Source organism: Heterodontus francisci, chromosome 29 (genome assembly GCF_036365525.1).
Source record: "Heterodontus francisci isolate sHetFra1 chromosome 29, sHetFra1.hap1, whole genome shotgun sequence".
NCBI lineage: Eukaryota > Metazoa > Chordata > Chondrichthyes > Heterodontiformes > Heterodontidae > Heterodontus > Heterodontus francisci.
In genome coordinates, this window is record NC_090399.1 from 45,575,989 (window position 1) to 45,648,077 (window position 72,089).

General features: G+C 46.0%; 1 protein-coding gene across 1 annotated transcript; it reads right to left on the bottom strand.

Annotated features, from left to right (window-relative positions):
• Positions 1–14,983: 14,983 nt before the first annotated feature.
• LOC137346024 (IgGFc-binding protein-like) lies at positions 14,984–42,805 on the bottom strand. The gene is made up of 7 exons (XM_068009322.1): positions 42,697–42,805; positions 42,557–42,607; positions 25,685–26,917; positions 24,552–24,745; positions 21,881–22,248; positions 19,101–19,366; positions 14,984–16,099 (listed from the first exon to the last, which is right to left on the bottom strand). The coding sequence occupies exons 1-7, from the start codon at positions 42,761–42,763 to the stop codon at positions 15,969–15,971; spliced, it is 2,310 nt and encodes a 769-aa protein (XP_067865423.1). The 5' UTR covers positions 42,764–42,805; the 3' UTR covers positions 14,984–15,968.
• Positions 42,806–72,089: the final 29,284 nt, after the last annotated feature.

The following is a 72,089-nucleotide window of genomic DNA, read 5'->3' on the forward strand; positions in this document are numbered from 1 at the left end:
GCCGACATCTTATTCTGAGACTGTGACCCCCGTGTGCTGGGACTGTATGGCCAGAGGAAACATCCTCGCAGTATCCAGCTTCTCAGGCTCCTGAAGAATTCCATATGTAGGACTGGAGACTGGGCCGAGAGAGGGAGGAGTGAGACCGCGGGAAGGATTGGAAGATGAAGATGAGAATTTTTAAAATGAGGCATTGCCCCACCGGGCGCTCACATAAGTCAGTGTGCACAGGGGTGGTGGGTGAATGGGACTGGATGTGAGTTAGGATTCGGGCTGCAGAGCTCTGGAAGACATTATGTTTACGGCGGATGCAAGTGGGAGACCGACCAGGAGAGCATTGGAATGGTCAAATCTGGAGGTAAAGGAAGGAAAAACGAACAGTGCATGTTCCGTGAGAAATGATGACTCGGGTTTTCCAGTGAAGTAATTAACTGCAACTCCCGTTTAAATAGCAGAACTAAAATTCTTAATTAAATAAATCTTAAACTGCAGCAAACCCAGTGATAGAGGGAGACAGAACCCGAGGGAGGGGATTCTGAGAGCACAGACTGGACAATGGTTATTAACAACACGACAGAGAAGAATACTGAAATTGTATTGAGTTGATTTCTGTTCTCACCATTGCAGCCGATCACCGAATAAAACAGCAGGATGTACAGACACTTCACCAGCACAGGAATCGCCATTTCCACCAGTGCCTCTAATCCTCTGAACAGTCCAATGGAAACCTTTATTTATGCTCCGCACTATCAGAAAGGAGCATCTGTTTCTGACAGCTTGATAGAAAGCTGCGACATTGAGACGATAAATTATCCAGTTATATCGCTCATGTGAATTCTGGAAGTGATGACAGGTGGGCGGTGCACAACACCTCGGACTGAATTTAGTGTTTGCGGATCCCGACAGTGAATCTGGAAGTGGGCACTGTTGCTGCTCATCACCTGTGCGGCCGACCCACCACGATCACACGGCGGGCAGCTAATTATCCTAACTGCACGAGGGGGTGGGCTCTGAAGCAATGATTATTGGGTCAGGTCACACCGGAGTAATGCTGCCATATTTAAAGCACTGCCAGCCCTGCTTGCATTGTTGCCTTCGAGTCATTTCGACTTTGTTGATCGCTGCTGAACCCGGTGTGATGGTGAGTACTGGCAATCCTCCGCACCACCACCCCCACCTCCTGGAGAAGGACGCCGCACTACGGCAGAGGCAGGCACTGGATGGCCCCACGCTTTAACGATGTCCCCCTGGAGACTCTCCTCCAGGCTGCAAGGGAAAGGCGAGAGGTCGTCTTCCCCAGCGATGGCAAGAAGAGGCCCTCCCGGCAGACCAAGCAAGCCTGGATGGAGATCACAGAGGAGGTCAGCAGCTGTGGGGTCACCACCCCCCCTCCCCCCCGAACATAGTCATGCAGGAAGAGAGTCAACGACCTCCTTCGTTCCCCCAAGGTGAGTCCTCCACACCTCTCTCCTCTTTGGGGAATGCAGCGGAAGGCAGTGCGACATGGGGAGGGAGTCATCACAAAGGCGATGACATCAATGCATATGGTCAGATGCACGGCTGCTTCTCAGCCACAGGCCACCTTCTTTCACAGCTCACCCCCATTACCTCCCCTGAGAGCAGTCGTGGGGAAAAGCCATGTAGGAAACCCCAATAGGGGACAAGGGGCTGCCACTGGTGGAACTGTTCTCTTGCTCTTCCTGCGAGCTCTTACTATCTCCCCCTTTCCACTTGCAGGACAAACAGCTCCATAACAACAGGGAGACCTCAAGGACTGGAGGAAGAATTCCAGATATATGGCCTCTGTTGATGGCTGAGGAGGAGGCACTGGAGTTAGCGGGGACCCAGTGCGGGGCCGCACGATAGCGGGATGGTGAGACTGGAGTCTCCGTGCAAGAAAGTGAGAATTGTCCTCATTCGACATTGAGCATACTTTTGGAGATCTTGACAAGATCTGCACAGCCTAACCCACACATGTTTGTGTTCTCTCACGCAGGTCGGTGTCTGCAGGAGATACCAGCTGGAGGTGGACAGCCAGCAACCTCTGAGGAGGAGCAGTCTGAGGATGCACTGTCACATGACTCTCCTGCACCTTCCACCAATGCAGATACATTCACTTCAGTGGGTATGCGCTTGGGATTAGAATCAGAGTCACAAGCTGGTGAGAGCACTGCACACGCTCCTGAGCAACTGACAGAGGCTGAGACAGCTGAGGCCTCTTACAGTCAGAGGGCTGTGGGTGACCAAGCCCAAGCTGAGCCCCAGGCTGATGACGGGCCTCTGGTGTCGACAGCACAGGGCATGCTGGAGTTGCCGAGAGAGGTCAGGCAACATCTGGCGGAGATGCCAGAGGCAGTGCGCAGTCATGAGTGGATGGAGGAGTCTATCCATGCCATGAATGCTGCCCTGTCTCAGGCGTGTGAGCACATGGCTTCCTCCATTGAGAGGTTGGCGACCCCCATGGAGAGCCAGATCTCACATACGTGCACAGACCTGCACACCATCAGCTTGGTCATGAGCTCGACTGAGCAGTGGCAAGGCGAGAGAGGGACGAGGTGCTTCTCTGGTCAGCGGGGTGGTTCAAGTGAGCCTTGAAAGGGAGGAGGAGAGGCTGACATCCACGTCTGGGGACTCCCATCAGGGTAAGCTGATCAGCAGACTGCCTGCAGCCCAGCTGCTAAAACAGGGGTCACACCATGCAGACGCACTCGAAAATGTATAAAGAAAACCACCTAGACACACTTAGGGTTTCCCGGGTGTCTGTCATTGGCCATTTGTTTTGTGTTATGAAGTTTTATCGTTATTGTAGTTCACTCATTGTTGGAAAAAATATTATTCTTTCATGCCTTAATTGTGCGATTCTGCCTTCACCCTTCTCCCACATTGGGCTGTCAGTGGAGGCACAGCCCTCCTTCGGTAAGCATCTCACATGGGCCAAAGGATGCCAGGCTTGGAATCTAAATAGAAAGGAGGCGACAGACTGAAGACAGTGAGGAGTGTCTCTATTGAGTTCACTGTGAGAGGCCATCATGGTGGCAGGAAGTGGGTAGGTATGTGATTGTGTTGTGTCTCCTTGGCCCATCGCTCAATGTGCCTGGTCTCTGGTGTAAGGAGTTCAAGATCCAGTGCTGCCTGCTCATCACCCTCCTCCACATCCTCCTCTTCGGATGAGGACTGGCAATCAATCATGTCCTCTTCGTGTAAGGCCTCTCCCCTCTGTAGTGCTGGATTATGCAGAGCACAGCAGACCACCACGATACACGAGACTCTCCCTGGGGAATACTGTCGGGCTCCACTGGATCGATCGAGGCACCGGAATCACATCTTCAGCAGCCCAAGGGCCTGCTCGATGGTCGCTCGGGTGGAGCCATGACACGTGTCACCTCTGCTGCATTGTGAGGTTTCCTCACAGGCGTGAGTCGCCGTGTCTTCAATAGGTAGCCTTTGTCCCCGAGAATCCATCCCTGAAGGCGAGCAGGGGAGCTGAAAAGCTGCAGTACCTGGGACTGTCAAAGTATGTAGTTGTTGTGGCTGCTTCCTGGGAAGTGGGCACAAACCTGCAGGAAATGCTATCGGTAGTGGCAGAACTGTTGAACATTGATGGAATGGAAGCCCTTCTTGTTGATGAAGGCGGCTGACTGGTCTGTAGGAGTCTTGATGGTCACATGCGTGCAATCGACGACACCTTGCACCTGCGGGAAATCCAGTGATGGCCCCGAATCCGATGGTCCTCTCGGCCTGACTGTCATGGCTGGTCCAGTAGCGCGCATGTCGCTGACCCTCTTAATAGGGTATTGGTCACCTCCTTGATGTTGACTGGGAGACCCCACACCTGCCCCCTGGAAAGAGCCAGATGTGTAAAAGTTGACTGCCACAGTGATCTCCATGGCCACTGGCGTAGGGTGACCACCGAATCCCATAGGTGACAACTCGTCCTGCAGCATAAGTCAATGACAGCCTCCCTGCAGAGCCGCAGGCTTCGCTGGCAGTGCTGCTCAGGCATTTGGAGGTAGCTGACTCCAGTCCGGTACACTCTCTGGCACAGGTGGGCAGTTCTTGGCATGGCCGGCTACTGCTGCTTTCGTTGTGGAGCTTCACAGGCAGGTGCAGCTGCCTCCTGGCCCTCCTGCCATCAGAGGCATTGCATAACACCACAGGGGCAGTCCACAAAGACCGGGTGCATGACACCCACCCCAGGTGATCAGTGGGCCTCCAGAGCACTGTCTTTGCTGAGGCGAAGTTGCCTAGGCAACTTTGCCTTTGCTCCTCCTCTCCGGTTTTGTGCTAATGGCCCTCAGTGCTCACCCTTGCTGAGAGTCAACCCTCTCACCCGATAGTATGGCCACCTGTGCAGTTCGCCCAGCAGTATGGCCACCCGTTACTGCCACCCGAGATCAAACCCACCTGGTCCTGCCACCCGAGACCAAACTCACCCGGTCCTGCCACCCGAGACCAAACCCACCCGGTCCTGCCACCCGAGACCAAGCCCACCTGGTCCTGCCACCCGAGACCAAGACTACTTGGTCCTGCCACAGTGGCGCAGTGGTTAGCACCGCAGCCTCACAGCTCCAGCGACCCGGGTTCAATTCTGGGTACTGCCTGTGTGGAGTTTGCAAGTTCTCCCTGTGTCTGCGTGGGTTTCCTCCGGGTGCTCCAGTTTCCTCCCACCACCAAAAGACTTGCAGTTGATAGGTAAATTGGCCATTATAAATTGCCCCTAGTAGAGGCAGGTGGTAGGGAAATATAGGGACAGGTGGGGATGTTGTAGGAATATGGGATTAGTGTAGGATTAGTATAAATGGGTGGTTGATGGTCGGCACAGACTCGGTGGGCTGAAGGGCCTGTTTCAGTGCTGTATCTCTAAATAAATAAATACTCTGTCCTGCCACCCGAGACCAAGCCCACCCGGTCCTGCCACTCAGGACCAAGCCCACTCGGTCCTGCCAACCAAGACTAAGCCCACTTGGTCCTGCCAACCAAGACCAAGTCCACTCAGTCCTGCCACTCAGGACCAAGCCCACCCAGTCCTGCCAACCAAGACCAAGTCCACTCAGTCCTGCCACTCAGGACCAAGCCCACTTGGTCCTGCCAACCAAGACCAAGTCCACTCAGTTCTGCCACTCAGGACCAAGCCCACCTGGTCCTGCCAACCAAGACCAAGCCCACCCATGCAGAGTTCACAGCCCTGGAAGCTGACAATGACCTGCGCTCCCCCCCCCTTCCCTTATCTAGTGATGGTCAAAGCTGCCTTCCCATCACGACACTGAGGCCTCGCCACATTTCAATAGCTGGGGATCCGAAGGCACGTGTGGGCCGACCGTCATCCACGTAATTCCAAGCCCCCCGCCCCCCCCCCCATTGAATCACTTTCAATTGCATGCAAATGCATTCTAACTATCTGTTCAGCAATTTAAATTGCACTCCCATCATGTCAGGGCGGCAATGTCTTGGTGCTTTCCCACCGCTGACGAAATCCAAAACCAACATTACAATGTTGGATTTCAGGGCGTACGCATCCAACCCTATTCTCCCACACCTTTTCGTGATGATCATTGAGGCATAAATATTAGCCAGGATGCCGGGGATAACTGCCCGACACATATTCAAAATAGCACTTTTAATATCTATCAGAGAGATGCACTTTAACCTCTCACCTGAAAGGCAGCACAGACTCAGTGCACTTGAGTCCCGGAATGGGTTATAAACTCACAACCTTGGGATTCAGAGGTGAGAACACGACAGACTGAGCCACAGGACCTGCAGTGCACAAGCTGGCTGGTGAATGTCCAACAGTGACAACACGTCCACAAGCACATCAGTGGCTCGAACCTGCCTGAACGTCCCGAGGTCATGGAATGCTCTATGCAAATTGTAGAGACAGGACAGCGGCAGTTATGGGGGCAGAGAGATGCGCCCAGGCCCATCAGAAACTGTTTGTGGTTCCCTCCTTCTTCGTCAATGTCAATTACAGACTGCACAATCTCGGAGCTGTTTTCAAAGGTTCCCTCCCGAGGGAGTGCTGCAAAAGTACTTCTCTGGCTGCAAAGTGCTTTAAGGTGTCTGGTGACTGTGAAAAGCCCGATATAAATGCAAGTTTTTCCTTTGTTGCAATAATTGCTTTGGGCAAATGTGTGCAATTCTGATTTTTTTATCTGGTGCCTGTGATTCTGGCTGGTCACTGAGATTAATGTTGTTTCCACTAACACAGAGTCCAGTCAGCACAGGGCTGCTAATCTCACACCTGTAGGAATTCCCACTGATGGTTATACATTCACAAGGTCAAAGCATGAAGTGGATTTCATGGACTGGATTAACGCTCGGACTCTCTGGGGTATTACAACATGGATAACATTGCAGTTAGCATTCTGTACTGTTGTTAGAAGTCGAGAAGCATTGCTGAAGAGGAAAAGATGAAAAGAAAATTGATTCAGTTGCTCCACGCTTTGATGGGGGAGGAATCGGTTTCTCAGGTAAAGCACAAAGCAGAAGGACTCGCAAGATGAAATAGTGCTGGGCATCTCGAGTCACAAATGCAGAATAAACGTCAATTAATCAGAAATAAAAACAGAAAATGCTGGAAATGCTCAGCAGGTGAGGCAGTATCTAGTGGCAAGAGGAACAGAGTCAACCGTTCAGAGCAATGACCCTTGGTCAGAACTGAGAGAATGGAGAGATGTAGCAGTTTCTAAGCCAGGCTGGTAAAGTGGGGGCAGGAGGAAGAACAGAAGGGACGGTCTGTGATGGGGTGGAAGGCAGGAAGAGAATAAATGACAGAAGGGATGATAGTGAAAGACAAGGGGAGATGGTAATGGGACAAGGAAAGAAACATAAGATGTGTCTAGAGGAGGTGTAAATGGGAACAGCAGAATCACCACAAACAGCTGCTGTTCAAAAGATATAGGAGTGGTGGTTATGACCCGAAATTATTGAATTCAGTGTTGAGTCCAGAAGGCTGTAAAGTGTCGAATTGAATGATGAGGTGCTGTTCCTTGAGCTTGCATTGAGCTTCATTGGAAAAGTGTGGGAGTCTGAGGAGTCAGAATGGGAGTGGGGCGCAGAATTAAATTGACAGGCGACTGGAAATTCAGGGTCATACTAATGGACTGAGTGGAGGTGTTCCACAAAGTGGTCATCCAATGTAGAGCAGACCGCATTGTTAGCAGTGAATACAGTATACCAAATTGAAAGAAGTACAAGTAAATCACTGCTTCACCTGGAAGGAGTGTTTGGGGCCTTGGACAGTGGGAAGGAGGAGGTAAAAAGGCAGGTGTTACATCTCCTGTGCTTGCACGGGAAGGTTCCGTGGGTAGGGGATGAGGTGTTGGGTGATGTAGGTGATTGAAAAGTGGAGCAGAGTGTCACAGAGGGAACAGTTCCTCCGATCCTATTACTATGTCTTTTTGCCTTTCACTGACATCCATTTGTCATTTAATCTCTGCTGCTTTCCACCCTATCACAGATCTTCCCTTTGGCTCTTTCCTCCCCTCCTTGCCTCTCCCTGCCTGGCTTAAAAACTGCTACCTCCCTAACCGCTCATCGTCTAATTCTATCAACATACCCTTCTATTCCTTTCTCCCTCACGTATTTAGCGAGCTTCCCCTTAAATGCATCTCCGCTATTCGCCTCAACTATTCCCTGTGGTATCTGTGTGTGCGTTTTCAATAAATTAGATTTCCTTAAAGCATCGTCAGGGACACAGAGACAACAGGAGGGCTAAGAGGGGAGTGTAGGATGGAGGGAGGTGGCTGCGAGATGTGGCAGAGGAAGGCACAGGCACCTGTGAACAACAGGTCAGATTGCAGGAAGTCTAAGGTAGCTGTCACTGTGGCCCAGCAGAGCCACAGTGCGATCTATCTTGGTGATAGAGTTGGGAGGTCCCCTGTGTAAGTATACAGCTGCACCACTCGGGGACCGAGCATGGTGGACTCAATTACAGATCTAAAATTTGAAAGTTCTGAAATATCATCCAATAACAAGTTGCATTTACATAGCACCTTTGACATAGTAAAGCCAATCAAGGCCTTTCCCACGGGTGGTTATCAGACACTGAATCACATAAGGGGGGTATTAGGGCCTGTGACCAAATGTTTGGCCAAACAGGTAGGTCTTAATGAGTATCTTAAAGGAGGTGGAGAGGCTCAGGGAGAAAATGCCAGAGACCGGGAATTTCAAAATGGAAATGGATATGTTCTTGAATAAGAAGTAGTTACAAGGCTACGGGGAAAGAGCAGGGGAATGGGATTGATAGGATTGTTCCAACAAAGAGATGGCACAAGCACGACGGGCGGAATGGCCTACTTCTTTGCTGTTTCATTCCATAGTTCTATGATATTACTGGTGCCATCATTCAGTGTATGGTATTAATAACTCGTTAATAGTTAAGTGGAATTGATGAAATATTAAACACCATAGTGTGGCGATGAATTTTCTCCCATTAGTTATTGTTACGACCCTACACCTCTTATTCCAACATTGGGATGACAGAGTTGTCCGATGATGAGAAATTGAGTCTCAGGATAAAGGGTTGATCATTCAGGACAGAGGTGGGGAGAGATTTCTTCACTCAGAGGGTTGTGAATCTTTGGGATTCTCTCCTCTACAGGGCTGTGGATGCTCAGTCGTTGAGTATATTCAAGAGAGAGGTCGATAGATTTTTGGACGTCCATGGCATCCAGGGATTTGGGGATACAACAGGAAACTGCAGGTGAGGTCAAAGGTCATATAGAATGGCGGAGCAGGCTCAAGGGTCCGTGTGGCCTACTCCAGCCCCTATTTCTTATGTGAAATTACCAAGTTCTAAGGAGGTCTTTGCATTTATATAGCGCCTTTTATGACCTCTGGATCTCCCAAAGTGCTTTACAGCCAATGAGGTACTTCTGAAGTGTAGTCACTGCCGTGATGTAGGAAAGCCGGCAGCCAATTTGCGCACAGCAAGCTCCCACAAGCAGCGAAGTGATAATGACCAGTTAATATTTGTTTGTGATGGTGACTGAGGCATAACTATCAGCCAGGACACCAGGGATAACTCCCCTGCTCTTCTTCGGAATGGTGCCATGGGATCTTTTACATCCGTCTGAGAGGGCAGACAGGGCCTCGATTCAATGTCTCATCCGAAAGATCACACCTTTGGTAGTACAGCACTTCCTTGGTACCGCATGGAAATGTCAGCTTTGATTTTTATGCTCAAATCTCTGGAGTGGGACTTAAACCCAAGACCTTCCAATGCAGAGTTAAGAATGCTACAAGCTGGGCCATGGCTGTCTCTAAACGGTGCGGTGGATTAACACAGGGATCCCGTCAGATTTTTGATGTGTCTATAGCCACGACTGTCATATTTTTTCAGATATTGGCACATGGGGTTATATAGTCATTGGGGCACATTCAGCCCATTGAGTGCATGCCAGCTCTCTGTACAGCAATCCAGTCAGTCCCATTCACCTGCTGCATCCCCATAGCCCTGCAAGTTTATTTCCCTCATGTGCCCGTCCAATTTCCTTTTGAAATCATTCATTGTCTCTGCTTCCACCACCCTTATGGGCAGTGAGTTCCAGGTTGTTAACACTCACTGCAGAAAAAAAGTTCTTCATCATATCTCCCTGCATCTCTTGTCCAAAACCTTAAATCTGTGTCCCCTAGACCTTGTACCATCAGCTAATGGGAACAGCTTTTCTTTATCTACCTTATTTAAACTTTTGTTTATCTAAACCTTAAGAGCAGACTACTTTAAGGAGCTGTAAGTCAAGATCACTTAAGGAACTGATGTCATGTCACACGTGACCAATTAGTTGTGTGTGGAGCCCAATAGATCAATACATGTTTAGATGTAGCTCATGCAATAACTGTTTGTATATATACATTCCAGTGAAAGTATAATAAAACCCATGTTTACTTTGGATATAACTTGTAATCCTGGGAGTCTTACAATAGATCACAGAGCAAAAGGAGAAGTAATATTATATGGTGGCAACAGTGGGATATATTTATTTCTGAAGACCACCAAATATTACATGGTGGCAACATTTGGGATATTTTTTTTCTGAAGACCACCAAAAATTACATTGTGGCAACATTGAATTTTTTTTCTGAGGAACACACCAACAAAGAGCAAACAAAGAACAGCAGGCTGCCTATCTGGAGTGGCTGAAGAGGCTGGACAGTAGGACACCCCACAATACTGCAGCATGCTAGACTACAGACAGGACCCCAGGAAGTGTTGAAACTCTGAATACAGCAGGCAATTTGCCGGAATATCGGAGCTTTCAACTAATCTGGCAGTGGATCGTAAAGTTTGAAAAGCAATAGCTGACGCCATTGTTGTTTTAGCTTTGCTTTTTTTTTTGCTTCGTGGGCAGGGCCCAAGCTGGAAAGAGAGGGAAGAACCCAACAGTGCCACTGGAGGTCCACAGCATGGTGAGAAGGGCTAGTTGTGGCAGCTGCCAGTACTGCAGACTGATGCTGTGAGCTCAACAGTGCCACTGGAGGTCTAGCACGGTGAGAAAGGCTGGCTTCGGCTGCTGCTGGCACTGCAAGCTGCAGCTCTCTTAAAAAAAACTACTCCGTTAAAAAAAAACTGACAGCTGGCAGTTTAAAAAAATTGAACAGCTGTATCAACAAAAGGCTAACCTCTCCATTTAAAAAAAACAAGCTGTGTAAACAATGAAAGCTGTAGTTTCTTAGTTAAAAGGTGCAGTTCTAAAAAATATATGAATCTGTCTTAAAAAGGAAACAGTGAAAAGTAAACCTGTGAAAAAGCCTATGTTTATAAAAAATCAGGCTCATTAAGACAATGGCTTTCAGATATCCAGTTATATATTGGAAGAGGTTGCACACAGTATCTGAATTTAGACTGCTCTGAAACCTAATGGAACTGTGTTTCCTGGATCAAGAAGTGAGTGAGCCAGAGAAACAAGTTACCAAAAGTACGATCACACTGGGCAACGAGGGCCTGAAATGCATCAATACATCAGGATTGTTAGCTGAGGATCAGAAAGAACCCGAGAAAGATGTGGTCATTCCTGGACCAGCAACTCCAAGTAAATTTCCGAGTAGATCGGCTTAAGATTATGACCTACCGGCAAAGGTAAGATGAAACCATTGACCAGTTTGTTGCAAGGTGCTGAGACATAGCTCAGGAATGTGACTTCACAGGTATCAAAGGAAGTAATCATATCTACCCCAAAAAGACCTGCTAGAAAAAAAGGAAGGGCATGCCACAGTTACACTACTCAATGATGGAAGGAAATTTGAAGCCATCCATGGCTGAGTGCCAACAATTACAAGCATTGGGGGCAGCTTTGACAATTGGGATGGTAACCAAGGCTCAGAAGACTGCAAAGCCTCGTGGCAAATGTAGCCTGACTCACTTAATACTCAGTTGTCCAGTGTACCAGGATCAGTGCAAAGCTTGTGGCGTGCAAGGACATTGGGCAAGGCAGTGCAGAAGGCCGAGCTCAGATACTGCACACAGGAATGCTGGCAGGTCACAGGCAGAGATAATGTCTATAACAAAGGAAGGCAAACACACCAAGAGATATGCCAACACACAACTTAACCGTTGACTCTTAATTGTTCTCAGAAATGGCCTAGCAAGCAATTCAGTTCAAGAGCATTTATGGATGGGCAACAAATGCTGGTCTTGTGACACCCACATCCCATGGAAGCCCAAGCAGGTACATCTGGTCAGTAGGGACACAGAGTACCAGGGGTACACAGATGAAGAGTACAAAGTGAGCAAGCATTCCACATCATCAGCATGGATCAACATGTCAATGCAGTCACGCAATCTGAGGCATTCACCATGATTGTAATTACATGTCCACAGAAGAGTGGCAAGCATAAGCTCAGAGCAAAAATTGACGCTGGAGCAAGTGAAAATATTTTGCCCAACTGTATACTGAAGGACATGTATTTAAAGAAATGTCCACTTATGGTATGACTCACCACGGCTGGGCTGACTGCCTCCAATGGTTCTCCAATCAAGTGCATTGGAACGATAACCTTACAGTGTAGCTAGGGGAGCTCCAAATGGCTACCACAAATGTTTTATATTGTAGGCACAACTGGACCAGCTGTCACAGGACTTCCAGTATGCCGAGGTCTACAAATTGTCACAATACATGAATTCAGTAACAAACTGAAGATGGTAAGAAATACCCTGGCTCAGTGTATCGGGTCAGTCCATGTAAAGAAGGACACAAAGGCTGGAAGCCTTGACACAAAGAGACAATATGGCTGGGAGTCTCTCCTTGGTCTTCAGTTCATTGCAGGAAGTACCCGGAGGTCAGAGGAATTGCCGGTGTTTGGTGATGTTGCTCGTCATCATTGTTCTAAGCTTTCCAAACAAGGGAAGAGGTTCACGATAACAAGATCATGGCGTATAAGCAAATCACCTCTACTTTTTAGGGAGTATTAAATTTGCTTATCTGTAAATAATGTTTTATTTTAATCATGAATAGTTAGTCCGAACAGCAACATTTATTTTTGTACACATGTTTTTATCTTTGGGAAGAAAGGGGATGTTGTGGGACTACCTTAAGAGCAGACCACCTTAAGAGCTGTTGATGAAGATCACCAGAGGTAGTGATGTCATGTCAGGCATGACCAGTTAATTGTGGGTGGAGCCTGACAGAGCAAGAAGTGTTTACATATGGCTCGTGCAGTAATTGTTTGTATATATTATATATGTGTTCCAGTTAAAGTATAATAAAACCCACGTTTACTTCAGATAGTACTTGCAATCTGTGAGTCTTATAATAGATCACACACCAAAGGAACAAGTAATATTATGTAAACATATCAAAATCATGTACACCTCTATCAAATCTCCTCTCAATATCCGTTGCTCCAAGGAGAACAACCCCAGCTTCTCAGCCTAACCTTGTAACACCCCATCCCTAGAACCATTCTGATAAATCTCTTCTGCACCCCCTCAAGGACCCTCACATTCTTCCTAAAGTGTGGTGACCAGAACTGGATGCAAAACTCTACTCGGGGCCTATCCAGAGCTTTATAAAGGTTCAGAATCACTTCCCTGCTTTTATATTCAATGCCTTTATTTATGGAGCCCAAGATCCCGTATGCGTTGCTAACTACTCTCTCACTATGTCCTGCCACCTTCAAGGATCTATGCACATGCACCCCCAGGTCCCTCTGTTCCTCTTTAGAACTGTGCCATTAAGTCTATATTTCCCCACCCTACTCCTTTGGCCAAAATGCATCACCTCACACTTCTCCTTATTAAATTCCATCTGCCACTTGTCTGTCCATTCTGCTAGCCTATCTATGTCCTGTTGCAGGTGGTTCATATCATCCTCACTGTTGGCAACTTCTCCAAGTTTGGTATCATTGGCAAATTTTGAAATTTTACTCTGTATTCCAACATTCAAGTTAGTGGACCCAGTACTGATTCTTATCTGAAAGCTAATGGGGATCATTCTTCAGCCAAGGAGCCAAGCTAGATAATCAATCATATACAGCACCCGGGACTGCTGCATATCTGATGTGAGTGGACAGTAATCTTGGGCCGGTTACCAATCCAGCATCGCTGCCGATTTGGTCAGTTTCCCACCAGGTGAGTTAGGTTAAAATTGACCCCATTGTTTTGAAGCAAACTGAACTCTAAAAAGATCTCACTCACCAGCCCCTAAGTAAGGGCGATAGACACAGCAAAGGGAGGGGGGCAGGTGGAGGTGGTATTTTATCTTTGGGGAGAGATAAAATGGGCCACTCCCGAGGAGTGTGATGGAATACTCTCCACTTGCCTGGATGGGTGCAGCTCCAACAACACTAAAGAGGCTTGACACCATTCAAAACAAAGCAGCCATTGTCAACCCATTCACCACCTGCAACATTCACTCCCTCCACCACCGATGCACAGTGGCAGCAGTGTGTACCATCTACAAGATGCACTGCAGCAATGCACCAAGGCTCCTTAGACAGCACCTTCCAAACTTGCGATCTCTACCACCTAGAAGGACAAGGGCAGCAGATGCATGGGAACACCACCACCTGCAAGTCCCCGTCCAAGTCACAAACCGTCCTGACTTGGAACTATATCGCCGTTCCTTCACTGTCGGCTGGGTCAAAATCCTGGAACTCCTTTCCTAACAGCACTGTGGGTGTACCTACCCCAAATGGACTGTAGCGGTTCAAGAAGGCAGCTCACCACCACCTACTCGAGGGCAATTAGGGATGGGCAATAAATACTGGCCTCACCAGCAAAGCCCACATGCCAGGAATGAATGAAAACTCATATTTGACAACACCCAATTTTCTTCCCATTGAAGTCATCATATCTCCCATTTTACATTCTTGCCCGACAATTAAAATTACCCCCCAGTGATTGATCAGTAGAGATTTTTTGTACAGATGACGGGGCCATGAATTTCTCTTGAGCGGCACAGTGAGCGTTGGGTCAGGCCTTTGAATGTGAGGACGTGGTCACCATTCTCATGATCATCTGGCCACCAAATCTCCTGCTTCATCCAATGATAGTTCCACTGGCAGGACTTGCAGGGATGTCGAGCAGCTGACTGCCACTCCAGAACCCTATCACATTAGACACCAAACCAGGGATATCTAAATGAAACATTTTCCAGCTCTGACCGAAGATCACAGACCTGTAACGTTAACTGTGCTTTGCTCTCCACAGATGCTGCCTGAGCTGCTGAATTCCCTCCAGCATTTTCTGCAGTTATTTTAGATTTCCAGCTTTGAGAGCGTGTCACTTTTATATCTAAGAGCACATTTGCCCACTCAGCCTCCGGGAAATCATTTCTAACAGATGCTGCCTCACAATGGAGAGGATTAAATATGATTCTCGTAGATTCTCAGTTAATTAACACTGGGAACATTTTCTGAGGCCAACTGTTGCAGTTGGCAGCAGATGACAGTGCAAGTAAGGAACAAAGACGATCACCTTGGTGCAATAAACAGTTTAATTTTGTTTAGTAGAATACACAGGGAATTAGCTTCAAGATCAGAACAATCATAACAATGATTTCATCCATTTTCACAATGATTGCGATCAGCCTATTTCATCATTAACTGAAACTTGTAAGATTTATGTTATTTGTAATTCTCTTACCATCATCCATATAAAAGCAGCACATAGAACAGACTGATTTGAGTTAGCTGTATGTTATTGTGGTTTTAGAAGATTAATACCTTTGCTTTACTGAAAAGAATTCACAATACATGGAGGAGTCAAAAAGTTGTACACTCACAATCTGATGCCTTGACATACTTTCCACATTTCAAACCAACTTACACCTGCACTGGAGAGGATGCTGCCCGGGCTGGAGCATTTCAGCTACGAAGAGAGAGACTGGATAGGCTAGGGTTGTTTTCCTTAGAGCAGAGAAGGCTGAGGGGGGACCTGATTGAGGTATACAAAATTATGAGGGGCATTGATAGGATAGATAGGAAGAAACTTTTTCCCTTAGCGGAGGTGTCAATAACCAGGGGCATAGATTTAAGGGAAGGGGCAGGAGGTTTAGAGGGGATTTGAGGAAACATTTTTTCACCCAGAGGGTGGTTGGTATCTGGAACACACTGCCTGAAGGGGTGATAGAGGCAGGAACTCCCACAACATTTAAGAAATATTTAGATGAGCACTTGAAACACTGTAACATACAAGGCTACGGGCCAAGTACTGGAAAATGGGATTAGAATAGATAGGTGCTTGATGGCCGGCACAGACAGAATGGGCCAAAGGGCCTGTTTCTGTGCTGTATAACTCTATGATTCTATGACTCTATAGCCCTTTATCTGTTTGCAAATCTAGCGGGCCAGCCCTGCGACAAAGACTGGAGGAATTTCAAGTAGACGTATTCAGCCTTACAGGAAAGATTCGTGACTTGCACATGTTAATCGCACAATGTTGGAGCTAAGACTAAGGAGCATTTGTGTTTCATTTTCATCAGACCAAACTTTTTTTTTTTACCCAAGTTGCCAGATGGAATAATCGTTCAGTTTTTCTGCAAGTAGTATTTTCTTTGGAGGATCAAAGCAGTGGCCAAACTCAGACAAACAGCCGAAAGCATGCCGAAAATATAAAAGTGATAATCGCCTTCATTCCATCCTGCTCTGTGATGGCCTCCTGCACAAAGATAAAACACAGGAATTAATTGCCATTTCAGTTGAATTGCTGCATTTTCAGATTATCTCAAAAGGTGGCCTGTTCTCTAAGAGGAGCAATAGGTTTCTAGTTTGATGACCTTCTACTAAAGTTCGAAACAATAAAGATTGGTTTATACCTAGGGATAACCAGCAGGCATTAATATAGCCAGTTGATGAATGCAATATTTCAGTTCCATTATCAAGTGTTAGGGAGGAATTTGAACCTATCCCACTCATCGGGACACTGATGGGATCGGGTGCAACACCCGATTTTAGTCCCATTGAAAATCAGTAGTAAATCATATTGGGTGGGTTATAAAACCGACGTTTCACCTGGATCCCTTGGATTTCCCAATGGGTGAATGAGGTGATTGCATCCATAATGCACAAATAATTCCTGAAAATATCAGGCCTATGGTGCTAATTCATAAAATAAAGAGGTTCATATCTTAAGTCTTGTGTGTTTGAACTGGAAAATGTGAATAGTATTGGCCTAAATCGTTTAATTTTTACTTTGGAAGGGAAAAAACATAAGGAAAATTAACACTCAAGGGCACATGAATTCAACCACTGCACTCTGGTTTGTCAGACATTAAGTGGCATCTTATGGCTTTAACATGGCGAAAGACACAGAGGTTCATACTTAGGACTGGGAAACTATAAAGTACCATCTTCAATTTATAGCTTATCTAGTTAAACCAGTTAATAACGATTCAAATAAGTAGAACATTTATGTTAAATCCTTATAAAATAAAGTGTCGTCAGCACAAGGGAAGCAGCTGATTGGTGAGTAGTTGTTGAGTTTGTATTTATTTAAGTCTTAAGTTTATTTCAGTTAAGTCAGTCAATAGTCTAATAAACAGAGGCATGGCAGCGCATCTTAGTCCTGTGGAGTGCACATACAGTTCCATGTGGGAACTCCAGAACACTTCTTATGTCCTGGGCAACCACATGTGCAGGAAGTGTTGTCAGCTGGAGCAGATTGTGTTAAGGGTTTTGGAGCCTGCATGGCAGCTGGCGAGGCTGCGATACATCTGCAAGGTTGAGAGCTTCATGGATAGCATGTTTCTGGATGTGGTCACCCCACACAGCTTAAGGGTATGCAGTCAGAGAGGGAACGGATGACTGCCAGGCAGTCAAGGAGGACCAGGCAGGTACTGCTGGAGTCGCCAGAGTGCATCTTGCTCTCCACTCCATATTCAGTTCTGAATACTGCTAAGAGTAATGGTTCCACTGGGAGGTAGGCCAGAGCCAAGTCCACAATACCACAGCTGGTTCAGTTGCACAGTTGGCCAGGGTGGGGGGTGTGGTGGGGGTGGGGGCTAGTAGAGCAGAAGGAAGATTAAAAAGGCAATAGTGATAGGGGATTGTATAATTGAGGGAACAGACGGACCTTCTAAGTGGGGGAGCTAGTGTTCATGGTCCATATTGGTCCTGACGACATAGGTGCAAAAATGGATGGTATCCTGCAGGCAGAATTTAGGGAGCTGGGAAAGAAACTAGCAAGCAGATCGTCAGAGATAGTAATCTCCAGATTACTCCCAGTACCACGTGTGAGTGAGTAGAAATAGGAGGATAAAGCTGCTAGAGAGATGACCAGGAGGGAGGGCTTTAGATTCCTGGGACATTGGGACCACTTCTGCAGGAGATGGGACCCATACAGACCAAACAGAACTTGGACCAGTTTCCTTACAGGGTGGTTTGATAGTGCAATTTGGGAGGGTTTAAACTAACTTGGCAGGGGTGTGGAAACCAGGAGGTAACAGAAAGAGAGGATCAACAAGGTGCACAAAGAATTGGGAGTGACAGATAACATTAGAGTAAGAAATAGTAAGGTATTAGATGGGGTCAGAGTAAGAGGGAATGTAATAAGGCCTAAAGTAGGTTTTCAGTGCATGTATGTGAACGCACAGATTGTAGTAAATAAAGTTGGTGAGCTGCAGGGGTCTGGACAGAGTAGATAGAGAGAAACTGTTCCTATTGGTGGAATGGTCGCGAACCAGAGGAGACTGACTTAAGTGATTGGCAAAAGAACCAGAGGCGACATGAGGTAAAACTTTATTTTTTAAACGCAGTGAATGGTTAGGATCTGGAATGCACTGGCTGAGACCGTGGTGGAGGCAGATTGAATCGTGGCTTTCAAAAGGGAATTGGATAGAGTAGAAAAATTTGCAGGGCTTCAGGGAAAAGGCGGGGGAGCGGGGGTAGTGAGTAGCTCTTGCAGAAAGCCAGCACGGACACGATGGGTCGAAAGGCCTCCATGCATGCTGTAACCATTCTATGGTTCTACCTGATTACAGGACGGAAGTGTGCTACCTGCCATACTGGTGAAGGTCAAAAAAAATTGGTGTGCGGTCCCTGTCTCTGAAACAGGTATTAGGACACTTGCACAAGCAATAAAGTCTGTATGTGGGGTTCCACTGCAAGATGGTTTGCTCTGAGGCAGTGGGCACTGACTGCATTCAGAAAAACCAGGTCCAACAGGCAGCCCTTCAAGAGACTGACTGACAAGGGGAGTTTGTTAAATAGACTTACCTGGAAGGCAGCAGGAGCTCCAGATTTTCCCCTCCTTTGCTGAGCACCATTAACTCCACTTGGGCACCCGCATGGCACTGCTCCCTCCACCCAGGCAACCTCCCAGCATTCACCCATCCTTCCCGACCCAATCACCCGCCCTTTCTCACTTACTTAACGTCACTTTGGCCCGATCTTCCATTCAACTGTGCCGGTAGCTCCGCGCAACTTGCCGGCTCCGTGGAGATGAGGCCCGAGGCCGAACATCGTGGTGCCTCGGGCCTCACCATTCCGGCGCAGGGCTCGCATCCCGCGGCCCCTGGGCACCCAAGAATGGGGTCGCCCCGATTTCTAGGCCACAGTCAGGGAAAGTAGTGGAGATATACAATTGCATTTTACTTCAGAATATAGGCAACTCACAGGTGTGAAACCTTTACAATGAATAAGAGGTGGGAAATGCAACACACCCAGTGGGATTGAGGGAAACACAATGGGTCCCTGGGAGAGATGAGCAGACTTGTCTTTACTCTCCATAGCATGGAGGTCGCGTTTCTTTCTCGATGGAATGCAGCCCTGCTCACATCGGTTGGGAGAGGAGTTCCTGTGACACAGGACAAGGTCACAGAATATATAGACTTGCGGAAAGTCATCGAATTTAAACACATGGAAACTGAAGCGCTGTTTCCTTGAATCACTGGTCTCGTAGGCTTTAAACGTCATATCGTTGGGACAACTGAAATGCAATGAGAAACACACAGTTAAATTCAGTTGCAAGAATTTTTGGAGCAAAGAGAGTCCTGATGCCTCATAGTGCAAAGTCTGTGTTGGGGGCGGGGGGTTGCAGATGGTAATTTTTAACCTGGAGCCATCGTGTAAAATGGCCCATTGGCGTCAATGAAAGGGAAATTCAGGCCCAGCCTATAATTGGCAGCAAATTGTTTTTTGATTCACTCATAGGATGAGGGCATCACTGGCACAGCGAGCATTTATCCCCCATCCCTATGTCATGCAGACCCCCACCTGCCAAGAATGAGGCATATTAATTTTGTCATACGAACATTAATTTTAAACTGGTGCTGGAGTGAAGAAATGACTTGTTTGAAGATCGTCAGACACTGGGCTGGAAGGACATTTGCATACTGAGTGACGCTGCTTGTGGAGACAAAGGACTATTCCCTGCTCCAATTAACCCAAATGGATTTTGATCGCCAGACATTGAAGGCGTGAGGAAGAGCATTCCAGGGCCTGTTAAGATGATACAATCCACAGAGCCAGGACTGGTTAAAGCAGCTGGTCACATGACTAACTGACTGGTCCAGATTTTTTTGAACTAGCCACAAGATGGTTTGAATTCAAGAGGCAGCGTGCAACTGAGGCTGGAACAAGGAAGCCTGTCTCTCTCTCTCACTTTCTCCCAAGCCACCAGACCCACAGAAGACACGTAAACCTCAGAAAAGACTCTTACATCAGATCAAGTTGAAGCGTGAACTGGGCCCCAACGAATTGCAAGACTTACCGGCAACCAAAGACTCCACATTGAACTTAAAGGACTGTAACTACTAGATATTGCCTCAGACTTTTCCCCTTTGTTCCTTCGACTTTTTCTGTCTCTATCTGCGTGTGTGTTTATCGCATATGCATGCTAGCATGGTCGCGTCGCATATTCGTAGTCGTTAACTGGAACAGAGTTTAAGATTAATAAACTTCTACCTTTCTTGTTTAAATCTAAGGAAACCTGTTTGATTTCTTTGCCTTACAATTGGAGCAGTGAACAAGGATTCACTGAGGGGGAGCTAAAAGCACGGTGTTTTCAAATTAAACTCTGTTACAGTTAAACCAGGCAAAGGCTGAGAGGGAACCCCTAGACCTCCCTCTCAACTGGTCGTAACACCTAATTGCCCTTGAGTATGTGTTCGTGAGCCATCTTCTTGACAAATGAGGAGCTTGCTAGGCCATTTCAGAAGGCAGTTAGGAGTTATTGTGGGTCTGGAGTGACATGTAGGCCAGACCAGGTAAGGACAGCAGATTTCCTTCCCTAAAGGACAATAGTGAACCAGATGGGTTTTTACAACAATCAGTAGCCTTATGATCACTGTAACTGATGCATGCTTTTTATTCCAGATTTATTTAATTAATTGAATTTAAATCCCCCCCAGCTGCCATGGTGGGAATTGAACTCATGTCTCTGAATAAATTCTCCAGCCCTCTGGATAACATGCCCCGTAACATAATCACTAGGTCACCATTCTCGGTAACTCATTGCTCATTTATTGCTATTTCTCATTTGACACTATTCTCCCAAAGTCATTTGCATTTCTGCCTTAACTGCCCTCTGATTGGCCTGGTGAGCTGGATCAAACTGCTACCAGCGGTTCAAAAAGGCGGCACACCACCACTTTCCCAGGACATCCCGGGATCGGCAACAAATGCCAGCCTTGCTCACGATGCCCATATTTCAAGAACCAATTTAGATAATTAACGAAACTGTCAATTTCAGATTTCCAGCATCTGCAGCATTTTGCTTTTTTGTCTCAATTAGCTCGTGTCTGTCTAAGCGACGGTTCATTATATCTTGCATTACGGCTACCAGAAGCATCCCTTCCACCAATTGAATGGTGTACAACAACCCTTATAAGCTGCGCAACCCGAAAGTTCCCGTTCTGGCCGCGCCCAAGTCGGCCCCTTTAAGTTACCGTGCGTGGAAGGCCGTGCAATAAAAAATTTAAAAGGGCCCGCCCACTTAATCGAATCTTCTGCACACTGCAAAACAAAAATGTAGAGGGCACGTTGACCGACAGTTAGTTAGTTTACACCCTTCTCCCTTGTTGATCATAGATGTTACATGACATTTCGGAAGAATGCCAAGGCCTTGGAGATGATGCCGGAGAGTTACTGCAATGATACCAGGGTGAGGGACTTTCAGTTATGAGGAGAAAGTGGAGAAGCTGGTATTGTTCTCCTTAGAGCAGAGACGTTTGAGAGGATCATGAATAGAGGTGTTCAAAATTGTGAAGGGTTTTGATAAGACTGATGGGATCATGCACAACAGGTTTTTACAGCCTGCACAATTTTACTCTCGACTGTCAGCAAGGGAGACTAATAATGGATGGGATGTAAAACCCGCATTCCACCCAATCCCTTGTCTTTCTCACTCACTGAGTTATGTTAAAACGGATCCCCCCCCACCCTTCCCAGGGAGATGTTATTAATTGCACAAGGTCGCAAAAGAGGTAGCTCCGGCCATTACCCATTTTGAATAATCGTGTACGGCATTCTGTTTGAATTCAGCTGTGGTGCAGACACGCAGGTATCTGTGAAGATCTGGACTCCGGCGTCGGTGGTCTCCGCCTCCATCTGAACAAACAGCGTCCCATTCAGTTCGGCTCGATAAGGGAATCGCACGATTGGTTCATTGAAACTTACGGAGCGAAAGAATCGAAAGGATACGTTATAGTGTCCGAAGCGGACCAGGTGATTTGTCTGGAGCATGAATCCCATCGTGATGCTCTCGTTCAATGACATCTCACATTTTAGTTCGATCTCCAGACGGTGGATTGGGGTGTTAGGGATAGTCCCAAAAATGGTATTTATGTAAATGATCCTTCCGGTTTCATTCTGTGGCAAGAAAGTATTTAGATCATTCGTTTAGTAGTACAGAACTTGAGAATTGCTGAAAATAGAGACATGTTGTCGAAGCTTTTCATCTTGCACTCATCAGGACAATCGCAAGAATAACCAATGTAAGGGAAAACAACAACTGAGAATGTGGAACTCGCTACCACAGGGAGTGGTTGAGATGAAGAGCACAGATTCATTTAAGGGGAAGCTGGATAAACATATGAGAGAGAAGGGAATATAAGGCGATGCTGATGGGGTTAGAGTCGGGGGTGGGGGGGGGTTGCTGGTGTGAAGAATAAAATTGTTTTTTATATTCTTTCATGGGATGTGGACATCGCTGGCAATGCCAGCATGTATTGCCCTTCCCTAGTTGCCCTTGAACAACTGAGTGACTTGCTAGGCCATTTCAGAGGATAGTTAAGAGTCAACCACATTGCTGTGGGTCTGGAGTCACGTGTAGGCTCGGCCGAGTAAGGAGGGCGGATTTCCTTCCCTAAAGGACATTAATGAACCAGATGGGTTTTTACAACAATTGATGATAGTTTCATGGTAGTATTACTGAGACTAGCTTTCAATAGAATTAATTAATTGAATTGAAATTCCACCAGCTGCCATGTTGGGATTTGAACCTGTGCCCCCAGGACATTCAGCTGGGCCTCTGGATTACTAGCTCAGTGACATTAACATTACGCTACCATCTGTCGCTGCGATGTAACTTTTATGTAATTTGACTCATGTCTCTACTAATCCAATATCAGAAATGCAGCCCTTTGTATTAGAACTCTCATTGTGAACGCATTAAATTCAACCTTTTGCTTCAAGGGTTATTTTCACCGAGTCCACCCATTTCTCACCCTTACCTCAGTCAAGAACAAAGAACAGTACAGCACAGGAACAGGCCATTCGGCCCTCCAACCCTGCGCCGATCTTGATGCCTGCCTAAACTAAAACCTTCTGCACTTCCGGGGTCCGTATCCCTCTATTCCCATCCTATTCATGTATTTGTCAAGATGCCTCTTAAACGTCTCTATGGTACCTGCTTCCCCCACCTCCCACGGCAACAAGTTCCAGGCACTCACCACCCTCTGTGTAAAGAACTTGCCTCGCACATCCCCTCTAAACTTTGCCCCTCTCACCTTAAACCTATGTCCCCTAGTAACTGACTCTTCCACCCTGGGAAAAAGCTTCTGACTATCCACTCTGTCCATGCCACTTACAACTTTGTAAACCTCTATCATGTCGCCCCTCCACCTCCGTCGTTCCAGTGAAAACAATCCCAGTTTATCCAACCTCTCCTCATAGCTAATGCCCTCCAGACCAGGCAACATCCTGGTAAACCTCTTCTGTACCTTCTCCAAAGCCTCCACGTCCTTCTGGTAGTGTGGCGACCAGAATTGGACGCAATATTCTAAGTGTGGCCTAACTAAGGTTCTGTACAGCTGCAACATGACTTGCCTATTTTTATACTTTATGCCCCGACCGATGAAGGCAAGCATGCCATATGCCTTATTGACTACCTTATCCACCTGCGTTGCCACTTTCAGTGACCTGTGGACCTGTACGTCCAGATCTCTCTGCCTGTCAATACTCCTAAGGGTTCTGCCATTTACTGTATACTTCCCACCTGCATTAGACCTTCCAAAATGCATTACCTCACATTTGTCCGAATTAAACTCCATCTGCCATTTCTCCGCCCAAGTCTCCAACCGATCTATATCCTGCTGTATCTTCTGACAATCCTCATCACTGTCCGCAACTCCACCAACCTTTGTGTCGTCCGCAAACTTACTAATCAGACCAGCTACATTTTCCTCCAAATCATTTATATATACTACAAACAGCAAAAGTCCCAGCACTGATCCCTGCAGAACACCACTAGTCACGTACCTCCATTCAGAAAAGCACCCTTCCACTGATACCCTCTGTCTTCTATGACTGAGCCAGTTCTGTATCCATCTTGCCAGCTCCCCTCTGATCCCGTGTGACTTCACCTTTTGTATCAGTCTGCCATGCGGGAACTTGTCAAAGGCTTTACTGAAGTCCATATAGATAACATCCACTGCCCTTCCTTCATCAATCATCTTTGTCACTTCCTCAAAAAGTTCAATCAAATTAGTGAGACACAACCTCCCCTTCACAAAACCATGCTGTCTCTCGCTAATAAGTCCATTTGTTTCCAAATGGGAGTAAATCCTGTCCCAAAGAATCCTCTCTAATGATTTCAAGATCAGATTCACTGAACATTTGTCACACACAGCCTCGTTTCCAGCCAGCAGGAAAGACAAAAGATGAGCACTTACACTGATTATCGTGCCGCAGGCGTTAAACGGAGCCGTGACAACGATCCAGTTCTCATCTTGCTGGCGTGCACGACACGTGGGGTCGATGAGGTGAACGTCAGCAATAGCAACCCCCGCATTGGACAGCACACTGGACGGGAAGGTGTACTCGGCGGCCTGGGTCATACAAACGAACATTGCCAGCCGCCTGGCATCTACAGAACGGGAATGATTCCAGTCAGTTGTGCTCACTGAAGGGCAACAGTAGTTTTTCAATAGTTCAGGAACGCAAGGCAGAATTGAGCAATTGCACAACGCGTTGCATTTTTAACAGTCCAGAGGTTTCTCGCACTGTCCCCCTGCTTGAATACAGTTTGCGCCAGTGTTTTTTCTCCCCACCAGGACTCCCATGGCTCCCCTGCTGAAGCTAAGTCACGCGAGTTGAACGAGGAGTCCCCCTGATAACTTAACCCATTAAACACTGGGAGAAATCACAGTGCATCAGCGTTAACTGAAAGATCATTCCAATGTTGTATTAACATTTGTGGAAAGAGGCTGTAAAATTCACTGCATTAGGATAGAAGATCGTGATGGGCAGTTGTGCCAAATGGCCAATAAGGTTATGTGCCAGCTGTTATACCTACTGTCCAATATTTCAGCTCCATTCCAAGCAATGGTACTTGGGAACATTGGAACAGGAGCAGGCCATTCAGCCCCTCGCGCCTTTTCCGCCATTCAATGAGATCATGGCTGATCTATGACCTAACTCCACATGCCTGTCTTTGTCCCATATTCCTTCATACTTTTGAATAACCAGAATCTATCAATCTCAGATTTAAAAATTTACAATTGATTGAGCATAAAATGCCATTTGTGGAAGAGAGTTTTAAACTTCTGACGCCCTTTGTGTGTAGACGTATTTCCCAAACTAGCTCCTGAACGGTCTGGCTCTATTCTTTAAGCTATGTCCCCGTGTTTTAGACTCCCCGATCAGTGGAAATAGTTTCTCTCCATCCATCTTAAATATTCCTCATTGATTATTAGGTGGGCTCCATCACTGGGGGCTCATGTGATCCCAAATTCCCTCACTTTTGTTGTCACTAATCTCTGCTGCTTTGCATGAATAGTCAAGTGTAAAGAGAAGGAGCACTTACCACTGCTATTCCTCTTGCCACCAATGGAGTATCCATAGGACTCACCGCGAGCAATCCCATAGATGTATATCCCAAACAGAGAGTCAGCGTGATATATCACGTAGCGGCCTGCGGTTTTCCCCAGGTAAATTCGGGTTGCCGTGAAGTCCCAGAATGTCATGTTCTCTGAGGGGAAGGTGGACAGAGGTTTGCCGTCTAGCATAATCTGGTTATATGCCGGCGTGGAGGAAACAATTAGGATGTAATTGTAAAAGTTGGCTATGGTCACGAACACATAGTAAGCGCTGAAATAGGCCGGGGGAATGACGTTCACCAGGAAGGGGTCAAAGGTCGGAACCAGAGATGTGCTTCCTCCTGTCGACAGGTAGGTCACCATGATTGCTTTAGCTGAGTTCACAATCATCCCCCCGCTCACAGTGAGGTTAATGTGGGACCCTTCCTGCAGCATAAAGTTGACATTGCCTTCGTCTGTGTAAATGTTCACAGCCGTGTCGTTCTCTGCAGACACGATGGTGATGATGTCCATCATCTCCTTGTCCATCAAGGGGAAAATGGCGAATGAGTAGGACCACTTGTCCTGCGGGTACAGCTGCTCGGCGATGTGGTCACAATCGGTCGAGGAGATCATAATGCACCGGTTGCCGCTGAACACAGCCACAGGTTTGGTGGAGACGATCTTCGTGCCAGTCAAGTCAGCTTCGCTCTGGAATTGAATGGCCTGGTTAGGCTCCATAATGAACGAGAACATCTGTTTGTCCGAGTACTCGGTCCCGTTGTACTCCACGAAACCCGCCACGGTTATGGTGATGTGGACCCGCTCGTTGCCGTTGCCATTGGCGATAGCGAACTGCCGGTGGTTTGACCTGATCCCATTGTAAGTGACAACAAAGTATATCGTCCCCAGGTTAATGGTGGGCAGATTTAAAAAGGCGTCCTGGGTGTTGTACCGCGTGTTGAGCACAACAACGGAAATGTCTTCGTCCGACGTGATCATGATCACCTTTCCGGAAATCTCGTTGCCTTTCAGCATGTAGGAAGGCTCCAGGTTCACAACAACGTTGCTCCCCGCACTGACGGTTTGGAACCGATGGAAAGAGGGATTGTAAATGGAGACATTCACATTAGCTGCTTTGTCGTAAGTAATAATATTCAAGGCCAGGACGGCAGAGCTGGAATGATTCTCGAGGAAAATGGTAACGAATTTTCTTCCGGAAATAATTAACCCAGAGGAACCTGTTAAACAATATCACATATAAGTTAGAGAATGAAAACTGCCGGTGAGAATATAGCAAATTGAGTCGGCCAGGTGTTGAGTGATAGTGGTTGGCTTGAGCTATTAACTGCAAGTGAGACACATTGATTGCAGGGGTCAGAGTGTCACATAACGTCAGTTCGGAGATCACTCTAGTTACGTCTGCTCAGGAAGAAGCATGGCAAAATGACAGCTAGGCGTAATTTTAACCTACCTCGCTCAGCGGGAAAACATTCATTGGCACTACTGTCGCTGTATCCCCCACCATCAATATCCTGGGAGTTACCATTGACCAGAAAGTGAACTGGACCAGCCACAGAAATACTGTGGCAACAAGAGCATGGCAGAGGCTGGGAATTCTGGGGTGATTAACTTATCCGGGTGTCTCCAGTTGATGTGATGCGTCAAAAGTGTTAGTGTAGTGGGTAGTGCGTAGCGGTTAGTCTGCTTATAACCTCTCGCTTTCAGCTCTCACCACTGGCTAGCAGTACAAATATTGTGAAAAAGAGAGCCAAGTGCGTAAGCCTGCCAGTACATAACCTCTGCATCCGCAAGCCCTATATAGTGCCTCTGCATGGCGACATTTGTAAACTGGGTACCCCGCAGTCCCATGCTGAACTATAGGGGACTCGGAGAGGCCCTGGCCCCCAGATGTGTGGTATACAGGCCCACCGACGTGTGGTTCTGCCCTGGTGCCCACGAACCAGATCCCCAGCTATGGGTAAATAGCCTCACTGCCTTGTGGGTGTCTTGGAAGAGAAGGCTTAGGGAGTAAACCCCAACAAAAAATCCGGAGTGGACTCCCGCTGATGGTTATCTGTTATTTAGCAGGCAGCTTTCCAGCAACTCCTGCAGCGGAGTTGATGTCAGTCAGTACTGCTTTTATTCCTTTCTTTTGGACAATACTAGCAATGCAAAGGAGGGGGGGGGGGGGGGGGGTGCGGGTCCTGATGCTTGGGCAGCTCAGGGTCTGCAAACTATTTGCCCAGTCCTGCGCCCTGCAGAGGACACTCGAGCCTCGTGGTTTACGTTGGCACAACATAGGAAGCAACAGTTACCAGTTAGAAGCTGTCGCTCGATTGGCGTAGAGTAAGAGCACCAGGGGTTACTTCCGACTGTGAGAGAGCTCATTGCGTCCCATAGGAGAGCTACCACCCGCTCCAGGCTGCACAGCCCCCAGTCAGTTAGGTGCTGTCCCAACACGGCCTGCTTGTTCCAATGGGTGCTTGGAGCTTAGAGAGTCATCTCTCGACAGACGGGCCGATAATGTATGCACCAGGCAAGACAAACTCAACAAAGGAGACATCAGTCCTTGGCATCACAAGCCGGAATGTAAGGACCATGTGTCCTGGCCTTACCAACGACATTCTGCGGGTTGATGACACACACAAGGCAGCTGTGATCGACAAAGAACTTGCAAGGCTCAATGTGAACATTGCTGCACTGCAAGAAATGAGGCTCATTCAAAGTGGTTACCTTAAAGAGAATCACCACACGTTCTTCAGGCAGGGGAAAGCCCAAGGGGCAACACATGAGCGTGGAGTGGGTTTCGCAGTAAAACACACACCACTTGCGATGATTGAACCCCCCCCCCCACAGAAAACTCAGAGAGACTTCTTACTCTTCGCTTGTCGAATCTCATGTGCATCTATACCCCGACACTCACCTCCACTCTAGGCGTCAAAGATCAGTTCCATGAGGCACTCGAATTTCCAGAACCAAGGGATTGTACCTTCTAGGGAACTTCATCACAAGGGTAGGGACTGACTACACAGCTTGGCCAATGTTCATTGGGCACCAGGGGATTGGCAAGATGACTGAAAATGGACAGTGGTTGCTGCAGCTATGCTGTCACCACGGACTTTCTGTGATGAACAGCAACTTTCAAGCCAAGCCATGCCACAAGGTGTCCTGGAGACATCTGAGATCATGCCACTAGGAACAGCTAGACCTCATCATCCACCAGACGTACCACCCTCAACAGTGTCTTCATCACACGCAGCTATCACAGCACTGACTGTGATACTGACCACTCCCTGGTGTGTAGAAAGGTCAGGCTTCAGTCAAGGAAACGATACCACTCCCAAGAAAAAAGGTCATCCTCGGATCAACAATTGTGTACCACTGACCCAACCAGGATCCAGGAGTTCGTCAACATCCTCGATCAGGCTCTTTCGGACAACAACCAATCAAGGCCTCAGTGCGGTGTCAAAATGGGATCATTCCGCCTCACCATCTATAACTCTGCACTCACTTGCGTACGGTAAAAGAGATGGGAGGAATGCTGACTGGTTTGAGGCTTATTGGACTGAAATGGAGCCAGTTCCTGCAATTGAGAGGAGAGCCCTCATGAACTACAAGCAGGTCCCCAGCAAACAAAACCAAATGCTCTCAGAACTGCCACAAACAAGTCTCAGTGGGCTGCTCAGCACTGCGCCAGTCAATACTGGTTGAAACTCTGCAACAGCATGCAGTCTGCTGCTGAATCCAGGGATGCTAGAGGGATGTATGAAGGAATTAAGAAAGCAACAGGCCCAGTAGCATCCAAATCAGCTCTCCTGAAGACAAAGACAGGGGTGATCCTCACTGAACCGAGCAAGTAGATGGGCAAGTGGATAGAACATTACCTTGAACTCTATGCAACGGAGAATGTTATCACTGAAGTAGCTCTTCGTACCATTCCAGACTTCCCTGTCATGGAGGAATTGGACAGCAAGCCCACCATAGTAGAGCTCAACAAGGGCATCGAGGTCTTGCTAGTGGTAATGATGATATTCCACCTGAGAAGTGGAAAACCGGCACTGCTGCAACATCTTCATGAACTCGTGTGTCTCTGTTGGAAGGAAAGATCTGCACCTCAAGACATGCATTATCCAAAGATAGTCACCTTGTACAAAACGAAGGGGGATCACAGTGACTGCAACAATTACTGAGGCATCTACTTGCTAAGTATTGTGGGGAAGGTCTTTGCTTGCGTTGCTCTGACCAGATTGCAGACCCCGGCATTACACATCTATCCTGAGTCTCAGTGCAGCTTCAGAGCTGGCAGGTCGACAGGCGACATGATTTTCTCACTTCGGCAATTACAGGAGAAGTGCCATGAACAGCACAGACCGCTCTACATTTCCTTCATAGACCTCACCAAGACCTTCCATCTTGTCAGCAGAGACGCACTCTTCAAACTGCTGTGGAAAATAGGCTGCGCTCCTGGACTCCTGGGTGTTACTTCTTCTTTCTACGAGAACATGCACAATTCCATCAGTTACAATGGAGCAACATCAGACACTTTCACAGTCAGCGGTGGGGTAAAGCAGGGCTGTGTCCTGGCGCCAACTCTCTTCGGCATATTATTCTCCATGCTGCTATTGTACACTTTTGACGACTCAAATGAGGGCATCTACCTCCATGCCAGAGCTGTTCAACTTGGCAAGATTGAGTGCCAAGACGAAAGTGCATAATGTCCTAGTCTGTGCATTGTTGTTTGCTGATGACATAGCGCTGACATCCCATAATGACATTCACTTGCAGCAGCTTGTAGATCGGTTCTCCTGGGCCTGCAGGGAGTTTGGACTGACAACCAGTGTTAGGAAGACCAAAGTTATGTGCCAGGACATAGAGACTCCACCTTCCATCAACATGGACAACCTCACTCTGGAGGTCATCGACAGCTTCACATACCTTGGATCAACAATCACCAGCAACCTGCCCCTTTGATGCCGAAATCAGCACCAGCATTGCCAAGGCCGCAGCTGTCATGTTAAAGTTGAGAAGGTGAGTGTGGACCGACAGCAAACTAACCGACAATACAAAGCTCCGCGTGTACCAGGCTTGTGTTCTCAGCAGCCTCCTTTATAGTAGTGAAACATGGACAACTTATGCAAGCCAAGAAAAATGACTCAACAGCATCCCTCTCCACTGTTTCAGATGGATCTCAGGCACCTCCTGGCAGGACAGCATGCCGAATATGGAAGTACACCAGCGTGCAGGGATCCCTGGCATGTTTGCCTTCTTGAGTCAGCGGCGACTCTGTTGGCTGGGTCATGTGAGCTGAATGGATGACAGTCACACCTCAAAGACATGCTCAATGGCAAGCTTGCTATCAGCACGAGACCAACAGGTCACCTACATCTGCAATACGAGGATGTCTGCAAGTGAGAACTTGAGCTGACTGGGATCGGAGTTGATGCACGGGAGGTCCTTGTTGTTGACTGGAGTTCCTGGAGAATGGCAGTCAGGAAGAGTGTGGAAAAAGCAGAGGACAAAAGAAATGACCAGATGGTGGAAAAGAGAGCCCAGCGGAAGGAAAAAACATCGGTTGACCTCGGGCTAATGCTATTTATCTGTGCCAGCAGTGGAAGGGATTGCCACTCACAAGTTGGCCTCTACAGCCACAACAGACGATGTTCAATCCAGAAGTGACATACACCCCAGGCACAGTCCATCATCTCCCGAGATGGACGGATGTCATCAACTTACCTCCTGACTCCCCAAAGCCTGTCCACCATCTACAAGGCACATGTCAGGAGTGTGATGGAATACTCTCCACTTGCCTGGATGGGTGCAGCTCCAACAACACTCAAGAAGCTCAACACCATCCAAAACAAAGCAGCCCACTTGATTGGCACCCCATCCACCACCTAAAACATTCACGCCCTCCACCACCAGGGCACAGTGGCAGCAGTGTGCACCATCTACAAGATGCACTGTAGCAACTCACCAAGACTCCTTAGACAGCACCTTCCAAACCCGCAACCTCTACTACCTAGAAGGACAAGGGCAGCAGATGCATGGGAACACCACCACCTGCAAGTTCCCTTCCAAGTCACCCATCATCCTGACTTGGAACTATATCGTTGTTCCTTCACTGTCACTGGGTCAAAATCCTGGAACTCCCTTCCTAACTGCACTGTGGGTGTATCTACCCCACATGGACTGCAGTGGTTCAAAAGGCGGCTCACCACCACCTTCTCAAGGGCAATTAGGGATGGGGAATAAATGCTGGCCTGGCCAATGATGCTCACATCCCATGAAGGAATAAAAACAAACACAGGATCAGGTGGAATTCCCATTTTACAACCCTCCCAATATTACTCTCCACTAATGTCACTGGAGAGTAAGATTGGATGGGATGTGAAATCATTGTTGCACCCCATCTCATCAGTCTCCCAATGAGCACAAAAAATCAAGGCTGACACTCCACTGCAGGACTGAGGGAGTGCTGCAGTGTCAGAGCTGCTGTCTTTTGGATGAGACATTATTACTCTGCTTTTTGTGGGAGCTGTCTGCAAATTGGCTGCCACATTTCCTACATTACAGCAGTGACTACACTGTTAAAGTACTTCATTGGCTGTAAAGTGCTTTGGAACGTCCTATGCAAGTCTTTTTTTCGTCAGCATTCTGGTGCTGTACCCTGTATGTCCTTAAAGAGGTTTGGTCAACTGAACACAATGAGGTCTCACCAAGACTTCGCAGAACAGACGCATTATTTCCTCACTTTTGCATTCCAATTCCTTCAAACTAAAGGTAAACATTCCATTGGCCTTTTTGATTACTTTTTGTCCTTGTGCTCTAGCTTTTGGTGCTCCGTGCACATGGTCGGAGTGATCCTTGTGAAAACAAAGTCCGTCTTCACACCGAGGATACCCTCCATCGTTTTGTGTGGCACTACCACAGTGCAAAATGGATTTGAGAACAGATCTGGCAGCTCAAAACTGGGCATCCATGAGGCACTGTGGACCATCAGCAGCAGAATTTACTCAAACACAATCCGTAACCTCATGGCCCAGCATATCCCCCACTCTACCATTACCATCAAGCCAAGGGATCAACCCTGGTTCTATGAAGAGTGCAGGAGGGCATGCCAGGAGCAGCAGCAAGCACACCTAAAAATGAGGTCTCAACCTGGTGAAGCAAAAACCAAGACTCATGCATCCTAAACAATGGAAGCAGCATGCAATAGACCGAGCTAAACAATCCCACAACCAATGGAACAGATCTAAGCTTTGCAGTCCTGCCACACCTAGTCATGAATGGTGGTGGACAATTAAACAACTAACTGGAGGAGGTGGCTCCACAAATATCCCCGTCCTCAATGATGGGGGAGCCCAGCACATCAGTGCAAAAGACTAGGCTGAAGAATTTGCAACAATGTTCAGCCAGAAGTGTCGAGTTGATGATCCATTTCAGCCTCCTCCTGAGGTCCCCAACATCACAGATGCCAGACTTCAGCCAATTCAATACACTCCATGTGATATCAAGAAACAGCTGAGGGCACTGGATACTGCAAAGGCTGTGGGCCCTGACAACATCCTGGCTGTAGTACTGAAGACCTGTGCTCCAGAACTTGCCACGCCCTTAGCCAAGCTGTTCCAGTACAGCTACAACACTGGCATCCACCCAGCAATGTGGAAAATTGCACAGGTATGTCCTGTACACAAAAAGCAGGACAAATCCAATCCAGCCAATTATTGCCCCATCAGCCTACTCTCAATCATCAGTAAAGTGATGGAAGGTGTCATCGACAGTGCTATCAAGCAGCACTTACTCAGCAATAACCTGCTTATTGACGTGCAGTTTGGGTTCCACCAGGTCACTCAGCCCCTGACCTCATTACAGCTTTGGTCCAAACATAGACCAAGTTGAACTCAAGAGGTGAGGTGACAGTGGCTGCCCTTGATATCAAAGCAGCATTTGACTGGGTATGGCATCAAGGAGCCCTAGCCAAACTGATGTCAATGGGAACCAGGGAGAAAGCTCTCCACTGGTTGGAGTCACCTAGCGCAAAGGAAGATGGTTGTAGTTGTTGGAGGTCAATCATTTCAGCCCCGGACATCACTGCAGGATTTCCTCAGGGTAGTGTCCTCGGCCCAACCATCTCCAGCTGCCTTATTAATGACCTTCCCTCCATCATAAGGTCAGAAGTGAGGATTTTCACTGATGATTGCACAATGTTCAGTACCAGTCACAACTCCTCAGATACTGAAGCAGTCCACTTCCATATGCAGCAAGACTTGGAAAACATTCAGGCTCGGGCTAATAAGTGGCAAGTAACAGTTGCGCCACACAAGTGCCAGGCAATGACCATCTCAAACAAGAGAGAATCTAACCATCTTCCCTTGACATTCAATGGCATTACCATCGCTGCATCCCCCACTATCAACATCCTGGGGGTTACCATTGACCAGAAACTGAACTGGACCAGCCACATAAGTACTGTGGCTACAAGAGCAGGTCACAGGCTGGGAATTCTGCAGTGAGTAACTCACCTCCTGACTCCCCAAAGCCTGTCCACCATCTACAAGGCACGAGCCAGGAGTGTAATGGAATACTCTCCACTTGCCTGGATGGGTGCAGCTCCTATAACACTCAGAAAGCTCGACACCATCCAGGACAAAGCAGCCCGCTTGATCGGCACCCCAGCAATCACCTTAACGATTCACTCCCTCCACCACCGACGCACAGTGACAACAGTGTGTACCATCTACAAGATGGACTGCGGTATTCCACTTCGAAGGAAAAGGGCAGCAGACACGTGAGAACATCACCATCTGCAAGTTCCCCTCCAGGTCACACACTATCCAGCACTGTGGGTGTACCCGCACCAGATGGACTGCAGCGATTCAAGAAGGCAGCTCACCACCACCTTCTCAAGGGCATTTAGGTTTGGGCAACAAATGCTGGCCTTGACAGTGACCCCCACATTCCATAAAACAAATAAAAGAAACACTCAAATCCCTTTGTTCCTCGATCGTTTGTAGCCCCTCGTGTTTATTTTTTTTTAAATTTTATTTTAGAGATACAGCACTGAAACAGGCCCTTCGGCCCACCAAGTCTGTGCCGACCAACAACCACCCATTTATACTAACCCGACAGTAATCCCATATTCCCTACCACATACCTACACTAGGGGCAATTTACAATGGCCAATTTACCTATCACCTGCAAGTCATTGGCTGTGGGAGGAAACCGGAGCACCCGGCGAAAACCCACACGGTCACAGGGAGAACTTGCAAACTCCACACAGGCAGTACCCAGAATCGAACCAGGGTCCCTGGAGCTGTGAGGCTGCAGTGCTAACCACTGTGCCACTGTGTTAAGAAAATATGTTGATTTGCTTCTCTTGAATCCAAAGTGTCTGGCCTCACACTTCACAGGAATTGAAATGCATATGCCACAGTTTTGCCCACTCATTTAGTCTATGTCCCTTTGTAACTACCCAACTTACTGTGTCTCCTAAGTCCTGAAAACTTGGCTATACAATTCTGAATTCCTTCAACCAAATCATTTAGATATAAGGTGAAAAGCGAAGGCCCCTGTCAGAGAATGTTCTCTTAATCCCTTTTTTCTAATTCCTACCTCTCAACCAGTTTCTGACCTGTGTCACAAGCTTACCTCCAATTCCGTGTACTTTTATTTTTGCTGATAATCTATTGTGTGCAACATTATCAAAGCCTTTTGAAGGTCCATATAGAAAATTCCCATAGACCTTTGAACAGTCATGCTAGTGGCCTCCTCCAAAAATTCAATTTAATTGGCCCTTCACAAGTCCATGCTGACTCTCTGAGATCAGTCCATACTGTCCACTCTACCCCGACGATAGGAGCAGGCTCGAAGGGCCAAATGGCCTACCCCTGTTCCTATTTCCTATGATAGATTCCAGTAACTTCCTCATAACCGATGTTAAACTGACAAGTCCGAGGTTTTCTGGTTTCTATCTCCTTTCCCTTTTTTATAAATTAAGGAGGTCCAATCGCAATTTTCCAATCCAAGGACACAATCAGGGAAATGTGAAAACAAGCGTAGTGATAATGGGGGACTTCAAATATCACAATATAGATTGGGGATGAAAAAAAAAATTGGGAAGGATAAAGAGGAGGGAGGAATTCCTGAAATATGTAGAGGAGAACTTCACTATGTTTCCAGCCCAGTGCTGGGTCTAGTTCTGGGCAATGAAAAAGGACAAATGGAGCATGCTTAGTGGGAGAGCATTTGGAAAATCGTGACCAGATTAGTTTTGTTGATTTGCTTCTCTTGAATCCAAAGTGTCTGGCCTCACACTTCACAGGAATTGAAATGCATATGCCACAGTTTTGCCCATTCATTTAGTCTATGTCCCTTTGTAACTACCCAACTTACTGTGTCTCCTAAGTCCTGAAAACTTGGCTATACAATTCCCGGGTTCAATTCTGGGTACTGCCTGTGTGGAGTTTGCAAGTTCTCCCTGTGGTCTGCGTGGGTTTCCTCCGGGTGCTCCGGTTTCCTCCCACATGCCAAAGACTTGCAGGTTGATAGGTAAATTGGCCATTCGCAATTGCCCCTAGTATAGGTAGGTGGTAGGGAAATATAGGGACAGGTGGGGATGTGGTAGGAATATGGAATTAGTGTCGGATAAGTCTCAATGGGTGGTTGATGGTCGGCACAGACTCGGTGGGCCGAAGGGCCTGTTTCAGTGCTGTATCTCTAAACTAAACTAAACTAAACTAAGGTGAAAATACTCAATTGGAAAAGGGATAATTTCAGTGAGGTCATAAAGGGTCCGACCCAAGTGGATTGGAAAGATAGATTGGCAGGTAAAACAATAAATGAGCAATGAGTCTTCAAGGTAGAGATAGTTTGGATACAGACTAGGGACATTCCCATGAGAGGGAAAGGAAGGGAATCTAAAGCTAAGCTTCCCAGATGGTTAAGGACATTGAGATAAAAATGAAACAGAAAAATAAGGCTTACCATAAATATCAGGTTCATAATACAGTAGAGAATAGAGCAGAATACAGAAGTACAGATAACTGAAAAAGCAAATAGACAGAGTATATGAAAAAAGACTAGCAGGTGACATAAAGGGGACACGGAAGTGTTTCACAAACTTACGAAGATTAAATGGACAGTCAAAGAAAGACTGGGGCCAATTAGGGACCAAAAAAAACTTCTTGTGGAGGCAGAGGGCATGGCTGAGGTACTGAATGAGGACTTTGCAGCTGTTTTCACAAAAACAGAGGAGGCTGCCAATGTCACAGTAAAGGAGGATGGGTAGAGAAATTGCATAGGATAAAAACAGATAAAGATGAGGCATTTGAAAGCTTGGCAATGCTCAAATTGAAAAGTTACCCGGTGTGGATGGGATGCATCCTAGGTTGCTGAGGGAAATAAGCTTGGAAATAGCGGAGGCTCTACCCACATTTTTTCAGTCCTCCCTGGATTTGGGAGGGGCGCCAGAGGACTGGATGCCTGCAAATATTACACCCCTGTTCAAAAAAGCGGAGAGCTAAATCCAGTCCTGACTGGCCATTCAACTTAATGCAGCGGTGAGGAAAGAGAGACAATAATCAAAGACAAAATTAATTGTCACTTGGAAAAACATGGGTTAATAAATGACAGTCAGAACGAATTTGTTAAAGGCAAATTGTAACTCACTAAATTGATTGAATCTTTGATGATGTTTAACCACAACTTAGGAAGGATATATTGGCCTTGGAGAGAGTGCAGTGTAGATTTACTAGAATGATACCTGGGTTAAATTACAAGGAGATAACAGAAACTAGGGTTGTATTTCCTGGAATTTAGAAGATTAAAGGGTGATTTGATCAAAGTTTTCAAGATATTAAGGGGAACAGATAGGTGTCATGGTCCTGTAGTTTTTTTTTTCAGGAATATGCGGTTTGCCTTTAAGGTTTGCAGAGGATCAGTATTGCTTTATTGCAAGCCTCAGGAGTTATAGGAAGGTGCATTTTCAGTTACTGTTAGAAACAGCCATTTGGAGACTGCGATTCAAAGGGTGCATTCTCATTACCATAGATACAGCCACTGGGAGTGAGTAGCAAGTGATACATTTGTTACAATTCAATTTTGAACTGGCTTTTAGTTGAAGACAGTTTGTTCTAACAGAACACACAGACAGAGGACACAGACAGCTGTGCTGTTTAGCACCTGAAAAAGAACTCTCAGCTATTTAAACTGAAGGAATAGGAATTTAGTCTGTTTAATTATTATCTCTCAAAATTCTAAAAAAAACAAAGTCAAGCCAAAATGGAGATCTCTGATAATTTAAACTAAAGGAAGAGAAGTTAGACTGTGACAATCTTTTATCCCTCAAAAACTCTAAAGTCAGATTGATTCTATCAAAAGTGTTTGCAAGTTGTTAATTATTGAAATTCATCGCCGAGGAAGGAAGCAACACCTACTGCTGAAGTTAGACTGCAGACTGTTCTATGTGGAAGAGCCTTTTTCCCCATCTGATGGCTGTGAGGACTTCAAGCAACATTCTGTGAGGACTTCAAGCAACATTGGACTGCAAATTTGCAAGGACTCTAATTTTTTCTATTTTTAATGTTGTTTATATCTTCATAGTGTTTAAGAATTTAGTTCTTCTAATTAAAGAGTTAATTTGTTGATTTAAAGACACCAGGTTTGGTTAGTCTCATTCTGGGGTTAATAGATAATATAATTTGGCTGGTCTTTCTTTAATTTGGAAAGTTTTAAATGATATGTTAGGCAATCTGTGGAGCGATGAGATTGAATTAACAGTGCGTTTCTCCCACCACAATCAGAATTGTACATTTTGATTGGGGGCTTTGGCAGCAGCGGTCGGTTGTAACGTAGTGTACATAAAGGGAAACTATTTCTGCTGATTGCAGAATATAGAACTAGGGGGCATCAACTAAAAATTAAAGCCAGATCTTTCAAGAATGAAATATTTTGACATGCAACGTGTGTTAGAGGTTTGGAACTCTCTTCTGCAAATGCCAGTTGATCCTGGTTCAATTGTTCACTTTAAATCTGAGGTTGATAGATTTTTGATAACCAAAGATATTAAGGGATATGGGGCAAAGGCAGGTATATGGAGTTAAATACAAATCAGCCATGATCTTGTTGAATGCTGGAACAGGCCCAAGGGCTCAGTGGCTGACTCCTGTTCTAAGGTTCCTAAGTAACAGAGCAGGTTGATGAAGCTAGTACGATTAATGTGTGTATATGGATTTTCAAAAGGCATTTGATAAAGTGCACATAACTTGTTAGCAAAATTGAAGCCCGTCGGATTAAAGGAGCAGTGGTAGCAAGTATGTGAAATTGGCTAAGAGGCAGAAAGCAGAGAATAGTGGTGACTAATTGTTTAAAAGGCTGGAGGGATTTATAGAGTGCTGTCCCCCAGTGCTCAGTATTAGGACCACTGCTTTTTATTGATATGTATTAATGACCTGGAATTGAGCACAATATCAATTTTGCAAAGACGTGTCCACAAAACCTGGAAATGTAGTAAACAGTGAGGCGGATAGTAACAGACTTCAAAGGGACATATACAGACTGGTGAAATGGGCAGACAACAACAGCTTGCCTTTAGATACTGCCTTGAATGTAGCAAAATATCACAAGCCTCTTCACAGGAGCATTATCAGACAAAATCTGACACCGAGCAACATAACAAGATATGTTTGGACAGGTGACCAATAGCTTGGTCAAAGAGATAGATCTTAAAAAGCACGTCTGAAAGGAGGAGAGATAGGGAGGAGGAGAGGTTCATGGTGGAATTTCTGGTGCGTGATGGATGAAATTGATGCCAGAGATATTTGAAGCGATGCATTCTAGATAGAAGAACGAGGAGAGGCAGCACACTTTAGGAAGGCTGTCAAGCTCTTGGAGAGGGTGCGGAGGAGATTTACCAGAATACTATCAGGGAACGTGGGAAGCTGGGATTGTTCTCCTGAGCAGAGTAGGTTAGGAGGAGATTCAATGGAAGTGGTCAAGATTATGAGGATTTTTGCAAGAGTAGATGATGAAGAGAAATTGTTTCCATTGGCAGAAGGGTCAATAAGCAGAGGATACAGATTTACGGTAATTGGCAAAGGCACCAGACAACAAGAAGGGGAGATTTTCTTTTTAAGCAGAAAATTGTAATGATCTGGAACGCACTGCCTGAAAGGGTGGTGGAAGCAGATTCAACGGTAACTTTCAAAAGGGAATTGAATAAATACTTGAAATGGGGAAAAGTGCAGAGTAATGGAGAAAGAGTGGGGTGTGTAGGACTAATTGGATAGCTTCTTTCAAAGAGTCAGCGCAGGTACAATGGCCTCTTACTTGCACTATAAGATTACATAATTATCGAATTTAGAGAGCTATGGAAAGTTATAACTAACACATCTGCAATTTACTAAGCAATTTTGTTTAATACATTGGGGATGGAACTTGGATATTTGTCAATCTCACATTCCCACATTTTCTTCAGTAGCATTTTTACATATATAGTAAATTCACTGCATTCCTCGGCTTGATAAATTTCCAGGTTCCACTGCACCACTGATTTTTGTCCTCATTGTCCTTTGAGGAAATGGAGACAAAGTACTTATTTAACAAGTCGACCGTTTCCTTATTGTCCATTATAGTGTCACTTGCATCAGTCTTTAATGGGCTCACATTGTCCTTTAGCGTTCTGATTTTCTTACTCTATTTACAAAGTCTTTTGTGTTATCCCTTTGCCAGCCCTTGCAGGTAGTTTTCATAATCCCTTTTCCCATCTATTATTATTTTCCCTGTATCCCTCAGCTTCTTTTTGTGGCTCTCCCAGGCTTTTGCTTTTCTGTAAGCTATTTCTTTTAGTTTAAAACTCTGACCTGATTTGTTGGCGGTTACGGTTGCTTAACTATGCAACGGTGGGGGGGATGGGGGTGGAATCTTAGCCTTTTAGGGTTATGTACTGGTTATGTATTGCGCCAATTACTTCTTTGAATATTTCCTCCTGTTTGTCCGTAGCTTTACCCAGTGACAGCTCGGCCCACTTTACTGCGGCCAATTCATTCCTCACCCCATTGCTCTTTTGCCTTAGTTCCATTTAAAACACTGGCTTATGACTCTCCCTTTCTCCCTCTCAAACCTAATACCCAACTCAGCCAGACTAATTCTGGTTTGTTACTCATCCCGCAATTTAGTATGGCCTCGTTTCATCATCTACTGTCCCCATTGGTGGCTCTATTGCTTGTCTGGAAAGAGTCGTGGTCTGTAGTTCCAATATTTGAAGAGGTGTAGTGGAGCATAAAGCCTTTAGTAACCAATACAATGGGACACTGCTTCCGACTGTTTCATATGGATTCTGCCAGAGACAATAGTGAACTGCTTTGGACAATTTACCTCAGCTTTGCAAAATCTATTGTGCTGCACTAATGACTGCTGAGGCTTCACACTCAGTTTCTTCCTTGATGAGAACATGAAAAGGGATTACACAGGTTACCATGACCTGACAGGGATGTTCATTTACTGATGATGTTACATGTTAGTTATCAGTTCTGGGGTTTAATAGCTCCAGGTTACATTAAAGATTGACAGATTGAAGCTACATTTAGCGCAAAGTATAGCGCTGGAGGTGAATCCGATTCCATTCTCTGATACAATAGACTGCATCGAATAAAGCAGCAGAATAGAGCTCCATTCCTTTCCAGCCAAACACAAAAACTGGGAAAGCTACCATTTTCTGTACTTAGCAAAAATGAATTTAAAATCATGTTTCCAGCTGGGTAATTTCCTGAATTCCAATCGCACTCGCAACTCCTGCAGATACTACTCAGTGGAAGCAATTTTAACTCTGTCAGTTCTGTTAAATGGACAATGGCGAATTAGCATCACCTCCGCAGTTCTTTTCCAGTTAGGTCAATGGGACGGGAGTGTGCAGAAGGGTACGTAACAGATGGCCAAGTCCGTATAACCCATCCTGCACTCATTGTCGGAGTTACTATTATCCCCAAGTGGGTTAATGAGGCAGATGCTCGACAGCGAGCCAGCGTGGACTCGATGGGCTGAATGGCCTCCTTCTGTGCTGTAATGACTCTATGATTCTATGTAAGTTTTAAGGAGTCAATTTTAAGGTGACCAGCCTGTCTGGGAAGCTGACAGACACGGTGCAGTGCTGGTTTTACACCTCACCTGATTATGCCTGGTCCACTGAAGTCGGTGCTGTGCAATATCAGGCAGCATTAGATTAAAGTTAACCCCCCCCCATCGAAACTCTCTCAAACCGCACTCAATAGGAAAAAAAAGGTCCGGGAAATCAAATGCAAACACAAACCTACAAATAGAGTCATGGAGTAATTTACGGCACAGATGGAGGCCATTCGGCCCGTCAAGTCCATGCCGGCTCTCCACGGAACTGTCCAGTCAGTCCCACTCCCTGGCTCGATCCCCGTGGCCCTGCAAGTCTATTTCTCTCAGGTGGCCATCCAACTTCCTCTCTAAGTCATTGATTGTCTCTGCTTCCACCTCCACCTGTGGGCATCGAGTTCCAGGTCGTCGCCACCCGCTGGGTAAAAAAGTTCTTCCTTATATTCCACCCTCATCTCCGACCCAAAACTTTCAATCTGTGTCCCCTAGTCCTTGTACCAAACTAATGGGAATAGTTTTTCCTTGTCTAATTTATCTAAACCTGTCATAATCTTGTATACTTCTATTAAATCTCCCCTCAATCTCCAAATTCTCAATGTGATTTGCCAGTGGATGTGAGGGGGGAAAACACACACAAGTGACAATGACACATCATTTTTTTTTTAAACACAGTTCTACGGGAGGAAAGGTGGGGGTTTGGAAACAACAATTTCAGTGCAGGGGGGAAATTCGGGCTCCCTAAATTCTTAGCAAAATCTTACCGGTAACATACCCACTGACGGCGGAACAAGCACTCCACGTCCGATTGAGCTCTGGAACACAAGCAGAGAGCAAATTGACAGGAGGCGGCGGCGAGACAGATGTACCGGAACTAAGTTGGAAAGGTAGAAACTCTACTCACCATTGCAGCTGAGCAGGGTGTAATACAACAGAAACTGCAAACAGTTCATGCGTCCGCGGGTGCCCATATCCAACCTTCTTCTTTGAGTATTCGGGCTTAATTCACCTTTATCCCTTCGCTCAGTGAGGTATATTGGAGGGGACAGAACAATAATTATTTATCCAGCAGTAATATATTTCAACGACATGTCGTTTTCACTCACCTCGTCCCAGCACAGGAAACCCAAGGCGAATAAAGCAATTTCACACTTTACTGTCACTGACTCGTGTCGAGCACAATCGGGCGGGGTGTGAAAGCCGGCGCTTCCCACCCCGCCGCTGCTCAGGTTAAAATTGCCCCCCACTTTTTCCAAATGTTAAAGACTGAGAAAGGTTTTGTTTTACAGCCCATGTGTTAATAGGAAGCTGGAGCTTTTTATGGGGGCCAAAGTCAGATGTTTTTTTGCACTTACCCAAATTCCAGGTTAGGCGTCCACTTTGCGGATTTCAGTTCCAATTTTGCATGTACACGATATTGCGGGAAAAAATTGAGAATCTTTTCGTTTCGTTAGAGAGGACTGGCCATAATGGGTCTGGAAAGCGCCCCCCTCCCCCTTTTCCTTCTGTGTGACAGCCAGCAGCAGTGGGAGACGCAGTTGGAAGCAGTTGAAAGAGAATGCTTTTTTTGGGTGGAGATGGCGAGCTTTTTGTAAAACATTTACCTGGCCGCGTCACACCTTGTTCCAGTTAATGCAGGTAATGTTCCTGGCAGTGGGGAACGTACTGAACCTGGCGAGGGTTCGAACCGCAAGCACAGCTTGTGTACACATTAAACAGCAGCATGTCAGGTCTGATAAAAATCATTCGGTTTTCACCAACTAGCAGTCGGTGAGCCTTAAGTCAATTTCCATCGCTTGGTTCCAAGAACAAGGGGTCCAAATTTACACAAGGCGGAGAATTGCACGCTGACTTGTATTTGTATAGCGCCTTTCGCGCCCTTCCAAAGCACTCAGCATTGCAGTGTTTCGGGGGCTGCAGCCAGTTTGCACACAGCAAGGTCCCACAACTAGCAGTGAGTTCGGTTTTGCATCCTTCCATCTGTGAAAGATGATGGACACGCAGTAAACAATCCATGTCGGTGGGGGTGTCTTCTCTTGGTGCACCTTTACTGATGGCTGTGAAGGCCAATCCTTGAGAGACAGGTTCTGCCACAAGTGCCGCACGTGAAGCTGCCAAGTGACGCTGTGAGTTGTTGTTTTTGACGTTGGCGCCTGTTGCCAGGCTGCTGTAGCAACTGGCCATCGTGGTAGTGCACACCAATCCACAGGATGTGTCGCCATTTCCCTCTTTCGCCAGCTAGTGACTCCCAACTGCAATAGTCGACATTTCAGGCCTTCATGTCACGTTTGCAAGCAGAGCTTTGGGCGCCCCACTAGTCATCTGGCCCCGGCTACCTCACCATACAGATGGTCTTTGGGTATGCAACTGTCTTCCACCCTGCGGACATGTCCAATCCACCAAAGCCGCCTCTGTTTGATTAGTACCAACACACCTGGGATCTCTGCCTTTGAGAGGACGGCCACATTTGTGATTTTGTCCTGCCAGTATATACCCATAATGCACCACAGACAGTGAAGATGGGAATTATTGAGCTTCTTTTCCTTGTAGCTGTAAGTCACCCATGTTTCACAGCCATACATCAAAGCACTGAATTGAATTGAATTTAATGATTGAATTTTACATCAGTTTGAAAGAGAGAAGAGTGGGTCTAAGACTGGTATTTTAAACTTAAATAAGGGCATTTATGTGGGCATGAAAGCTGAGATAGCTGAAGTGAACTGGGTTACTAAGCTAGGAGATAGATCAGTAGAGAAGCAGTGGTAGACATTCAAGGGGATATTTCAGAATACTCAGGATAAGTATATTCCTACTATTAAAAAAATTCTAAGGGGAGGATCCACCATCTGTAGTTAACTAAAGAAGTTAGAGAAAGCATCACAATTAAGGAAAAGGCATATAATTGCGCAAAGATGATTGGTCAGAATATCACGAGTGGCAGAGAAAAGCTAAAAAGTTAATCAGGAGAAAGAAATTAGAGTATGAGAGGAGGCTAGCTATAAACGTAAAAACAGCAAGAGTTTCTACAGGTATTTAAAAAAGAAAGGAGTAAGTAAAGTTGGTCCTCTAGAGAGTGAGAATGGGGAGTCAATAGCAAATAATAAGGAAATGGCAGATGAAATGAACAAATATTTTGCTTCTGTCTTCACTATAGAGGATACAAAATACATTCCAGTAATAGCTGTAAATCAGGAGGTGGAAGGAAGAGAGCAACTTGGTAAAATTACAATCACCAGGGAAACGGTACTGACCAAATTGTTGGAGCTGTGGGCTGACAAGTCCCCGGGTCCTGATGGGCTCCATCCTATGGTCCTAAAAGAGGTGGCGAATGAGGTAGTAGATGCGTTGGTGTTAATTTTTCAAAATTCGCTACATTCTGGAAAGGTTCCATCAGACTGGAAAATAGCAAATATAACCCCTCTATTCAAGAAGGGGGAGAGGCAGAAAATAGGTAACTATAGGCTAGTTAGTTTGACGTCTGTCATGGGGAAGGTGTTAGAATCGATCATTAAGGAGGCTATAGCTGGGCACTTAGAAAAACCCAAGGTATTTGGAAATTGTTAGCATGGCTTTGTGAAAGGGAGATCGTGTTCAACCAATTTATTGGAGTTCCTTGAAGGAGTAATATGTGAGGTGGATAAAGGGGAGCCCATTGACATATTGTACTTGGAGACATTTGACAAGGTGCCACATAAAAGGTTATTGCGTAAAGTAGGAGCTCATGGTGCAGTGGGTAACATACTACCATGGATAGAAGATTGGCTGGCTGGCAGAAAACAGAGAGTATGCATAAATGGGTCCTTTTCTGATTGGCAGGATGTGATGAGTGGAGTCCCACAGGGATCTGTGCTGGGTCCTCAACTTTTTACAATTTCTATCAATGACTCAGATAAGGGGACCAATGGCATGGTAGCTAAATTTGCAGGTGACACAAAGATAGGTAGGAAAGTATGTTGTGAAGATGACATATTGAACTTGCAGACCAATATCGATAGGTTGAGTGAGTGGGCAAAAATCTGGCAGATGGAGTATAATGTGGGAAAATATGAAGTTGTTCACTTTGGCAGGAAGAATAAAAAAGCAGAGAATTACTTAAACGGAGAACGACTGCAGAATTCCGAGGTGCAGAGGGTTCTAGGTGTTCTAGTGCATGAGTCACAAAAAGTTAGTATACAGGTACAGCAAGTAATAAAGAAGGCTAATGTAATGTTATCCTTTATTAGGAGAGGAAGTGAAAATAAAAGTAAGGATGCTAAATAATGCTTCAGTTATACAGGCATTGGTGAAACCACATCTTGAATACTGTGAGCAGTTTTAGTCTCCTTATTTAAGGAAGGATGTGAATGTGCTGGAGGCAGTTCAGAGGAGGTTTACTAGATACCTGGAATGAGCGAGTTGTCTTATGAGGAAAAGTTGGACAGACTGGGCTTGTTTTCACTGGAGTATAGAAGAGTGAGGGGAGACTTGATTGAAGTATATAGGATCCTGAATGGTCTTGAGAAGGTGGATGTGGGAAGGATGTTTCCTGTTGTGGGTGAGTCCAGAACTAGGGGGCACTGTTTTAAAATTAGCAGTTGTTCTTTTAGGACAGAGATGAGGAGAATGTTTTTCTTTCAGAGGGTTGGAACTCTGCTTCAGACGGTGGTGGAAGCGGGGTCATTGAATAATTTTAAGGCAGGGGTAGATAGAATCTTGTTAGGCAAGGGAATCAAAGGTTATCAGGGGTAGATGGGAGTGTGGAATTCGAGACACACAGACCAGCCATGATCTTATTGAATGGCGGAGCAAGCTAGTGGGGCCGAATGGCCTACTTCTGCTCCAAATTCGTATGTTCGTATGCGCCAAGAACACTAGCAGTGAGTTAACTCATCTGATATATGAATACATGAAGATAAATGTGCAGTACAATAGCTGACAGGAACATTTCAGAAAGAGGTACAATCAGAGCCAATGGACATGCCATGCATTCATCTGTAGTCACTTTCTTTGTTCTAGATGTTCCAGTTAATTACTGTTGAGGGGTTTAAAATATAGAATCAAATTTGATGAAGAATCTGGTAAGTTAATTTTGTCTTTGATCATTAAAGGTAATTTGCTCATTTGAATTGTAAGGATATACAGGATCAATAGATTTCATTCTCCTACCTAGCATGCATGTGACAAAAGTAAGCCTTGGAGAAGGTGCAGAGGAGATTTACTAGAATGGTACCAGGGATGAGGGACTCGTGGAGAGACTGGAGAAGCTGGGGTTGTTCGCCTTAGAGCAGAGGAGGTTTAGAGGACATTGACATCGGAACAGGAAGAGGCCATTCTACCCTTTGAGCCTGTTTTGCCGTTCAGTTAGATCATGGCTGACCTTTACCTGAACTCCATTTACACGCCTTCGGCTGGAATTTATGATCCCGCTGTCGCGTGTGCAAAATGGCAGAGGTCCCGCATGTGACATCAGCAGCCACACTGCCGCGGGGTGGCCATTTTGCATAATGGAGACGGCCATTCCCTCCAATCACATGGCGGGGGCGACAATGGAGACGGCCATTCCCTCCAATCACATGGCGGGGGCGACAATGGAGACGGCCATTCCCTCCAATCACATGGCGGGGGCGACAATGGAGATGCCGTTCACGACGCCATCTGAAGTTGGAGCAGGGGCTAGTGCCATCTTTAAAAGGCTGCCAGCCCTGTATATAGTCTCTCCGAGCATTGAGCAGCAGTGTATTAAAGCAATACCACTGTGTTTTGAATTAAATCTCTCAATCAGCAAGCAAGCCGCCGGGCAACTCAGATGTCAGAGTAAGGATGGCCCCACCGTTCAGTGATGCCTCCCTGATGCTTGTCGATTTTTGCTCAGCAGAATGCCTGCGATGGCTCTATAACTGGGATTAATGTTGGTCTGACAACTTTTCCAAAAGTGTGAGCCTTCACAACCATACCAACATCTTTTAAACTACCCTGTAACGGTCCCCCTCACAAACACAGCCTGTACATTTTCAGAGCTCCCCCACCCTGCTTCACACACAATCCCCTTGCAGATTCAGCATAGTGGCAATGTCCGCTGCGAACTCCACTTCCCCTAAAAAAACTTCAGTGAAGCGGGAACAGGTTACTGAGTTGTATGTTCAGCCATGATCATAATGAATGGCGGAGCGGGCTCGAAGGGCCGAATGGCCTACTCCTGCTCCTATTTTCTATGTTTCTATGTTTCCCTTTTGACACACTGAGGACTCGCACCTCAGTGGCACCAGTTTTTGGAAGTCGAGAAACTGAAGGCACGTGAGTGTCGCACGCCCAACACAAAATAGAGACCGCTTCGTGAGATCGCAGTGATTGACATTCAAATGCATTTCAATCAGTATGTAAAACATTTAAATGATGATGCCGTCGCGTCGGGGCATCAATGTCAACACGGTACCTCCCTCCCCACCCCCCCCGACAAAATCGGCTTCCGTGGTGGACAGCTCCGTGGGGATTCTCCGCCCCCTCCCCCACGCCAGTGATCCCGCCTTCAACAGCAGCATAAAATTCAGCCCCTTGGTTCCGTCACCCTGGATACCTCTACCCAACAAAAAATCTATCAATCTCAGTTTTGAAATGTTCAATGGAACCCCCAGCCTCAACAAGCGTTTGTGGGAGAAGGTAGTTCCAGATTTTCACTAGCCTTTGTGTGAAGAAGTGTTTCTTGACATCGCGGCCGAATGGCCTAACTCTAATTTTAGGTTGTGCCCCCTTGTTCTGGACTCCACCTCCAGAGGAAATAGTTTCTCTCGACCTAACTTACTAAATCCTTTAATCATCATAAACTCCTCATTGAGATCACCCTTTCATCTTCTACACTCAGGGGAATACCTGTTCTCATAATTTATCTCTTTCAGCCCCGAAATCAGTCTGGTGAATCTGTGCTGAACCCCATCCAATGCCAGTATATGCTTCCTGAGGTCCAGTGTCCAGAACTGAACGCCGTGCTCCAGATGGGACTAACCAGGGCTTTATATACCATTCTGTATCCCAACCCTCTTGAGATAAAGGCTAACATTCCATTGGCCTTTTAAATTATTTGGACCTGTCCACTAGCTGTTGGTGATTTCTGGATATAGACTCCTAAATTTCTCTGCTTCTACAGAGTTCTACGGAGCATCTCGCCATTTAGAAAATATCTTCCTAAGGTCCAAAGTGGATCTCCTTAAACCTCCCTACATGGAACTCCATCTGCCACTGTTTTACCCGCTAGCTCAATCTATCAATATATCTTTGCAACTTTCTGCTCCCATCTACACAACTTACTGTGGCACATTAACATCTCTATTTAATAGAAATGTTCAAAATTACAAATACTTTTCATAAGCATAAATAACGATAAGCTGCTTCTACTGGTAGAGAGCCAGTAACTAAAGGGCAGATTTAAGATAATTGGCAAAAGAACCCGAGGGCAGATTAGGAGATTATTTTCTTTACACAGTGAGTTGTTAAGATCTGGAATGCACTGGCTGAAGGGGTGGTGGAAGCAGTTTCCATAGTAATTTTCAAAAGGCAATTCACTATATATTTGGCAGGGAAAGATTTGCAGGTCTATGGGAAAAGGGTGGATGAGTGGGACTAATTGGACAGTGCTTTCAAAGGGCCAGCACAGATATGATGGACTGAATGGTCTACTTCTTTGCTGTATGATTCTATGAATATCTTTCCACTCTTCCTTTCTGTCCGTCTGCCTCGCTCTCGCTCTCTCTCTCGGTTTTCAGTTGCCTTTCATTCATGGCGACTTCCATTGCCATATCACATGTAAATAAATTAGCAAGAAATATTGTAATATTGAAAGATTGCGAGAGCTTTTACAAGTAAGTAAAAAGGATGAGATCAGCGAAAGTAAACGTGGGTCCCTTGGAGGCAGAGACTGGAGAAATTGTAAGGGGGCAGATACTTTAAACAAATATTCTGTTTTTCACAGTCAAAGCCTTGAAAAACATACCAGAAATTGTGGGGAGTCAAGGGTCTAATGAGAGTAAGAAACTTAAAGAAATTAGTATTAGTAAAGAAAAAGTACTGGAGAAACTAACGGGACTAAAAATCAACAAATCCCCTGGACCTGATGGCCTACATCCGAGAGTTTTAAAAGTGGTGGCTGAAGAGATTGAGCATGCATTGATTTTGATCTTCCAGAATTCCCTAGATTTTGGAATGATCCCATGGATTGGAAGGTAGTAAACCTCCCCCTGCTATTTCAAGAAAGGAGGCAGAGAGAAAATGGGGAACTAGCAGCCAGTCAACCTGACATCAGTAGTAAGGAAAATGCTTGAATCGATCATGAAGGACGTGGTAACAAGGTGCTTAGAAAATCATAATATGATTAGGCAGAGTCAATATGCCTTTATGAGAGGGAAATCATGTTTGATGAATCTATTAGAGGTTTTCAAGCTTTAACCAACCGAGCACGTAAGGGAGAACAAGTAGATGTCGTATATTTGGATTTTCAGAAGACATTCAGTAAGGTGTCATACAAGAGATTGTTACACAAGATTAGGGAGCATGGGATAGGGTAAACTATTAGCATGGATTGAGGATTGGTTAACGGACAGGAAACGGAGATTAGGAATAAACGGGGTCATTTTCAGGTTGGGAGGTTGTAACTAGTGGGCTACTGCAAGGATCAGTGCTTGGGCTGCAGCTATTTATAATCTATATCAATGACTGAGATGAAGGGACTGAGTGTAATATAGTCAAGTTTATTGACGATACAAAACAAATGGGGAAAGTATGCTGTGAGGAGGATGCAGAGAGGCTTCAAAGGGATAGAGACAGATTCAGTGATTGGGCAAGGAAGTGGCAGATGGAGTATAATGCAGGAAAAAATGAAATTATCCACGGACTAAGAAGAATAGAAAAGCAGAATATTTTTAAAAGGTGAGAAGTAAATGATGGTTTTCAGAGGAATTTGGATGTTCTGTAAAGGAATCACAAAAAGGAATAGCATGCAAGTACAGAAAGCAATTAGGAAGGCAAATGGCATGTTAGCCTTTATCGCAAGGGTTTGGAGTATAAGAGTAAAGAAGTCTTGCTGCAATTACATAGGGCTCTGGTGAGATTACACCCGGAGTACTGTGTACAGTTTTCCTCTCCTTACCTAGGGAAGGATATGCTTGTCCCAGAGAGGAGCATTAAAGGTTCACTAAACTGATTCCTGGGATGAGAAGGTTGTCCTATAATGAGAGACTGTGTAGAATGGGCCTATATTCTTTGGAGTTTAGAGGAAGAAGAAGTGACCTCATTGTAGTGTATAAAATTGTTTAAGAGTTTAACAGGGTAGATGATGAGAGGCTGTTTGTCCTGGCTGGAGTGTCTAGAACTAGGGTTCATAGTCTCAGAATAAGGGATCGGTCATTTAGGACTGAGATAAGGAGAAATTTCTTCACTCAGATGTTCTGAATCTCTGTAATTCTCTACCCCAGAGGGTAATGCAGGCTCAATCGTTAACTAGATTCAAGACTGAGATTGATAGATTTTTGGACACTAAGGGAATCAAGGGATATGGGGATAGGATGGGAAAGCACAGTTGATATAGAAGAGGGGCCATGACATTATTGAATGGTGGATCGGGCTAGAGGGGCTGTATGACTGCTCCTGCTCCTATTTCTTATGTTCCCCGATTCAATGATCTAAAATGGTTTTGTCAATATTGATCATCAAAAGCCATCCACACCCATTGACTTTGAAAGAGCCAATGCGCCCCCGCCACCACCCCCCCCCCCAAGTATGTCTGAGAAGCCTTGAATTTCAAAGATTATTCCAGAAACTTCTGTTTCAAACAAAGTGGTGGTCACATGACATGACTACCTGTGTAATTCTAAGAGTTTGTGAGTTGTGCCTGAGAAAGCAGACAGTAACTGAACTCCAAAGAAGGAACTCTCTCTCTCTCTCTCTCTCTCTCTCTCCGTCTCCAGCAAAGTCCCAGGAAAGTCTCGACTGCAGCTAAACCTCAACTCTACAGATCCTCACAGTCAGCAACAAAGAGGATGGATAAAGCTGCTCTTCGGTCTTCCGGAACCAGAGAAGCAAGCCCGAATTGTGCCCGTGGCCCAGCGAGGATGTCAATACTTCAATTTCACCTAAGGACACTGGGACTACACTCCTGTATTTAAATTCCATTTTTTTTATTAAGGACTCTACTCCAACCTCCCAACTCTGTCTTTTCCCCTCTGTATCTATTTTTGTGTGTGTGTGCCTCTCGTATGAATGTGAGCGTGGATGTGTCATGTATTTTAGTCATTTTAACCAGTTCAGAATGATAAGGTTAATAAACTTGCACCTTTCTTGTTTAAACTCAAGAAAACCTGTCTGATTGGTTCATTTGCAAGTTTATGTTAGAGTAGCAGGAGCAAGTGCTCACTGAGTTAGTAAGTTAAATCACTGTGTTAAAAGGATGAACCCTGTTGAGGTTAAACCGGAGAAGGAGCGAAAGGCGGTGGGGGGGGGGGGGGGCGCGGGGGGAGCCGAGACCTCTTCCTAACCTGGTCATAGAGGAAATTTGGGGGTTCTAGTCCAGTATTGCACCTACAGACAAACGAGAAATAGGAGGTGGGAAATCAAATTGATCCCAATCAAAAAAGAAAAGTCTTCAACACAGGTTTTACTTGTGGTTTGTGTTATTGGAATACTAACATGTCCGCATCCAAAGCCAGTACCTCCCCAAGCCAGGGTGAAGTAACTTGGGATAAGTAAAAGGCACTATCTATGGAAGAGTTGAGGAATGTAGCTGGGCAGTGTGGGATCACTTTCCGTCCCAAAGCAAAGAAATCCAAAGTCCTAAGACTTGTGGCCAACCATTTTTCCCTTGAACCTGAAGAGTTAGAGACAGGATTGGAGTCAGATTCAGACAGGATAATGCTAGCAAAAATATAGTTAGAACAAAGGCGACAGAGTAACCCCAGTAAAAGCATGGCTAGTATTGAGACTGCACTTAACTCAGGACCATGTGCTGAAATCTTAAAATTCTCCCAATTGATCCCAAAATTCAATGAGGGCAATACGGAAGCATTTTTTGTAATTTTTGAAAAGTTAGATATACAGTTAAAATGGCAGGCCCGAGAGCTGGACCCTCCTGCCACAAAGCAAGCTAACAGGAAAAGTCCATGAAATGTATTCCCCGTTGCCAGATGAAAGTTCATCAAATTAAGGATTGACTCAAAATGCTATCCTCGGGGCATGTGAGCGAGTACTGGAAATGAACTGCCAGAAATTCTGTACCCTCAGGAAACAAGCTAATCAATTTTAACTCAAGTTTGAGAGAAGTAAGCAGCTGGTTGTCTGAAATTTTCTTTGGGGAGTTAGAGGACCCAGGGAATGGGTTAAACCAAACTTCCCTAGTTGAGGCTCAGCAAGCCGACCCAGTATTCAGGAAGTTCACACAGGCTGCCCAGACTGAAAGTGAAGCAAAGGGAGTCCTTGATTGCTACTATGTAAAGAATGAGGTGCTGATGTGGAAGTGGAGCTCTTCTCACAGACCTAAGGACAAAGAGTGGACAGTGGTTCACCAGTTAGTAGTGCCGCAGAGGTACTGGAGAGAAATATTACGAATGGTCCATGAGCTTACAATGGCTGCACATGTCGGTGTATGAAAAACCAAAGCTTGCATAAGGTAGCAATTTGACTGGCCAAAACTCTGCACCAATGTAGTGGAGTACTGTAGAACTTGCCACATGTGCCAGGTTGTGAGGAAGCCGCAACCTGCAGTGAAATCTGCACCCCTAAACCCTGTGTTTCGGGAACCCTCCAGCAGAGGGCTGCTGAACTGTGTGGGACCCCTGCTGAGAACAAAAGGGGACAGACAAGCACAGGTCTGGCAGAGCATTAGAGAAGAAGGGGATGAAAAGGACAGGTCAAAGGAGGATTCCCAAATGAAACCCCCTACTGTCTGGTCAGCCAACCCCGAAATGTTGAAAAGATTAGATCCCATACCCTCATATGTAACTGCAGAGACCCCTTCCTCACCTGGTCGTAACACAGGCCATTAGTGTCAAGGTAGAACCTCTCCATATGGATTGCTTGTGGGCTCGGCTGTGGCTCTCTCATCCTATAGCTTCGTGCTGGAGTGATGAAAGAGATGTCAATGGCCCTTTGGCCTGCTGCCAGGCTCCAGCATCATCAGGGGGGCCTGTGCACTGTCGGGAAGATCCTGTTGCCACCATAATGTTGCCCCCAATTGGCCCCTTAGTGGCCCTAATTGACTGCCTGCCACTGCAGGGTCAGGAGGTTGCTGCCGCTTTAACCTTGCTTCCAGCAAGAGCACTAATTCCAAGTTTCCCAGTCCCACCCCTGACCCACCTATGCAGAGCCTGGAAGATTCCACCCATTGAGTATAGTGGGCCTATGTTCTCTGGACTTCAAGAGAGTAGAGTTCAGCCTCAGCTGGAGTCTTGCATCCAGTTCTGGGCACCACACTTTAAGAAAGATGTGAAGGCATTGGAGAGAGTGCAGAAAAGATTCATGAGAATGGTTCCAGGGATGAGGAACTTCAGTTATGAAGATAAATTGGAGAATTTGGGATTTTTTTCCTTGAAGAGAAGGCTGAGAGGAGATTTGATAAAGGTATTCAAAATCATGAGAGGTCTGGACAGAGTAGATAGGGAAAAACTGTTCCCACTCATGAAAGGGTTGAGAACGAGAGGGCACAGATTTAAAGTAATTGGTAGGAGAAGCAAAAGTGACACGAGGGAAAACTTTTTCACGCAGCGAGTGATTAAGGTCTGGAATGCACTGCCTGAGAGTGTGGTGGAGGCAGGTTCAGTCAAAGCATTCAAAAGGGAATTAGACTGTTATCTGAAAAGGAAGGATGTGAAGGGTTATGGGGAGAGGGAGGGGGAATGGCACTAGAGGAATTGCTCATTTGAAGAGCCGGTGCAGACACGATGGGCCGAATGGCCTCCTTCAGTGCTGTGACAATTCTGTGATCCTGTGAGTGAGAGGTGTTCTAATTGTAACATATAAAATTCTTAAAGGGCTTGACAGGATAGATACTGAGAGGCTGTTTCCCCTGGCTGGAGAGTCTAGAACCAGGAGGAATAGTGTCAGGAAATGGGGTCAGCAATTTAGGATTGATGAGGAGAAATCTCTTCATTCAGAATATTGTGAATCTTTGGCATTCTCTACTCCAGACAGCTGTGGATGCTCAGTCGTTGAGTATATTTAAGACAGAGATCGATAGGTTTTTGGGAACTAAGGGATATGGGGATAATGCGGCAAGGTGGAGTTGAGGGAGAAGATCAGCTATGATCTTGTTGAATGGCCAAACAGGCTTGAAGGGTCAAATGGCCTACTCCAGCTCCTATTTCTTATGGTGCTCTGTAAATTCAGACGACAATAATGTCTAGAATTTGTTATGTTCTCACTTATTTTCAGCCTTCTGTTCATATGACCTTGAATTTCTGCTTCAATGTAATCTGGGGATCAGTGCCACATAAATTGATTGCAAATGTTTGTTTGCATCCTGTCAACTGTGAATTAAAAGTGTCCTCAGGTTATTAAAACATATAATTTTCACCTGCGTGTTCTCTAAGAGAAGCCCAGGAATGCGCAGAGCGGCATTTGCAGAAAGGTTTGATTGTACTTGGAAAGTATATTATTCTTTCTTTTTTTTTCTTTTGGGCCTCCTTATCTCGAGAGACAATGGATACGCGCCTGGAGGTGGTCAGTGGTTTCTGAAGCAGCGCCTGGAGTGGCTATAAAGGCCAATTCTGGAGTGACAGGCTCTTCCACAGGTGCTGCAGAGAAATTTGTTTGTTGGGGCTGTTGCACAGTTGTATTATATGTTGTAAATTTTCCGCCTATGTCCCTATCGTGAAACTAGAATGTGAACAGGTAGAAGAAGTTTATTTTCACTTGGAATTGTAAGTCTCTAAGTGCATCTCTCAATTGTCAGACTGCTTGTCTGACATCCAGTGCTGGATGAGCTGAAATTCCATCCAACAAAATACTGGGAAGACCGAAGTCATTGCCTTTGGTCCTCCCCAAAGTCTCAGTTCCCTAGCCACTGGCTCTATCCCTCTTTCTGGCAACGGTCAGACTGGTCACAGCCTTTGCCTTGTATTTTACCCCGAGATGCTATTTCAACCTCCATCTCCATCAATGAGACCATCTACTTCCACCTCCACAACACTGCCTGATTCAGCTCATCAGCTGCTGAAACCCTCATTAATGCCTTTGTTACCTCCAGACTTGACTATTCCAATTCTCTCCTGTCTCTCCTCCCATCTTTCACCCTCTATAAACTTGGAGTCATCCAAAACTCTGTTGCTGTATCCTGACTCGTACCAAGTCCCATTCACCCATCACCCCCCGCGTTTGCTGACCTACACTGGCAACATGATGATTTTAAAATTCTTATCCTTGTTTTCAAAACCCTTTATGCCCCCACCCCTCCCTGTCTTTAACCTTCTCTTGCCCTACAACCCTCTGTGATCTCTGCGCTCCTCCAATTCTGGCCTCTTGCGCATCCCCAACTTTAATCGCCCCACCATTGGCAGTCGTACATCAGCCCTAAGCTCTGGAATTCCCTCTCTATCCTCCTTTAAGACGCTTCCTAAAAGCTACCTCTTTGACCAAGCTTTTGATCATCTGTCCTCATATCTCCTTTATGTGGCTCACTGTCAATGTTAAAGGCACTATAGCAATGCACATTGTTGTGGTGTTTGTGGTGTTTGCTGAGTCCAATAATGTTTTAGCTTCTATCTTAACAATGGGAAAAGTTAATTCCACATTACGGATGATAATACATGCAGGTTCAAGTCAAGTGTGACAAACGTATCTCATCTTCATGTTTTTTTTTATTCGTTTGTGGGATGTGGGAGTGGCTGACGAGTTGCCCTTGACAACTGAGTGGCTTGCTAGGCTATTTCACAGGGCATTTAAGAGTTAACCATATTGTTGTGGGTCTGGAGTCACATGTCGGCCAGACCAGGTAAGGACATTAGTGACCCGAATGGGTTTTTACAACACTTGACAATGGTTTCGTGGTCACCGCTAGACTAGCTTTTTAATTCCAGAATTATTAATAAAATTCAAATTTCACCACTTGCTACAGTGGGATTCGAACCCATGTCTCCAGAGCATTAGCCTGGGCTCTGGATTACTCTGCATTACCACTACCGCACTACCTCCCCTTATTTTGTTATTAAGTCAGCTAAGGGCAAATAGCTTCCTGACAAGGTTGAGTTGTTCAGTGGGAGATTCCATTTCCAACAGCCTTGCAAAATTATTACATTCCAACGAGAGTGCAACTGGTACTTATTTTTATACCATTTAAGTATTTTTAAAGAAAAAATATTTGCAAACAAGGAACTCAGCAACACAGAAACAGGAGTAGGCTATTCGGCCCCTCAAGCCTGTTCCACCATTCAACTACGTCATGGCTAAACTGTATCTGAATTCCATCTACCCACCATAGTTCCGCGATTCTTAATACCTTTATCTAACAACAATATATCAATCTCAGTTTTGACCCCCAGCCTCATTGGCTGTTTGGGAAGGGGATTTCCGGATTTCTGCAACCCTTTGGGTGAAGATGTGGTTTCTGATATCAACTATGAACGGCCCAGCTCTAATTTTAAGGTTATACCACCTAGCTCTGGGCAGTCCCACCAGAGGAAATAGTTTCTCTGTACCGACCCTATCAACACCATTAATCATCCTCAGCAGCTCCATTAGTTCACTCCTTAATCTTCTACACTCAATGCAATCGCCTGTCCAACCTATCCTCACAATTTAACCCTTTTAATCCCGATATAATTCTGGTGACTCTGCAAAGCCAGGACATCCTTCCTGAGGTGTGGTGCCCAGAACTGAACACAGTATCCAGATGGGGTCTGACCTGATCTCTATACAGCTAAAGCATCACTACTATCCCTTTGTATTCCAGCCCGCTCACGATAAAGGCCAATATTCCATTAGCTTTTGAACATTTCTTTTGTATCTCTTCACTAGTTTTTATTGGGCTCAATGGGTGCCAATGGAAGTGATTTCACCGCTGAGAATGCACCAAGGCTCTTTCAACAGCACCTTCCAAACCTGCAACCTCTACCACCCAGAAGAACAAGGGCAGCAGTTACATGGGAACACCACCACCTGCAAGTTCCCCTCCAAGTCACACATCATCCCGACTTGGAACTATATCGCCGATCCTTCACTGTCATTGGGCCAAATTCCTGGAACTCCCTTCCGAACAGCACTCTGGTTGTACCTACCCTACATGGATTGCAGCAGTTCAAGAAGTCGGCACACCGCCACTTTCTCAAGGGCAATTAGGGATGGGCAATAAATGCTGGCCTGGCCAGCGTCGCCCACATCCCATGAATGAATAAAAAATAAAGTACCAGGCAACATGGCCAGCGCTGCTGACCCTCCCTCTCCTCATTCGACAGCTTGTCGATACCAGAAACAAACCCAGCACATAGACGGGACAGCCAACGTGACTGCCTGCCTGCCCAGCTTGGCTCCTCCTGCTGCCCCTCCCGCTCGGCTGCCTGTCTGGGACTCGGAGGTGACTCTATCGATCAATGGTGACAGCTCTCCATCCTGCTGCATTGTGGGTGGGCAGAGCCACTATCACCACTGCCATTGGACTGAAATTGATTGTAGATCTGCCACAGCTGGACAAGGTATCCTTGAATATTGTGGAAAAGGTGGGATCCCTTCCACTTGAATAAGGGAATAAAGATCAATAACGCCGAATGTTTTCGTGTACAATATTAATAATGATGTGAACGTTTCATTATTCTCAAATGACACTGTGGGAGGTAATGCTGTCAAATTTCTTCCTCTAATAAGTTACAGTCGTCAGTGATCCGGTAAATTGTGAAACATTTCAGTGCGCCAATAAATGTAAAGGAGATTGTTTAGACAAATACATCAGTCTCCACACACCAGTATCCATGGCAGGGGAGCGAGAGAAGGGCTGGAATCCAGACATCTGTTAAAATAGGGGGACCCAATAAGTGCACATCCACTAATTTCGCACAGTAACTGTTTGACAAGAGGGTCTGTTCTATTTCAGAATAGCCTCCTTTTTTTTATTTCTATTCAGATTTCTTCCCGCACTGTCTCCAAGAACTACAACATCTTCACAGGAGCGATGGTCAAACAAAATTTGACACCGAGCCACTTAAGGAGATATTAGGACATGTGCCCATGGCCCTGGTCAAAGAGGTAGGTTTTAAGGAGCGCCGTGAAGGAGGAGAGAGAGGTAGAGAAGCCGGAAAGGTTTAGGAAGGAAATTCAGGAGCTTCGGGCTTCGAATTTTTCGAGGGTTTGACAGGGTAGATGCTGAGAGGCTGCTTTCCCTGGCTGAACAGCCTCGAACATACGAACGTACGAATTAGCAGCAAGAGTAGGCCACTCGGCCCCTCGAGCCCGCTCTGCCATTCAACAAGATCATGGCTGATCTGATTGTAACCTGGACTCCACATTCCTACCTACCCCATTAACCTTTCACCCCCCTTGCTTATCAAGAATCTATCTACCTCTGCCTTAAAATTATTCAAAGACTCTGCTTCCACCACCTTTTGTGGAAGAGAGTCCCAAAGACTCACGACCCTCTGAGAGAAAAGATTTCTCCTTATCTCTGTCTTAACTGGGTGACTCCTTATTTTTAAACAGTGACCCCTAGTTCTAGATTCTCCCACAAGGGGAAACATCCTTTTCACATCCACCCTGTCAAGACCCCTCAGGATCTTATATGTCGCCTCTTACTCTTCTAAACTCCAGTGGATATAAGCCTAGCCTGTCCAACCTTTCCTCATAAGACAACCCACCCATTCCAGGTATCAGTCTGGTAAACCTTCTCTGAACAGCTTCCAACGCATGTACATCCTTCCTTAAATAAGGAGACTAGTACTGTACACAGTACTCTAGGTGTGGTCTCACCAATGCCCTGTAAAGGTGAAGCGTAATCTCCCTACTTTTGTATTCAATACCCCTCGTGATAAACAACATTCTATTAGCTTTCCTAATTACTTGCTGTACCTGCAAACTAACGTTTTGCGATTTATGCAGTAGAACTAGGGGACATTGTCTCAAGATAAGGGGACAGCCATTTAACACGGAGATGAAGAGAAATTTCTTCACTCAGCCAATTGCAAATCTTTGGAATTCTCTTCCAGAGGACAGTGGACACTCAAGCGTTAACTATATTCAAGACAGAGATTGAAAGATTTCTGGACACTGATAGGAATCAAGGAATATGGGGATAGGCCAGGAAAGTGGAGTTGATGTAGAAGTGTCATCGCACTTATCTGAAGACTGGAGCGACAGCGGCTGGCAGACCTGCTCCCTCTCTCGGCGCGCGCTGAGACTCGAATAAAAAACTTACAGTGACATTACAGGAAATCTGCAAGGTGATTGGTCGGGTGAGCAGCAGATGTTAGTGCATTTAAATAGCTTAAAAAATAAGTGGAAAGTTTCTTTTGTTGAAAAAAAACCTTCTACTGATAAGGTGAGTCCTACTAAAGTGTTTTTTTTAATTCAGTGTAATTTATTAAGGACTTTAGATTGTAGTGGGTAGAACTAGGCCCCTAGTATAATTAGTATTTTTTAATTAAGGGAGTAACTAATTAACCTAAGGGTAAGTCATGACAGGAGAGTTCAGCCCCGTGATATGCTCCTCCTGTGCTATGTGGGAAATCAGGGACGCTTCCAGTGTCCCTGACGACCATGTGTGCAGGAAGTGTATCCATCTGCAGCTACTGGCAATCCACATTACGGAGCTGGAGCTGTGGGTGGATTCACTGCGAAGCATCCGTGATGCTGAGGACATCGTGGATAGCATGTTTAGTGAGGTGGTCACACCGCAGGTAATGGCTGCACAGGCAGAAAAGAGATGGGTGACCACCAGGCGGAGTGATAGGCGCAGGTAGGTAGTGCAGGAGTCCCCTGTGGCCATCGCCCTCTCAAACAGATATACCGCTTTGGATACTGTTGGGGGGGATGACCTCCCAGGGGAAAGCAGCAACAGCCAAGTTCGTGGCACCACAGAGGGATCTGCTACACAGCAGGAGAGGAAAAGGGGTGGAAGAGCTATAGTGATAGGGGATTCTATCGTAAGGGGTGCAGATAGGCGTTTGTGGTCGCAAACATGACTCCAGGATGGTATGTTGCCTCCCTGGTGGGTAAAGGATGTCATGGAGCGGCTGCAGGACATTCTGAAGGGGGAGGGTGAGCAGTCAGAGGTCGTGATACACATTGGTACCAACGACATAGGTAGATAGAGGGATGAGGTCCTGCAACAAGAATTTAGGGAGCTAGGTAGCAGATTAAAAAGCAGGACCTCATAGGTTGTAGTCTCTGGATTACTCCCTGTGCCACGTGCTAGTGAGTATAGGAATAGGAGGATAGAGCAGATGAATGCATGGGTGAGGGGATGTGGCAGGAGGGAGGGCTTTATGTTCCTGGATCACTGGGTCTGTTTCTGGCAAAGGTGGGACCTGTACAAGTTGGATGGGTTGCACCTGAACTGGAATGGGACCAACAGCCTTGCTAGTGCTGTTGGGGGGGTTTAAACTAATTTGGCAGGGGGATGGGATACAGAGTGGAGGTACAGTCGGGGGTGATGCACAGACAAATATAGAAGAGAAACTGAGTCAGTCTGGAAGGCAGAGCAAATATAAACCTGTTAAGGAACAAGTGAAAAATGTAAGGCTGGATTACATCTATTTTAATACAAGGAGTCTTACTAATAAGGTAGATGAATTGAGGGCATTGATTAGCACATGGGATTATGATATTGTTGCCGTCACAGAGACATGGCGGAAGGAGGGGCAGGACTGGCAACTCAATATTCCAGGGTATACAATCTTCAGGCGTGATAGGGAGGGGATAAAAGAGGAGGTGGTATTGCACTGTTGCTCAAGGAGTCAATTACTGCAGTAAGGAGGGATGATATCTTAGAAGGTTCCTCAAATGAGACCATATGGGTAGAACTTAAGAACAAAAGTGGGGAATCACTTGGCTGGGCGTGTACTACAAGCCTCCAGTCAGGGAGAGATAGAGGAACAGAGATGTAGGCAAATCTCAGAGAGGTGTAAAAATAATAGGGTAATAATAGTAGGGGATTTCAACTTACCTAATATCAACTGGCATAGTTTTAGTGCAAAAGGCTTAAAGGAGAAGGAATTCTTAAAATGTATACAGGAGAGCTTTTTGACCCAGTACGTAGAAAGTCCTACAAGAGAAGGCGCAGTACTGGACCTAATGCTAGGGAATGAAGTGGGCAAGTGGTATAAGTATCAGTGGAGGAGCATTTCGGGGATAGTGATCATAACTCTGTAAGATTTAAGGTAGTTATGGAAAAGGACAAAGACGGGCCAGAAATAAAGGTACTGAATTGGGGGAAGGCCGATTTCAATTTGATAAAACAGGATCTGGCCGTAGTGGACTGGGAGTAGCTACTTGTAGGAAAGTCTATATCAGGCCAGTGGGAGTCATTCAAAGAGGAAATAGTGAAGGTTCAGAGCCAACATGTACCTGTTAAGGTGAAGGATAGGACCAACAAGTCCAGGGATATAAAGTATTGGATCAGGAAAAAAAAGGAGGCTTATGGCAGATTCGGAGCACTGAAAACAGCGGAGGCATTAGAGGAGTATAGAAAGTGTAGGGGCGGTACTTAAAAAAGTAATTAGGAGAGTGAAGAGGGGACATGAAAAAACATTGGCGGTCAATATAAAGGAAAATCCTAAGGCATTTTATAAGTATATTAAGGGCAAGAGGATAACCAGGGAAAGAATAGGGCCCATTAGGGATCCAAGGATCGTCCTAAATTTCTGTACGACTGGGTCATTCCAGGGATCAGCTGTGGACCTAGGTGGCATCTTGCAGTCAGCAGCTCATCGGGCCATCAGGCAGGTCACGGATGCCATATTCAGGAGAGCAGGGACTACTTCCACTTTGACACAGATGTGCCTGCACAGGCACAGAGGACATTGGGTTTTGCCTCCATCGCTGGATTCCCCCACATGCAGGGCATTATCGATTGTGCCCATGTGGCTATCAAGGCACCCAGTGACCGGCCAGTGAGATCCATCACCAGGAAGGGCTTCCACTCCCTCAATGTCCAACTGGTCTGTAACCACAACAAGAGTTTCCTCCATGTGTGCGCTCACTTTCCTGGCAGTTGCCATGACTCCTTCATCATCCGCCAATCCAGGCTGCCTCAGCTCTTCACTCCATCCCCCAAAGTGTATGGATGGATCCAAGGGCACAAGGGAAACCCCTTGAAGAGATACTGACCCCTCCACGGGAGCCCCAGACTTAGGCACAATACTGTGTACAATTTTGGTCATGGCACCTAAAGGAGGATATCTTAGAGGGGGTGTGGTAAACAAAGCCGCACAAAGCCTTCTCAATTTGTCTTGCTACCTTCACAAATTTGTGTATGTACACCCCCAGATCGCCCTGTTCCTACATGCCCTTTTAAATTGGATCATTTAATTTATATTGCCTCTCTACATTCCTCCTACTAAATTGAATCATTTCACACTTCTCTGTGTTAAATTTCATTTGCCATGTGTCTGCCCATTTCACCAATGTCGACGTCAACAATGGTTCACTAGACTGATTCCTGGGATGAGGGGATTGTCCTATGAGGAGAGATTGAGGAGACTAGGTCTATATTCCCTGGAGTTTGGAAGATGAGGGTGATCTGATTGAAACATAAAATTCTTAAGGGTCTTGACAGGGTAGATGCTGAGAAAATGTTTCCCCCTGGCTGGGGAATCTAGAACTCGGGGTCACAGTCTCAGAATAAGGGGTCAGCCATTGGGACTGAGATGAGGAGAAATTTCTTCACTCAGAGTGTTATGAATCTTTGGAATTCTTTACCCCAGGGAGCTGTGGATGTTCAGTCATTGAGTATATTCAAGTCAGAGGTCGATAGATTTTTGGGCACTGAGGGAATCAAAGGATAAGGGGAGAGTGCGGGAAGGCTTAACTGAGGCAGAAGATCAGCCATGATCTTATTGAATGATGGAGCAGGCTTGAAGGGCTGAATGTGCATAAGAAAATAAGAAATAGTAGCTGGAATAGGCCCCTTGAGCCTGCTCCTCCATTCAGTACAATCATGACTGATCTTCTGCCTCAACTCCACTTTCCCGCCCACTGTCATTTCCCTTGCTTCCCTGAGAGACCAAAAATCTGTCTATCCCAACCTTGAATATACCCAACGAGGGAGAGTCCTCAATTCTTTGGGGTACAGAATATCAAAGATTCATTTTCCTGCCTAATTACTTGCTGGACTTGCATGCTAACTTTCTCTGGTTCTTGTGCGAGTACACTCTGAACATCATAAGAACTTAAGATCATAAGAAATAGGAGCAGGAGTATGCCATTCGGCCCCTCGGGCCTGCTCCACCACTCAAGATCATGGCTGATCTGATTGTGGCCTTAACTCCACTTTCCTGCCACCACCACCCTCAACCCCCCAATAACCTTTGACTCCCTTGAGGATCAAAAATCTGTCTAACTCAGCCTTGAATATATTCAGTAACCCAGCCTCCATTGCTCGCTGAGATAGAGAATTCCAAAGACTAACGACCTTCTGAGAGAAGAAATTCCTCCTCATCTCCGTTTTAAATGGGAGATCCCTTAGTTTGAAACTGTGCTGCCTAGTTCTAGATTCCCCCACAAGGGGGAAACATCCTCTCAGCATCTACCCTGTCAAATCCCTTCAGAAACTTAAACATTTCAATAAGATCAACAGTTAAAAGTTTCACACCTTTTAAAAAATATTCTATTCTTACAAACAAAGTGAATAACCTCACACTTCCCCACATTATACTCCATTTGCCACCTTGTTGCCCACTCACTTAACCTGTTCATATCTCTTTGCGGCCTCTCTATGTCTTCCTCATAGCTTATATTCCCATCTGTCTTTCTATCAGTCTCTTCATCTAAGTCATTAATATAGATTGCAAATAGCTGAGGCCCCAACACTGATCCTTGTGACACTCTACTAGTTACAGCCTGCCAACTTGAAAATGATCCATTTATCCTTACTCTCTGCTTCCTGTCCATTAACCAATCCTCTATCCATGCTAAGATATTACCCCCAACTCCATGAGCCCTTATCTTGTGTATTAACCTTTTGTGTGGCACCTTATCAAATGCCTTTTGGAAATCCAAGTATACTACATCTACTGGTTCCCCTTTATCTACCCTACCTCAAAAAACGCTAATCAATTTGTCAAAGACGATTTCCCTTACGTAAAATCATGTTGACTTTCTCTGATCATGTCATGATTTTCTAAGTGCATTGTTAAGACTTCCTTAATAATAGATTCCAGCATTTTCTTGATGACTGATGTTAGGCGAATCGGCCTGTAGTTCCCTGTTTTCTCTCTCCCTCCTTCCTTGAATAGCAGTGTTACATTTGTTAACTTCCAATATGCTGGGACTGTTCTAGAATCTAGGGAATTTTGGAAAATCATAACCAGTGCATCCAATATCTCTGCAGCTATACTGCCCACTCCTGCTCCTATCTATTATGTTTATGTGCTCCTGAGGTCTGTTACTATCCTTCTCACATGTTTAGAACATTTCTGAGTCTTGTGTCATCTGCAAACTTTAAAAATTGTGTCATGTATACACAAGTCTAGATCATTAATATACATCAGGAAGAGCAAAGGTCCCAACACCGACCCCTAGGGGATACGCCTGCATGCTTCCCTCTAGTCTGAAAAACAACCATTATTTGCTTTCGGTCTCTTAACCAACATTGTATCCATGCAACTATTGCCCCTTTAAACACATGGAATTCAATTTTTCAAAAAATTTATTAGGTGGTGCTTTACCCTCACCAACACTCTTCATCAAAGAACTTTTTTTTTTATTCATTCACGGGATGTGGGCGTCGCTGGCCAGGCCAGCATTTATTGCCCATCCCTAATTGCCCTTGAGAAGGTGGTGGTGAGCTGCCTTCTTGAACTGCTGCAGTCCATGTGGGGTAGGTATACCCACAGTGCTGTTAGGAAGGGAGTTCCAGGATTTTGACCCAGTGACAGTGAAGGAACGGCGATATAGTTCCAAGTCAGGATGGTGTGTGACTTGGAGGGGAACTTGCAGGTGGTGGTGTTCCCATGTATTTGCTGCCCTTGTCCTTCTAGTTGGTAGAGGTCGCGGGTTTGGAAGGTGCTGTCGAAGGAGCCTTGGTGCATTGCTGCAGTGCATCTTGTAGATGGTACACAATGCTGCCACTGTGCGTCGGTGGTGGAGGGAGTGAATGTTTGTAGATGGGGTGCCAATCAAGCAGGCTGCTTTGTCCTGGATGATGTCGAGCTTCTTGAGTGTTGTTTGAGCTGCACCCATCCATGCAAGTGGAGAGTATTCCATCACACTCCTGACTTGTGCCTTGTAGATGGTGGACAGGCTTTGGGGAGTCAGGAGGTGAGTTACTCGCCTCAGGATTCCTAGCCTCTGACCTTGCTCTTGTAGCCACAGTATTTATATGGCTACTCCAGTTCAGTTTCTGGTCAGTGATGGCCCCTAGGATGTTGATAGTGGGGGATTCAGCGATGGTAATGCCATTGAATGACAAGGGGAGATGGTTAGATTCTCTTTTGTTGGAGATGGTCATTGCCTGGCACTTGTGTGGCGCAAATGTTACTTGCCACTTATCAGCCCAAGCCTGGATATTGTCCAGGTCTTGCTGCATTTCTCCACGGACTGCTTCAGTATCTGAGGAGTCACGAATGGTGCTGAACATTGTGCAATCACCAGCGAACATCCCCACTTCTGACCTTATGATTGAAGGAAGGTCATTAATGAAGCAGCTGAAGATGGTTGGGCCTAGGAGACTACCCTGAGGTACTCCTGCAGTGATGTCCTGGAGCTCAGATGATTGACCTCCAACAACCACAACCATCTTCCTTTGCGCTAGGTATGACTCCAGCCAGCGGAGGGTTTTCCCCCTGATTCCCATTGACCTCAGTTTTGCTAGGGCTCCTTGATGCCATACTCAGTCAAATGCTGCCTTGATGTCAAGGGCAGTCACTCTCACCTCACCTCTTGAGTTCAGCTCTTTTGTCCATGTTTGAACCAAGGCTGTAATGAGGTCAGGAGCTGAGTGGCCCTGGCGGAACCCAAACTGAGCATCACTGAGCAGGTTGTTGCTAAGCAAGTGCCACTTGATGGCACTGTTGATGACACCTTCCATCACTTTACTGATGATTGAGAGTAGGCTGATGGGGCGGTAGTTGGCCAGGTTGGATTTGTCCTGCTTTTTGAGTACAGGACATACCTGGGCAATTTTCCACATTTTCCCCTGTCTCTTCCCCCCCCCCTCCTCTCTCTCTCCCCCCGCCCCCCCCCTGTACTGGAACAGCTTGGCTAGGGGTGCGGCATGTTCTGGATCACAGGTCTTCAGTACTATTGCCGGAATATTCTCAGGGCCCATAGCCTTTGCAGTATCCAGTGCCTTCAGTCGTTTCTTGATATCACGTGGAGTGAATCGAATTGGCTGAAGTTTGGCATCTGTGATGCTGGGGACATCAGGAGGTGGCCGAAATGAATCATCAACTCGGCACTTCTGGCTGAAAATTGTTGCAAATGCTTCAGCCTTATCTTTCGCACTGATGTGCTGGGCTCACCCATCATTGAGGATGGGGATATTTGTGGAGCCACCTCCTCCAGTTAGTTGTTTAATTGTCCACCACCATTCACGGCTGGATGTAGCAGGACTGCAGAGCTTAGATCTGATCCGTTGGTTATGGGATCGCTTAGCTCTGTCTATCGCATGCTGCTTATGCAGTTTGGCATGCAAGTAGTCCTGGGTTGTAACTTCACCAGGTTGACACCACATTTTGAGGTATGCCTGGTGCTGCTCCTGGCATGCCCTCCTGCACTCTTCATTGAACCAGGGTTGGTCTCCTGGCTTGATGGTAATGGTAGAGTGGGGGATATGTCAGGCCATGAGGTTACAGATTGTGGTTGAGTACAATTCTGCTGCTGCTGATGTTTAATGTGGTGGTGGTGGATGGGATCCAATCAAGTGGGCTGCTTAGTCCTGGGTGGTGTTGAGCTTCCTGAGTGTTATTGGAGCCATACTCGTCCAGGCACGTGGAGAGTATTCCATCACACTCCTGACTTGTGCCTTGTAGATGTTTGAAAGGCTTTGGGGAGTCAGGAGGGGAGTTACTCACTGCAGAATACCCAGCCTCTGACCTGCTCTTATACCCATGGTATTTATGTGGCTGCTCCAGTTCAGTTTCTGATCAATGGTAACCCCCAGGATGTTGATGGTGGGGGGTATTCAATGAAGGTAATGTCATTGAATGTCATGGGGAGATGGTTAGAGTCTCCCTCTTGTTTGAAATAGGCATTGCCTGTCACTTGCCACTTATCAGCTGATGGCCAAATGTTGTCTAAGTCTTGCTGCATGTGGACAAGGACTACTTCAGTATCTGAGGATTCGCAAATGGGACTGAATACTGTGCAGTCATCAGCGAACATCCCCACGGAGGGAAGGTCATTAATGAAGCAGCTGAAGATGGTTGGGCCTAGAACACGGCCCTGAAGAACTTCTGCAGCGACGCGTTGGGTCTGTGATGTTTTATCTCCAACAACCAAAACCATCCTCCTTTGTGCTAGGTATGACTCCAGCCAGTGGGGAGTTTCCCTCCCAGTTTCCATTGACTTCAATTTTACAAGGGCTGCTTGATGCCACACTCGATCAAATGCTGCCTTGTTATCAAGGGTAGTCACTCTCACTCTCACTCTCACTCTCACCTCACCCTTGCATATTTTTCTGTTGGATGGTCATTTGAAGGAAATAAAGTTGCAGGGTTACGGGGATCGAGCAGGAGAGTGGGACTGACTGGATAGAGAGCAGCATGTACTCGATGGACTGTATGTGGCATAACTGACGACGACTCTGTAAGGACATCCTTTATCAACATTGCTCCTCCTCCCCCTTTTCCAATTGCCCTGTCCTTTCGAAAGACTTTATAATATTGTATATTTATCTCCTGGTTACGCCCAGCTTGTAGCTCTATGATGGCCACCACATCATACATTTTAAGCTGAATTTGCTGTACTAATTGACATCATTTATCCCTTATGCTACATGCATTAGTGTATAAAACTCTTATTGGAAAATAGACCTCACTCAGACCTTTTGCCCTGAAACTGTTTTCTCTCACATTTTAAATGTCAAACACTTCTTGTTCTTTCATCGCTCCTGTTCTATTTTAATCGGTTATTCTGTTATTGATTCCTGTATGTATATATATTTTTTTGAACTTAAAGTATTTATATTACTGTTGGCACTATTTAGGATCTCAACTTGGTTCACATCCATTTCTCTCAACTTCAGACTAACCAGGCCCTATTATCAATGTTATTGCAATGAACCATTGAAATTATCATCACGCTATTAAAATCACAGTTTTGTAGTAAGCAAGTTTCACGCGGGTGGCCCCACCTTCCATTATGATTGGGTGCTGAATCGTCTCTGCAAATGCTTTCCAGACCCTCGGTTTAGGATTACACAAAAATCAAAATAAACCACCATTTCCCCACCACTTTACTGTCCGGACAGAATGTGGATGAACGTCAGAACTGGGAAACTGTATAGCTTAAAATAAAGTGATGGAATAATATTTATACAGCGCCTTTCAGGGTATCCAATGGAGAGTGAGAAAGGGATGGATGTCAGTCCAACAAAATATCAACTCATAGAATTTGCACCCAGGCTGCCATTCACCATCAGTTCCAAAAGATAAATCATTTTAGCAAGGAGGTATTGCACAGATATAACTTTCAGGATGATGTTAGAAGACATAGTAAAACATGCGCTTGTTTAATCAGGCGACACACTTCTTAGGCCTGTGACTCTCACTGCATCCCAACAGAGGGAGATGTTGCATTAGTTAATGTACAGATCACAACAGCAACTTGCTGAAAAGGTGAATGCAAACTTTCAATAGACCTGTCATTTTCTGCATGAAATTAGGAATGTAAACCTCAACCTCAAATCTACACCAATGATACCACATTTCCGAACATCTCAGATAGCTTGTTATACACAAAGAAATGCCATTAATCCATGAACAAATACTAGGAGGCTGCCTTTCCGAGAGCAAGTCAAGAGTAATACCTTTTCCATTCATACACTTTAACTGTGAAGGGGTGAGAGGTCTCTATATTATTAACGATAAACAGTGAAGGGGTGAAATGTCTATATTACTCATAATAAACAGTGAAGGGATGTCTCTATACGATGAATGATAAACAGTGAAGGGCTGAGCGCCTGAATTTTACCAGCCCCTTGAAGTCATGGGTCCCGCTGGGAGAGGCTCATCTTGACCCCCAACATTGAGAAGGCCCCGCCACATATTTCTGGTGGCGGGGAACTCGGTGCACCCCTCCCCCAGCCACCGCCGCTCAGCGGCGGGACCCCAATTACCATGTGTAAAGCGCAACTTACCTCTCCTGATTATGCATCCTGCCACCTCTCAATCCACACTTCCACATTTTACGTTGAATGGGTGGCAATCACGCGCCATCCCGTTCACGACATAAAAGCCGACAGGACATAATAAGCAGGAGCACTTGGCAGTGAAGGTATGTCCAGATACACAGGGGTCTGAACTAAAGCCTGGCTACCTGACCCGAACCCGACTAAACCCGACTCTTAAGCTTGACGCTTATGTAGCATTTCAGGGGGGCCCACCGGAGACCTTTGTGGGGTCACAGTCAGCAGTGTACATCAGGGAGTCACCGATGCCCTGCACCAGAGGGCCACTGAGTATGTCCGCTTCAGGACAGACCTTCATAGCCAGACCCAGAGGGCCATGGGTTTCGGCACCATTAACATAAAACCAAAGGTTTTAGGGTTCATAGACTGCACCCATGTGGCCATCAGGCCTCCCGCCAGGCTACCACCTGCAGATGTTACTATTAAAGGAATCCTCTCAATCTAGGTGCAGCTGCTTTGTGATCACTGGAGAGATTTCATGCAAATCTGTGCCCACTTCTCAGGCAGCTGCCATGACACCTGGGTCCTGAGTCAGTCCCAGCTGCCACTGCTGTTCACTGAACTAGCTCAGATGGAGGGGTGGCTTCTTGGAGACAAGCGCTATCCCTTGCAGTCATGGTTCCTGACACCAGTGAGAGACCCCACCATGCTGCAGAGGAGAGATACAATGCCAGCCACTGAGCTACAAGAGCCACCATTGAGCAGGAGATCAGCATGCTGAAAACACGCTTCCAATGCCTGGATGAATAGGGTGATGCCCTATACTATGGGCCAAAAAGGCCAGCTCCTTTCTTTGCTGCTTGCTGTGCTCTGCACAACCACACACCCAATAGGGGCCAGGCCAGGCATGATGAGGAGAGACATCAACAGGATTCCTCCTCAGACTATGAAGCTGCTGAGGACCTACAACAGGAAAGGCACATAGGAGGGCAGATGGCACCCAAGCTCTGCACGCAGGGCTAGCAGTGAGCGAGGGATATACAGCAGTGGCTTATCAAAGGCTCTCTGCTCCATAGGAACCACCATGAGCTCTGCAAGCCACACATCACCCTCACTCACCTGCTGTGCACCAGTCCACATCTGCAACATCCCTGTGTAAACCATTAGAGGCAGCAGCTGACTGAGCCAATGTCCATGTCATTGCATCCGTGGAGACACTTATGAGTAATGGTGGCATGGTAATGATGTTATTGCATACGTCTGCTCTCCTGAAGGGCCAAAGGTGCAAAGGGATGTGACATTGGCGCTACATGCCGGCACACATCATTCAGGCAGAGAAAGTGAAACACGTTGGTGAAGAATGTTTCGTGAAAGACTTATTTACATTGCTGTGACACCCGTGCATTCCCATTTGTGTCAGTGTGTTCTCTTGAAATGTTTGCAACTGTATAGACTGGTGTAGGGGAGACTGGCATAGGGAACAATGGGATACTTGTCGTAACTTAGGTCCCTTTAACTTAAGAAAGCTTGCCTACCAGACACACAAATTATATGAATATCTAATCAGAAGGAAGCAAGCTCAGGTGGGAGACACCCGAATCCTATGAATAGCCTAATCAGCAGGAAGCGAGCTCAGGAGGGAGACACCCGAATCCTATGAATAGCCTAATCAGAAGGAAGCGAGCTCAGGAGGGAGACACCCGAATCCAATGAATAGCCTAATCAGCAGGAAGTGAGCTCAGGAGGGAGACACCTGAATCCTATGAATAGCCCAAGAATGCCATGAATAGGGTAATTAAGAGGTTGACAAGGTGAATAATATAACCAAGGCAGGATGAGATCAGGGAAGGCAACAA

Excerpts from the sequence above, each read along its gene's own strand:
- LOC137346024 (XM_068009322.1), bottom strand. The coding sequence starts at position 42,763 with ATGGGCACCCGCGGACGCATGAACTGTTTGCAGTTTCTGTTGTATTAC. Across the intron at positions 22,249-24,551 it reads CCTGCGGCACGATAATCAGT|AATGAAACCGGAAGGATCAT; the intron begins GTAAGTGCTCAT and ends TTCTTGCCACAG. Across the intron at positions 16,100-19,100 it reads GTTTCCCTCAATCCCACTGG|GAGGCCATCACAGAGCAGGA; the intron begins GTGTGTTGCATT and ends ATCTTTGTGCAG.